The sequence below is a fragment of the Polypterus senegalus genome, chromosome 4 (genome assembly GCF_016835505.1).
Source record: "Polypterus senegalus isolate Bchr_013 chromosome 4, ASM1683550v1, whole genome shotgun sequence".
In the NCBI taxonomy this organism is placed as follows: domain Eukaryota; kingdom Metazoa; phylum Chordata; class Cladistia; order Polypteriformes; family Polypteridae; genus Polypterus; species Polypterus senegalus.
In genome coordinates, this window is record NC_053157.1 from 1002740 (window position 1) to 1074428 (window position 71689).

Sequence of the window (71689 nt, forward strand, 5' to 3'; positions counted from 1 at the left end):
CAGGGAGGACCCGGGAAGCGAACCCAAGTCCCCTAACTGCGAGGCAGCAGCGCTACCACTGCGCCACCGTGCCGCCCTCCTATCATATTTATTTACTTATTATTTAATGTCTTTAATGGTCACCTGACTTTATATAGCACTGCTTATATCTGTCTGATTATTTTCTAGAACACATTTATTTAGATTTATGGAACATTTTCATTACATTATACAGTTTATATATGGTGTATTATTTTGTATCAATATCTCTATATATCTGTATGCCAGAGAAAGCACAGCTACATATCAAGAGCTTTACTAAGAGGAGCTGCAGACAAACAGCGTGGACTCAGTGAGGACAGACAGGTGTCCCGTGACCTTTAGGACCAGCACAGCCATCTTGTTTGTCAGGTCAGTGACTGCAGCCTTTAATGACAACTTGGATATTTAAAACGTGTTTGTCACTGTGAGCTCCGCCCACTCACTGAACTGAAAGTGGGAGGTCAGTTCCAGTCTGCCTACCGATTGGCTACTGACTTCAGTGAGCTGCACATATGAAGTGAGCAGAAAAGAAAACTCACAGGCCAGTTAGCTTGAGGTCATCTGCTGTCCACCTGCATAACGTCTGCCATCGGAGGGAAGGTAAATCTGGGAAAGGAGCCGAGCCACAGCTGCGGGACTGACAGGAACAGTAGGCATCACCTCACACTCTTTATTTCTGTCTCTGTGCTTCAGGGTACAAAGATGAGGGCCGTGGTGTTTGCTTTGTGTCTTACAACAGCGTGTGCTTTGTCAGTAAGTATGGAATAAAACCATAGAAGACATCCATTGGCTTCATTCATGAAGGCAGCTTTAAATTTGAGATAAAAGGCAGAAACTTTATTTGTAAAAAAATTTTGTTTAAAGAAAACTTCCATGATATTTAATGTAAAGTGTCTATCTTTATATCGATCTATTATATAGCGCCTTTCATCTATCTATCTATCTATCTATCTATCTATCTATCTATCTATCTATCTATCTATCTATCTATCAATTATATAGCACCTTTCATCTATCTATCTATCTATCTATCTATCTATTATATAGCACCTTTCATCTATCTATCTATCTATCTATCTATCTATCTATCTATCTATTATATAGTGCCTTTCACTCTATCTATCTATCTATCTATCTATCTATCTATCTATCTATCTATCAATTATATAGCACCTTTCATCTATCTATCTATCTATCTATCTATCTATCTATCTATCTATCTATCTATCTATCTATCTATCTATTATTATATAGTGCCTTACAATCTATCTATCTATCTATCTATCTATCTATCTATCTATCTATCTATCTATCTATCTATTATATAGTGCCTTTCACTCTATCTATCTATCTATCTATCTATCTATCTATCTATCTATCTATCTATCTATTATATAGCGCCTTTCATCTATCTATCTATCTATCTATCTATCTATCTATCTATCTATCTATCTATCTATCTATCTATCTATCTTTTCATTATATAGCGCCTTTCACTCTATCTATCTATTGTCTAGTGTTTTTCATATCTATCTTTTGTTTCGTGACTTTAACATTCATCTCACTGTTGTTCTGCAGTATTTCATATTTGTCTCATTGTCTCATTTTCTTATCTATCTGTCTATCATTGGCGACTATAATTCATTTCTTTCAACTCAGATCCCCTACTATAATACCCAAGTTCCTGGAGCTGAGAATTGCAATGCCAGCCACCTTAGTGCCACCCACCGGTCCCCACCTGAGGGTGTCTTGACGAAGCAGGCACACCGAGGAGGCCCTCAGACCCCCAGTTGATGCTGTTTTCTATGTGATGGCCATCCAGGTTTCGCTTGCCCACCTTTCACTGTCTCCCTTTTTTTCTCCTCTTCTTGTATTCTGAATGTTCCTTCTGTGGGTCTCAATGCCAAAGCTCCACGTCTGCTGGCAGTTTTTGTTGTCCTTTGCTGCCCATCTTGAAGGCTCCTGTATTTTATTTTATTTTGTGTCTCTACTCTCTTAGGTGTTTCACCATCCTTACTTCAACTCTCCGTCTGACTGCATTGAAGACAGTGGGGTAAGCCCGCCGCTCCTTTCTCGTATTAAACTGTATTTGCTGTTTTTTCCATTTCGTTTCTCGTTCTGTGTAGCTGAATGTCAATGCCGTGCCTTTGTGGTACCACAGCTTCCTCGGTGGTCTGATGCACACACTGGGCCATTTCAGGGGTCTGTAGGAGGCTTCAGCCTGTCTGCGCAGCCCTGGGTTCAAGGCAGGAGCAGGACACACAGACACACAGACACTCAGTCTCACCAGTCATCCAGCCTGCCTGTCCTTGGAGAAGAAAAGCCACACAGGCACAGGGAGGACATGCCGACTCCATGCAATCGTTAGGCTGTTGATGGCCCAGTGGCTGGCACTGCCTCCTTAATGCTTTGTGAAAACTGGGCACACCGTTGGCTTTATTCATCGCTGCCACCTTTTGCCTCTTGAGCTTCAGCTGGGGTTCAAAGGTCTCGTTTTTGTTCGTTTTTTTAAGGCACCTTTCAGCTGTCGTTGTATTCTGTGACGTTCCTTTATTCTAGTGGGTGGGTCTCCAGGAGGCGGGGTCACCTGCCCATCACAGCCAGGGACCGCCCACAGCCATATAAAGACGGAGGCAGACCCCCAGTGCCTTGTGGTTCATTGAATGCGCTTGTGGAGGCGGCGAGTTCTGCGGCGTCTGTCGTTGTTTTCTTTGATTTTCTATTTCATTTTTATTTTGTCTTCGCCTCTGTGAATTCGGATTGACTGGACGTCATCTTTTTTATTTGTAAAGACTCCCTCTGTGTGACCAGCCAGGTTGCCATGGTGCTCCCTCCCCCCTCGGATGGGCATTTTGTGCTTTGGGACTCTCACGTTCACAACACGTCTTCAGTGTCACCGAGCCCACGAGAAGCTCTAATGGCCTGCTTGCCTAAATCCTCCTTCCCTTTTCTTAGAACCTTCCAGAACGTCACAAGGCTGAGAGCGGCCGGCTGCCTTCCCGCTCAGCGTCTGCCCCCTTGTTCTTTCACCCTGATGGACACCATAACATGCTTCAGAGTCAGTGGTCTGCGAGGTTCAACCCGAGACCCCCACACCATCTTGATCCTCAGGCAGCTCAGTGAATGTTCATCGTCTCCCAGTATGGCGGCTCTAACGCTCGCTTTTATTTTGCAGATGTTTTACCAGAACCAGGTCTTCCAGAATGGCTTCTACATTTACAAGTTTGTCCACGTGTACCCGCCTGGCCGTTACTTCATAACCAAGGTAACCAGAGCCCATCTTCTCTGCTGGCTTTTACGTTTCCTGCTGTGCCACCCACCACAGCGGCCCTGGCCCCGGTTTCAAAGACGCTGGAGGTCCGGAGCCCCACGTGCGCTCCGTCTTGTTTCGCCGACGTCCTCTGGAGTCTCAGCCACGTTTCTAGACTGCGGTTGACGAGAGATCGACTTTCTCTTTTCGTTTGCGTCCTTCGCACAAGAACGCTAACAAGTAGAGACACGGATTCGTAATGACGACCGTGCGGAGAGCAGGCCCACCTTATAGGCCGGGGTCCGCGTCTCTCCCGGCTCCAGCTTCAGCCCCGCCATATTTGTAAAGATTGGCGCTCAGGTCCCAGACTCTGGATATCGTAGAGCAAATCGCGTCGACTACGCCGCTGGAAAATAAAATAAATAAAATAATAACCAACCCATAAGTGAAGGGTCTTTACAGACAGAAGTGGAGACTCGTTACAAAGTGGAGATGTGACGGACAGGAAATGATGTAATAGATGGGTGTGCAATACAATACAATACAGTTTATTTATCACACAAGGAGGGCCGCAATGGGCTTTAACAGACCCTCCCTGCCTCTTGACAGCCCCCCAGCCTCGACTCTCACCATGAAGACAAGAAAAACTGCAAAAAAAAATCTGCAGGGAAAAAATGGAAGAAATCTCTGGAAAAGCAGTTCAAAGAGAGACCCCTTACCAGGCAGGTTGGGCGTGCAGTGGGTATCAAACAAAAGGGGGGGTCAATACAATAAAATACACAGTATAAAATACAGTATAAAAATTTAAAATTTTAGAAGTACGGAGCAGAATTTAACAGTAGATGATATCCCATAATATGATTTGGACTTGTTCAGAGTCCTGGAGACCTCAGCCATCAAGCTGCCTCCCCCATTTGGCCATTCCACAGCTGAAACAGCGCTAGTCCAATGAAAGGACCCCTCATTCCCACGATTCCTGCGATCCTCCATCAGGGATGACTTTACCTTTGGCACATAACAACTTGGCAGGTGGGCCGTGGGCACTGAGTGCCACATTTGAGTACCGAGAAGAGAAACAGAGCAGGTGAGGGTTAGTATCAAACTCTAACTCTCATGTTACTGATGTTTTAGTGCTAATGTTAATCTGCAGCTCTAGTCAGGGTGACCTAAACTGAAGTCGTGAGTCTTTGAAAGCTCTTATAGTGGCAGGCAGACCACTCCACAGTTTAGGGGGTCCTGTAACTAAAAGCTCGACCTCCCCCTGTTATTTTATTAATTCTTGGAATCCTAAGCAGACAGAAACTAGTTAACATAAATGAGAAACAACATCTATCCTTCAGTCAGTTGTAGAACCACAGCCAGATTGTAGAAAAGGAATCAGAGACAAGCTGGACACCATCGGAGTCCTGGAGACCTCGGCCATCACGCCGCCTCCCCCTATTGGCTATTCCACAGCTGAGTCAGTGCTGGGCCAGCCAATCTGATGACAGGACTCCTCTACCAAATGATTTATGTGATCCTCCATCAGAGATGACTTTACTTTGGCAGGCAGGTGGGCAGTGGCACCAAGTGGCACATTTGGGTACCGAGAAGAGAAACAGAGCAGGTGAGGAGGGTCAGAAACAAATTCATGTTTTAGTGCTAATGACAGTCTGTGCAGATGATCAGCAGCTCTAGTCAGGGTGACCTAAACTGAAGTCGTGAGTCTTTGAAAGCTGAGACTGGAGGGGCATCTCTTATAGTGGCAGGCAGACCACCGCACAGTTTAGGGGGCTCCTGTAACTAAAAGCTTGACCTCCTACTGTTATTTTATTAATCCTTGGAGTCACAAGCTGAGTGCCATCTTGAGATCTTAATGTGCGCCCAGGTTTGTAAGTCATGATAAGTTCAGTAAGCCGGAGCTCCGCCATTTAAGACTTTATATGTTAAAATCTGCCCTAAACCTAACTGGGCGCCAGTGTAACGACGTGAGGACTGCAGTGATGTGTTCGTATTTTCTTGTTCTTGTAATAATTCTTGCAGATTAACTGGAGGCTGAATAAAGAACAGCCTGAACATCCAGTGAATACCACATTGCAGTCGTCAATCCTACTAGAAATAAAGGCAGGAATTAATTTCTCAGAATCCTGTTTATTTAGAAAGCGCCTTCATTTCCCAGAATTTTTAAGATGGAAGCAACCTGATTTGGACAACTTTGTGATGCGCACTTTAAATGACCTGCTAGAGTCAAAGAGAACTCTGAGATGATTCAGTAAAATTGATGGAGACTCCAGCTGAGTTAAATGACGACAGAATATTATTGTGATCCGCGTCACTCCCTCAAAATATTAACATCTCTGTATTTAAAGACAAGTCGGTCTCATCCATCCACTCCTTTAATTCACTAACACAACTAATTAAAGACAACATCTGAGAAACTTCATTTGATTTAAAAGAAAAGTAGAACTGGGTGTCATCTGCGTACGAGTGATGTTTCCTAACGAGAGATCCCAGTGGACGCCTGTCAAGTGAACACAGTAAAGGTCCGAGTCCTGAGCCCTGCGGGCCATATTGAACTTCTGTGTGTACCGATGGAGTCCCGTCAGCACATTTCTGTACGTATTGAAGTCGATTTGACAAATAAGAACTGAAGCAAGCGAGCACCGTCACTGCCTGTGAGCCCAACATCGTTTTCTAGCCTGTGCAGTAAAGTCGAACGGTCAATGGTGTCAAACGCTGCGCTGAAGTCTAACAACATCATCACAGTGGAGTTTCCTTCGTCAGAGGATATCAGAATGTCGTTTATAACCCGTGTCTGTACTATGACCAGTGTGGAAACCAGACTGGAGTTTGTCAGGTCATGTCATGTGATGCGCGAGGTGGGACTGAAGCTGATCGGCGACTACTTTTCTAGTATTTTAGAGAGAAAGCGTCCATTTGAAACAGGCCTGTAGTTATTAAGTATGTGTGTCGAGGTCTGACGTTTTAAGTAAAGGTTTAATGACCGACACTTTAGTGCTTCAGGTAATGAACTATTGATAATGTTTAGAGGAGGCGCTGCAAGAACATCCATGGCACTTTTTATTAGTTTAGTTGGCACTGGATCAGGCACCAAGTAGTGGGCTCCATTTTAGAAATTAAAGTTAAGACTTCCTGCTCAGTTACAGGATTAAAATGACTAAAGTGCTGAATGCAGTGAGCGGCAGGGTCTGCTAAGCTAGTATGCGGTTTGTACTCTGATCTTATCTTTTTAATCTTCTCATTGAAGAAGTTCATAAAGTCCATCCATCCATCCATTTTCTAACCCGCTGAATCCAAACACAGGGTCACAGGGGTCTGCCAGAGCCAATCCCAACCAACACAGGGCACAAGGCAGGAACCAATCCCGGGCAGGGTGCCAACCCACCGCAGGACACACACAAACACACCAAGCACACACTACAGCCAATTTAGAATCGCCAATCCACCTAACCTGCATGACTTTGGGAGAAAATCCACGCAGACACGGGGAGAACATGCAAACTGGAACCCGGGTCTCCTAACTGTGAGGCAGCAGTGCTACCACTGCGCCACCGTGCCGCCAGTTCATAAAGTCTGTCCTGCTAATGTCTGCTGGTATTTTGCCCTGTAGATCTGAATTGCCATTTGTTAATTTAGCGACTGTTCTAGCCACTCAGTGTTCTACACTGTCCCGTGTAGTCTTGTAACAGGAAGTGACATCACGAGGAGGTGGGGTCTGGAGACACGGAAGAGGAAGTGCTAATTGAGGAAGAGTAAGAAAGATGCTGGCTCCTCTGTGGGGCCGCAGGGGAAAAGGAGAAAGAGTTAGAGGGCAGCACCCAGCCCTGGTCCAGCGGGCAGCCCCACATAAAGTTCTGCTTTTTTTCAGTTATTTGCGGTACGCCAATAAAAATCATCAGGACATCATTTGGAGGTTTGGGAGGCCAAGGAATTCATTCATTTTTTTAATTAAATGATTCAGCGAATGTTATAAGTAAAATATGTTCTCCGGTGTCCGAGTATTGTTGATTATCGCAGAAGCACTAAATACACCAGTGCAGATAACGGGCTGAGGGGACGCATGTCGTGTGACATTAGCGATGGCCAGAAGTCCACGTCGCTGTAGCAGAACTTATTGCTGCATTAGTTAGTAATTAGTTCAGAACGGCGTCTGTTGGATGATTAAAGTTCCCGTTAAGCTGTGGCTTAGTGGTGGGGGGCTTGGCCTTTAATTTTTAGGGTTCCTGCAGGGGGCGCACTGCTCCCCAAACCCGTCTTCCACCTGCGCAGCGCAGCTCCAAAGCACCAACGCCAACACAAGCCACACGTCTTTTCTTTTCTTTCTTTTCTTTTCCTTCACTGTCTCTCTTTCCCAGTCCGCCTCCACTCCTCCATCCAGCCTCCCGACTCCGACTCCGTTGGCTCCTTTTCTTAAGCACCCAGCAGTGCCCCAGGTGTCTGGTGATCTTCTTCCAGCAGCACCTCCGGGTAGGGTGGCATTCCTGCCATGAAGGGCTCTGGCCATCCCACAGCTCCCCCTGCTGGCTTCCACAGAACCTAAACAGGGCTGCAGTGAACTCCAACTCCCAGCATGCCTTGCAGGACTCCATGGTGCCACAGCCATCCAGAGGATCTGCCTTCTTACGGCCCGGGGAAGTAAATGTTCCTGAGCCCACTGTCTTCCCGGTCCTTCCATCACATAGGCGTCCCAGCCTGGTAATGCCCCCCCGGCAGTGACTTAACATCAGATGTTCACCTGCCAGTCCACTTTGACCCAAACCAGTTCTTAGGCTGAGCCTTAGTAAGTCGGCCATACTGGCATCTTTTCTCGACCCCCCCCCTTCAGAATTTTAACATGTCCTCCCCTATTGATATTTTTGGTGGTCTCGTAACTTTCTGGGTTGTGAGGAGGCCCAGCTGAGGGGATCCTGGAAGCTGCCCACCCTGGGCAAGGGGATTGGCCAGTGAGCCTCAGGGCATCATGGGAACGTCCAAACACCTGAGGATTCTTGTGGCAGCAAAAAGTGCAAAGGCAGGAGACGATCTGAAAGTAAAGTGGGATAAGGACCTGAGGGGGCACGAAAACCGTCACAACGCTTTAGGGCGGGCAGAACCAAACAGAGCCACCGCTACACGAGAATGAAAGCCTGAACCCTAATGTGTCACCTAAAACACTTCGGGTAGAAGGAAACCCACAGAAGTGAGTGACGCTCAGCGTATTTATTGATGATGTGACTGGCGAGCACAGTCACGTGACGGTGACCAAAGTGGCATCACATAAATCTGCATAATTAAATGAAACTAAATCCAGAAACTGACAATGACAGTAAAATTTAAAGTAGAATAAAACTGATGGGAAACCCTGCAGGTCAGGAACAGAACAGAAGAGACGCTCAGTGACGACACGCCAGTCGACTGTGGCACTTGTCCTCTGGCAAGTGTATTTAAGTCACCGTCATTGGCACAGAGTCTCCTACAAGCCTCATCCTGTTGTTCCTCTGCTCCCCTAGGCGGTGTCCGTTTAGCCTGAGATGTCACTTTGTCCCTCACCGCCGTTCTGCAGGTGCCTAATAAAGTGGACACTTGAGTGCATGCATGCCATTGAGTCAAAGCAGCAGTGCATGGGGACGAGATGTACTGTGTAACTGAAAATGTCACACTGTCACGCAGGGACACGATTCTGACCAAGAGGCGGAGACCTCCATGACCGAGAACGTCTCCGAAGGAAAGGAAGAAGAACAAAGCTCCGAGACCGCAAGTGGGGACTTTGAAAACACTTCATCAAAGTGAACGTCAGGAACGATGAAAAGGGCGCCGTGTGAACGTAATAAACTTGTTCTCCTCCAAAACAGGAGCATCGGACTTCTTTGAGATGTGTTTGTGCTTTCGTGTCAGTCTGTCTGTCTGTGTCTGTCTGTCTGTCTGCCTGCCTGTCTGTCTGTCTGTCTTCCTGTCTGTCTGTCAGTCTGTCTTCCTTCCTGTCTGCCTGTCTGTCTGTCTGCCTGTCTGTCTTCCTGTCTTCCTGTCTGTCTGCCTGCCTGCCTGTCTGTCTGTCTTCCTGTCTGCCTGCCTGCCTGTCTGTCTGTCTTCCTGTCTGTCTGTCTGTCTGTCTGTTTGTCTGTCTGTCTGTCTGTCTGTCTTCCTGTCTGCCTGTCTGTCTGTCTGCCTGTCTGTCTTCCTGTCTTCCTGTCTGTCTGCCTGCCTGCCTGCCTGTCTGTCTGTCTGTCTGCCTGCCTGCCTGTCTGTCTGCCTGTCTGTCTGTCTGTCTGTCTGTATTTCTTGAACTGGACGTCATTGTCATCGTCACATGCTGTCTCTGGTCACAGGCCTGACCTCCCTCTGTGTGCTCAGCCTGGCTTTGTTTCTCCAGGTCTCACCATTTTGCAATATCATCAATAAATAAGTCCTGTCATTTTCTAGCCCTCTCAGTCCCAACCAGGGTCACGAGGGGTGCTGGACCATAGGACTCAAAGCAGGGACAATCCCAGGACGTGGTGCCAACCCATCACACCCTAGGGCCAATTTAGCATTGCCAACCCTCCTGACCTGCATGTGTGTGGGAGGAAATCTCCACAGACACGAAAAGCTCATGCAGACTCCATACAGGAAACTGCCAGGCTCCATTTTAAAAAGATAAGAGTGGCAGGTTTGCCCATCGATCCACACTCAATAATTCATAATGTTAAAGTAAACACAAGCTTTCAGAAAGGCATGCAAATTTATTAGAAATCCATCCATCATCCAACCCACCATATCCTAACTACAGGGTCACAGGGGTCTGCTGGAGCCAATCCCAGGGCACAAGACAGAAAACAAACCCTGGGCATGGCACCAGCCCACCGCAGGGTACACACACCAAGCACCTCACCTGCATGTCTTTTTACTGTTGGAGGAAACGGGGAGAACATGCAAACTCCACGCAGGGAGGACCCGGGAAGCGAACCCAGACGGGTCTCCTTACTGCGAGGCGACAGCGCTACCCACTGTGCCACCGTGCCTTATTAGAGTTACAAAAGTGAAACGTGTCACTCCTTTGGCAGCCACACTTCTGGTGTTCTGGCTGAGTCTCTACAGGTTTTGCACACCTGGAGTTGGGCAGCTTACCCCCTCAGGCTCCATTAGATTGGGGGGTCGGGTCCTCAGTCTGCCACCTTCAGATCTCTCCACACGTGTTCTAAATGGCAGCGACTCCCAAACTCGGCCCTGGGGACCCCCTGGGGGGCTGCTGGTTTTTGTTCAAAGCAACATCTGCGTTTGTTTTTTTGGACTGCTAGCCTAATTAGATGATAGATAGATAGATAGATAGATAGATAGATAGATAGATAGATAGATAGAGTGAAAGGCACTATATAACAGATACATAGATAGATAGATAGATAGATAGATAGATAGATAGATAGATAGATAGATAGATAGAGTGAAAGGCACTATATAATAGATAGATAGATAGATAGATAGATAGATAGATAGATAGATAGATAGATAGAGTGAAAGGCGCTATATGATAGATAGATAGATAGATAGATAGATAGATAGATAGATAGATAGATAGATAATGAAAGGCACTATATAATAGATAGATAGATAGATAGATAGATAGATAGATAGATAGATAGATAGATAGATACTTTATTAATCCCAAGGGGAAATTCATATAATCCAGCAGCAGTATACTGATACAAAAAACAATATTAAATTAAATAGTAATAAAAATGAAAAAAATTAAAATTAAATTAATGTTAGCATTTACTCCCCCGGGTGGAATTGAAGAGTCGCATAGTGTGGGGTCTCCTCAGTCTGTCAGTGGAGCAATTAGGGTTCCCTAAGCCAATTGCTGCATTTTTAGGGTCAATAAAGAAATTACCGAAGTTAATACATGTTAATAAATGTTAGTAAGCAGTTACTATATACTATATATTTTTGAATTTATGTTCATCTTCATTTCCATTCTGTATTTCCCTTTATTGACTCATCAGTGGCTCTGACGCAGTTGCTGCCTTTCATCATTTCATTTTGTCCCCCAAGAGTGTCTGCTCTGCTGCCTTCTAAATGTCACGATTAGGGTACAAAGGGGTGAGCAGGATACACAAAATAAGGGGAAATAATCCAAAAATATCAAAAAAAGAGTTAAGCATGGGGCAGCACAGTGGCGCAGTGGGTAGCGCTGCTGCCTCGCAGTTAGGAGACCCGTCTGGGTTCACTTCTCGGGTCCTTCCAGCGTGGAGTCTGCATGTCCTCCCCGTGTCTGCGTGGCTTTGCTCCGACAGTCCAAAGACGTGCAGGTCAGGTGGATTGGAGATCCTGAATTGTCCCCGGTGTGTGTGTGTGTGTGCCCTGCGGTGGGTTTGTTTCCTGCCCTGTGCTCTGTGTTGGCTGGGATTGGCACCAGCAGACCCCGTGACCTTGTAGTTAGGATATAGCGGGTTGGATAACAGATGGATGGAGTTAAGAATGTAAAGCTACAGGAAACAAACAGAAACATCTTATGATGTAAAAAAAGAAAGGACCTGCTGACTAAATGAGCCGAGTTATTCTAATCACTTATTGTGCCACAGGGGGTCCGCAGGGTTGAGTTTCTATGCTGTTGAAGCCAGGACCACCCACGCACGCTCAGAGACCTGTCCCCGTGCCACTCCAGCACTCTCTGTGCCACACGTTGTAGTCGTCATCGTGCAGAAAGGTGACACGTCACTCCAGTGTGAGCAGCAGCTCAGCTTCTCATTCATCTTTGCTCAGTCAGCCACCTCCTCGCCACCTCCGTGCTGCACCGTAGGGATGGCATTGGGCAGACGAGGAGCAGTGCCAGGTCTTCGCCAGACACAGAGAGCATTAAAGAGTTTGGTTTGACCTCATCAGGCCAGAGCATCTCTTCTGTGGTGTTCTCAGCGTCCTTCAGGTGCCTTTTGGTCAAGAAGAGCTGCAGTGATGGCCGCCCTACTGCCAGCGAGGACTTCTGAAGCTCTGTCAGCCTGACCATTGGGTTGTTAGCCACCTCCCTGGACAAGGAGCTTCTCGTTTCAGATACTTAGTTTAGCTTGACGGCCGACAACACGAAGAGTCCAGTTTAAAATTCTTGAGGCCGCTGTGCTCCTGGGGACCCCCGAATGCTGTGATCTGCGGCTCAGCACACTTCTATCATGGAGGTCTACAGAGAGTTTCTCTAGAGTTTGTTCTGATATACAGAGTGAATGGTGGACCACCGACACACTTAAAGGTGTCCAAGGAGCTCAGCTGGCCACGGGTGGAACTCCAATCAGAGAGATAAAGCAAACTGGGGGACCCTGAGGGCCACGCAAAGGCTCTGAAAACTCCGACATCCGCGGAATTAGCCCACTTGGAGTCTCCTGGCTGGTGCTGCCATCCTGCACTGCGGGTGTTTAACCCCCCTTGGTTGGCAGATCTGTGTACCCCCACCACCACCCTTTTTTATACATTTCAAATCTTCTAATGAAACAAAATCCTTGGCTGGACAAGTCCCCGTGACTCTTCCTTTTTCCATTAATGGCGTCCATCTGAGATGTGTGGGACATTAAGGTGAGCTGCTGTGACACACGTGGCGGAAAACGCGAGGACAAAATGTGCTTCATTGGCATAAAGAGAGGAGACGCAATGATGGCGATGGAAAATCAAACATGAAAACGAAATGAAAGATGCAATGTGAAGCGGGTTGTCTCTGTGAAAGGCGCTATATAAGGGTCCAGGAATAAATGAAACAGCGCTAACATGGCGTCATTAACAGCAAACACGTTTACAACAATAATACCGAGAATTACCAAAATGAGCGGGGACGGCAGGGTGACCTGGCATCAAAAAGGGCGTCACAAAGGCGTGCACTTGGGGTCCACAGTGACTGGGACCGTCAAAGCTGTCCAAGATCAACAGCTGAGCCCCCCAAACAGACCAAGGAAGGTGAGCCGTGACACGAGGGGGGTAGTTGTGTGCCAACGGCGAGGGCAGGCTGGCAGCGTCTTACGACGTCTCGTGGGTTTGAACTAATGGGCAGCCAAGGGGCGGGGGGCATTAAGGACGGGCTGCTGGCCCCTCGCTGCTGTTGTAGCGCAAGTCGAGTTTTTATTTATCTGGCGATTCCATCTCGCCTGAAGAAGGGGCCCGAGTTGCCTCGAAAGCTTGCATATTGTAATCTGTTAGCCAAGAAATCGGTCATTCATAATGGCGACCACGGTACAACACCCTAGTACTTTATCTGACGACAAATGCAGTTGCGTTTATCAAATTTAACCGAAGTTCGGCAGCTTTTAGTTTGCTCCGTAGGAGGACTGAAGCGCCAGCGTGACGCGCGATCAAATAATTCAACAGACAAATGTCTTCCTTTTAAAAGATTTAGTAAAAGTTCAAAGCAGTTCACATAACAATTGAGAAAAACAATGACATAGCCAAGAATGAGAACTTAAAGTTTAAGCTGCGCTCCGTTTGCCAATCCCGTTTCATTTCTCTCTCACACAGTCGCAGTTGGGCGCGTTAGGCACGTTAGGCACGTTAATGACGTAACGCCGCTCAGTAAACGTGCAGACGTAGCTAACGGCCCGCGCCAGCAGTCAGACGACTTCCCGACCCTCTTAGTGAGCCCCGTCGGTGTTACAGGAGCAGCCAAGAGAAGGCTACAGGGGGCTGAAAGGCTATGAGAGAAAATGATATTCGATTCAGGATTATCAAAAACTGACGTGAGTTTAACGTAAAGCACCGTGAAGCCTACTGCGGTCTGTCTCTGTGAAAGGCGCTATATAAATACATTGGGGTCCAGGACAGTATGAAGCAGCGCTAAGATGGCGTCATTAACAGCAAACACACCATGAACCTCACAAGGCAATCATTACAAAGATGAGTTGGGACGGCGGGGTAACCTGGCATCAAAAAGGGCATCAAAAAGGGCAGTGATCAAAAGAAGCAGGGCGTGCACTTGGGGTCATTAAGATGGAAGGATCGACAGGTGAATTGCGTTTCAATAGGGAGCCCCTCAAACAGACCAAGGAGGTGACCCATGACACGGAGGTTAAGGGTTGGCAGTTAGTTGTGTGCCAAAGGGATGTCTCGTGGGTTTGGATCATATGGCCAGCCAGGGGAGGGGTCAAGAGAGTGGGGCATTAAGGATGGATTGCCAGTGGTCCGCCTGCTGGCCCCTCACTGCTGTGTAGTGCAAATGAGAAGCCTTTATGGAGGGTCGCTGGTGCTTCAGGCTAAGCAAAGCATCTGGGAAGGCCATGCCATGCAGCAGTAGATGTGCCATGTGGGCAACTCGTGTTCTCCAGTGATGTTCCTGATGCTTCATAAGCCTCATTAAGGCTAAGCTAAGCGTTTGCTAAGAGCTTTGAACACAGCAGGACATGAATAACGGACACCTTGTTGGTAGCCCACCATTGTAGGGTGGCATTGGCGCTTCCGAACTCTTATCAGACCAGTCAAAGACTCTGTAAAGGCTTCTAGCAATATGTCGGCAATGGGCACCTCGTGGTCCCATAGCTTTGTCATTTAGGCTTCTGTTAAGTTTCTTAAGCAGCTAATGGGCACTCTTAGAGGCGGCCCTCCATCCTAAAGTGGCATTGAGGCTTTCTGAAAACAAAGCCTTTGCTGTGACGGAGAAGGAGGCTAAAGAATGAATTACAGAGGAAGCTCATGTCTCCACTGTGGTCCTCCATATGTCACCTGTGTCCTTGGGACTAAACAGGTGTTGGTGAACATCTTACAGCAGGACAGTCAGGGACACCAAACACGTAGGCCTCCATTGTAAGGGGGCTTCATACAGTCACTCAGTCAGTTTGAGATCCACAAGACTCTGAGCTGCGGACCACCGGAGCCCCACGCCATTGAGGGGGTTGTCGCTTTCTATTACTGTATATGTCAGTGACGATGCCAGCTTAAGAGAAGGAGCTATCTGACCATGTGACAAAAACCTGCAATCCAATTGGCTGTCCTGCAGCTGGACCCTCCCCCCTTAAGACCACACAAAGAACTAACAGCTGCACTGCTGGTAGACCCCCAGGTTTTAGAAGGGGCTTCAGTAGTCTTCTTAGGACCCTAAAAGCATCCATGAAGGCCTTGAAATGGAGCAGAAGTGGCAGCTCCTTTCACCAAAGACCACGCAAAGCCTTTGCTGATGCCATCTTACACAGCGGTAACTGGCAAATACAGCGTCATTTTGGGGGGTGAGGGGGCGGGTGTGGGGGGCTTTTCAACTCTGGACCTCGTGTGCTCCTGTGGCTTTTCATTCTCACTCTTTTCTCAATCAGTGACCCATTGTTGCTGCTAATGAACTCTTTTGCCATAATTGTCATTAACTCGGACCCCTTAATTTGTAATTGTTTCTTTTTTTTCTCCTTAATTAACCGCCAGACAATAATGAGCCACAAAACGAGCCAACAGGCAGCCAGTCCATCATAGAATATCTGAAAATAAAGAGAAAGTGAAGGCATCAGTGGCATCGATCTGCTCAGGTCACCAAAACATTCTGACGGTGCCTTAGAAAATAAAGGCAATCAATCAATCAATCAATCAATCAATCAATCAATCAATCAATCAACAAGCCTTGGCATGAAATGACGAGTTTAGTTGACACGACTAAGGAGCAGCTCAGAGTCCGAGGGCTCACTAACTTCACACCTCACTTCTGTCTGGAATTAGAGAGAGTGAATTAGCAGCACAAACGGGTCACAAATGAAGAAGAGCGTTAGAATGAACAGCCGCAGCCACCGTAGCCCCCCAGGACTGGAGCTGGAGACCCTGCAGTAGATGAACTGAAGTCTCTTTGATATTTATAAGCGGGACGTTACACGAGGAACGCCTTGGTGAGGGGCTTGAGTTGTGGCCTCGTCGCTGATGCCTCCCAAGTCATTTGCTTGTTGGAGTCTCGTATGACAGTCAGCGATTGTAAAGTGCCAGTGGGTGACACGGGCAAAGCCTTTGTCATAGACGAGGAGTATATGTAGGTTTGAAGGGTCCCTAGCCGTGCTACCCACCTAAGTCAAGTTCAAATCTAAGAAATCAACGTTAGCAGTTCACGTTTGCAGTGCACCACCTGTAGGAATGCATTTTGTAATACATGTAGTAGCTAAAAGCATTGCACTTGTCATTCCAACAGATGGCGCACCACAAACATTCACACTGCTTTTACGAATCCTCTACCAAATGACATATAATAGAAAGAGAGCCCCCAACAGACGCCCAGACAGACACGTGTCCCTTTATTAAGGCGGACGGCTGTCACGAGGGCCACACGGGCAGATCACATTCTACTGTTGAGTGTTGTCACCAGCGCTTTATGCGCCTTATTAAGACCAAACAAAGAGCTTAAGGTCTCAGAAGACATCAGTCAGTGACTAACGGAGACAGAGCAGGTAGCTCTCCATTGTAAAGTAGCCCCTTAAAGACCCCACAAAGAGCTTCTCATGGGCACAGTAAGTGGCTAATTAACTTAATTTGATTAAACAGCAATAAAGGCAAACAACAATAATGAGGGTCCGCCCGTATGTCCTGCACAGGGGTCTCACATGGGCATTCAGCGAGTTTAGTGAGGCCGGCTGTCAGACATGCAGGGAAGAATCTCCTCTCCTTCGACCACCCACTCAACCCAACTCAGGGGCTCAGCGGGCCAGGACCTAACATGGCAGCACTGGGCACAAGGCAGGAACAAACCCTGGTTGGAGTGCCAAGGCCAGTTTGAATTGTGCAGGCCACTTAAACTGCGTGACTTTGGTGATGTGGGAGGAAACCCCCGTGGACACGAGGAGAACATGCAGACCCTACATGGACGGTGACAGGTGCAAGACTTAAACCCACTGTGCCACCATTTTAAGATAAGCCGCCTCCCACCCTGGCCCTGACCCACGCCAGTTAGCTGGTCTCCCTTTACCACACTGTGTTATGGTTGGCTTTGTTGTGCGCCACCTACTGGCTGGGTTTGTAGCACAACCAGATATTAATTTCATGAGGGTGAAGAGAAAGTGCAAGAATCATAATTAGGCTAATGAGCAATCAGAAGGAACTGACATTAATTAGATTTGAGGAGAGTGGGGGGCTTAAACCCTGGGGGTACACCTGACAGCACAGTGGGGTGGATGTGTGTGTGTGGGGTAATTGGGTTGTGACAAATTGCTGCCCTCTTTTGGTTTTGCTTCCTTGACCCCAAAGTGTTGTTAATGAGTTTGTTGAGTTGAACTGGCGCCCCCTCCTGGCTGGTCCAATTGACTCCATAGTGGCCGTGGGTTTTTGGGATGAATCATTGCCCCCCAAACCACCCACCGGCTGAGCTTCCTTGATGCTGCAGTATTATGGGTGGGCTCATTGGTCTGAGCTGGCACCCCCTCCTGGCTGTGGTTGGTTTGTTTCTGTGAATTGCTGCCCACTCCTGGCTGGGCTCCCGGGGGTGTAGCCAGGGATTCATTTTGGGGGAATGAGAAAGTACATAAATTACAATTAATTATAATTACTCATATAAACCAATTAAATAAATACTTTACGGGTCACATTAATTTTATTTTATTTTATTAACGAATGAATTCATGGTAATTAATAATAAATAATTCTAATTCCTTTTATGTTCAGTCAGTTGAAAGTGTCATATAATGTACGTACTTTTAAGGGGCTTCAAACCCAAAATCTCCCCCTGGCTACACCCCCACTCTTCACAGCATGGTGGTGTGGGTGGGTTTTGTGGGATGAATTGGCGTCCCCTCCTGGCAGTGTTGTGGGTGGGTTTGCTTTTTAAAGGGTGGGCTCTCATGGGGCACCAACACATCATTTGACTGTTCATGTTTGATTGGGGTGAAGATTTCTTGACGCTCTGCAGCTTCATCGACCTGCCTGTGGACTCTTCATCGCAGTGGTGTGTCCGTTGTTTGGATTTTCTGTTCATAGAGCTGCTATTCATCATCATCATCATCATCAGTTTCATGGCTGTCATATTCCCCAGGTTCAGCCTCTTCGTCTGAGTCTTCTTCATTGTTTCTACTCTCATCTTCCTCATCTCCTCCACCATCGCTATCGTCATCATTCTGACTGCCATTATCCTCTTCGTTTTCATTTGCCTCTCCTTCCTCCTCCTCATTCTCTCCATTGTCATCCTCTTCTTCTGCGCCGTTTTGCTCCTCTTCTTCTCCATTGTTATTCTCCTCACCACCGTTGTCCACCTTTCCTTCCTCCTCTGCATTTTCGCCAGCATCTTCTTCTTCGGCGTTGTTCCCATTTTCCTCCTCGTTGTTCCCATTGTCATAATCTCCGTCTCCCACATTGTCCTCTTCTCCTGTCTCCTGCTCATTGTTGCCAGCATCATAGTCCCCTTCCACTTCATTGCCTGCCTCTTCCCCTTCATTCTCCTCATCTCCTGTTCCCCCATCGTCTTCCTCGCTGTCTTCTTCTTCGTCACTGTCATCTTCCCCCTCATTGTCCTCCGTTTCATCTTCAACCTCTTCCTCATTATTTTCTTCATTGCCCCTCTCTTGATCTTCTTCATTATCATTGCCAGCATCATAATCTCCTCCATTGTCTTCAGATTCTTCATTGTTACCATTGTCTTCATTATTGTCTGTAGTGTCTGATTCTTCTGCATTGTCTCCTCCTTCTTCAGCCCCTTCTTCCTCTTCAGGTCCTCCCTCCTCTTCCTCGTGATCTTCTGGCCCTTCAGTCTCAGCGTCATAGCCTACAGTGACCCCCTCTTCATTATCTGCATCTCCACCATTGTCCTCTGCATTTCCATCTCCATTGGTGGCATCATTGTCATCTGTGTTGGTGCCTCCATTGTCTCCTTCACCCTCAGCGCCCTGTTGAGAAAAAACAAAAAAGCAAAAAAGCAAAATCAATTTAAATGTCAAACAGAACAAACCTAAGAGGCCTGTGGAGCTGGCAGGGAGTGGCATGCTGGTGATCACCATAGGGTCATAAGGTGGTGCCAACACTCAGGGGCATAAGGGCAGATAGGAGCTCAGAGATGGGGGGCTTAGAAGATGGATGAGCACAAAGCATCATGGGAAGCAGGAAATAATGATGGCACAACATTTAAACAACGATAGATAGATAGATAGATATGAAAGGCGCTATATAATAGATAGATAGATAGATAGATAGATAGATAGATAGATAGATAGAGTGAAAGGCGCTATATAATAGATAGATAGATAGAAAGGCGCTATATAATAGATAGATAGATAGATAGAGTGAAAGGTGCTATATAATAGATAGATAGATAGATAGATAGATAGATAGATAGATAGATAGATAGATAGAGTGAAAGGTGCTATATAATAGATAGATAGATAGATAGATAGATAGATAGATAGATAGATAGATAGAGTGAAAGGCACTATATAATAGATAGATAGATAGATAGAGTGAAAGGTGCTATATAAAAGGCGCTATATAATAGATAGATAGATAGAAAGGTGCTATATAATAGATAGATAGATAGATAGATAGATAGATAGATAGATAGATAGATAGATAGATAGATGAGGAAAAAGTTATATAGGGAAATATATATAGTTGAAGAAGATGTTTGAATGTGTTTATATATATTTATTTATTTATTGTGAAGGCCGGGCACATACAGCCGCCTTAACCCCCGACACAGCCAGGCAGGGCACAGGTTCAACACAACACCCTGGTTTATATCATCCTCTTCCTCCTGACTATGGCCATCGAATGGTGGGCAGTTTCCCCCTTTTTTTAGGGCTCCCAGAAGTACTCCAGGTGCTCAATGAGCTTCTTTCGGCCACACTTCCGGGTGTGGTGGAAGTGTGGCCAAATAAGGCCCTGGCAATGTTCATGCGTCCACTGGCGGTGGCCACAGGTTCCAACAGGGTTGAACTCCGATGCTCATGACCCACTGGAAACCAAGGGGGCTGCCCTCTGGTGGCCTGCTGGGGACACTGTCCTGAAGATGCTGTCTCTCCCGGTCCTTCCACACTCTGGGCGTCCTGGCCAGGTAAGGATTTCGGCCGCCCACATCAATATCTGTACATATATAATCGATTGGCAGCGCTGCTGCTCATCCTCGATGGCCCACATGTGAGTGACAAACATCAAATTACGGACGTGTGTGGGCTGAGGAGCCCATAAAATAGCTGCAGCCATCCTGTGTGTGCAGGCTGCAGTTTCCGTGATTCCTTCAGTTTCTGAGACAGTTTCTGAGACAGAGCTGCACTTAGTGTTGGGCGTAATGATCTCCATTTGCACTTCCTGGCCGCCCTTCCTATGACTTGTGCTTCTGCTTCTTCACTGGCAATGTGAATGTTGCAGGGATTCTTGGTCTGGGGTGACTCTACCGATTCTTTAAATAGGAATACAGAAGGACTTCTTCCCCATAAGAGCCTCTGTTGTCCTGTAAAGCTCATGTCATTTCACGTATCCATCCATCCATCTGTTCGACCTTCCATTTTCTTTTCCGCTTATTCAGTTCCGATGTGGTGGCCGTCTAAAGTTTATCTGTGGACGTGTCATCTACAGAATTATGTGTATGTCGTCTGTAAAATGCATATTTCCATCAATTAGGTAAGTTGATTTTCTTATAACTGTAATGAGCTTTTAGAAGCTGACTGAAAACATACAGGGTGGCACTGCCACCTCACATGCTCAGCCTGGCCTGGCCATTGTCCATGTGGAGTCTTCATGTTCTCCCAGTGGCTCTGTGGGTTTTATTCAGGTATTCCAGTTTTCTTCCACATCCCCACTGAGAGGCACGTTAGGTCAATTGGCCGTGTGTGAGGAGGCCGTGCCACGTCCTGGCATCCCTTCCACGGTTGTTTCTTTGCCAGGATAGCACAGCAGGTTATGCCTCTTAGAAGGTGTTTTATTGATTATCATATCGACTCCGATTTGCTGAAGTACCCAACTAAAGGGCAGTAGAAGGCTTTAACATGACGGACCACTCCATTACACTTCTTACTCGCTTGGGTGCCCTTTGTGTTGGCACTCCAGTGGACCAGCAAAATAGAGAGAGAGCAAACAAGTCAGGAACAGCTCGCATGACGCCATTCAGCGTGGGCAGCTTTCATCCTGGTGTTCCAGACCTCCATTCCAAATCCTGAAAGTCCTTTTCATCCAAAAAGACTTCAAGTCTAAGCTCAGTTTTGCTGTCGTGTTTAAGTCTAATGGACATGTAGTGGTAGTGTGTGTCACATAAGGGGATCAGGTGACACACACCAGGCTGGACCTGTCCTTAATTCAGGTCTGAGACCCCCAATTAGGCCTCTCCCGGGGGCCTAAATCCACTCACAGGGCAGGCTTTGGCCTGCACAAGGCCCACAAATAGGGCTGAGGCTGTTAAAATGTCAATAATAACCAGAAGGTCACACAAAATGGAGACGAGGGATGCGGTGACACCTGGAATCCAAAACCTGACTAAGCTAAGTATTTTATAAAAGCAGGAGAGGAAAAGAGGAGAAAAGATAAAGCAAAAGGCGAACAAATCCAGAGAACAACCAAAGACGGGACCTCGCCCAGAAACCAGGGCTCAAAAACAGAAAATCCAAATGAGGAACGTGAAGGAACCACAAGCAGCACTGAAGCTGAGGGACCCTCCTCAGTGCAACAATTAACACGATCTTTAAATGCTGGGAAGGCCATAATGGATGGACTGGCATCCCTGCTGGGATGGAGGATCAGCTACCTGGCCAGGTGCCCCTTATATTGGACAGAGAACTGCAATGGATGGGCATCCCAGATGGAATGATTGAAGTTCCCTTTCCCAGGTAGGACAATATTACAGTGACCAACACCTGGGGCCACACGTCCCCAGTACACCGGGTGGCAATATTTCTCTGGCACAGCTCCCATCTGCACCCCCGAAGCCCTGCATGAGAGATGTAGCTCAGATGGGGTGCTTGGCGGACACTAGGTGGTGCTGTTGGGAGGAGGCTCCCCAATCAGATGGAGGTCCCGCCTGACCCAGAAGAACTTTGTGACTACAGTGCTGACAAAGAGGACCCCACCATGTCACCCAGGACTGGAGTTTAGTGACACCCACCTGGGGGGGGGGTTTGGAGGAAGGAAGAAAGAAAAAGAATAAAGTTGGCATTGTGCTGGCTTGGGGGTAATGTGGGTCTTAAATACATACAGTGGGCATAGAAAAGAATCCCCCCTTGAAATATTCTCTTGTTTTACTTTACAGCCTTAAATGTAAACACAATTTAAGATTTCTTCCCAGTTTCACTTATTCAGTGCCACCTGTGAAAGATCTCACAGCTACAGGTCAGAAGAATATTAAAAAATAAAAACAAGAAATCCTGACGATTAATAAAGGACCCCCCCCCCAAACTCCATCAGGTGTCAGTGCCCACCATTCAGAGGTCAATGGCCACTTTGAAGGGGTTACAGAATTTGATGGCACAGAGTGGTCATTAATGGTGTGCAGGTGACAACAATTTCACAAGCGCTCCTCCACCATGGTGGCTTGTTCAGGAGGGTCGCACTTCTCAAGAAAGGCCACATTAAGGCTCGTTTGAGCTTTCCCAGAATGCACCTTGAAGATTCTGATGCCAAGTGGAAAAAAGGTCTTCTGGTCAGATGAGACCAAAGTCAAACTCTTTGGCCTCAACACCAAACGGCCCACCAATGCAGCTCACCATCCACAACACACCATACCGACAGTATAGAATGGAAGGGGCAGCATCCTGTCATGGGGGGGTTTGGGGCTCTCATTAGTTTAGAAGGAAAAATGGAGGGGCAAAATACCATCGAATTCTGGAGGAAAACCTGCTCCCCTCTGTCAGAAAGTTGAAGACGGGCAGAAAGTTCACCTCTCAACACGACGACGACCCGAAGGACACAGAAAAATGGACCACCCAGTGGCTGAAGGAGACAAAAGTGAATGTCCTGGTGTGACCTAAATCTGTGGAAAGATCTGAAGATAGCAGACAACCAACACTCACCGTCCAATGTGAGCTCAACTGTAAAGAAGAGTGGGGGGCAAATATTGAGTGGGCTCAGTCCAGGTGGGCAAAGCTGATAGAGAAGAATCGACAGACTCAAGGCTGGCATTAAAGCAAAAGGGGGGTCAACAAAATGACATTGACATGGGGGGGCTGATCTGTTATTAATCTCAAGATTCCTTGTTTTTGATTTTTTAAAATTAAAAATGTATCAAATTATTTTTAAAGTGTCTGGCCACCCACAGTTTGCTCTACCAAGCAAGAGAATGAATGGACCAGGAACATCTTCACTAATCCCACTCATTATAACTGAGCACCGGTGGAAGGAAACCAGTAACTGCAATGGGAATGGGGGGCACTGACAGCTGATTGAGTTTGACGGGGGGTCTTTAATTCATCTCAGGATTTCTTGTTTTTGATCTTTTATAATTCTTCTGACCTGTAGCTGTGAGATCTTTCACTTGATGTTAGAGGTGGCATTGAGGAAGTGAAGCTGGGAAGAAATATGAGTTTGTGTGTTAAGGCTGTAAAGCAAAACAAATGGCAATGTTTCAAAGGGGGGATTCTTTTCTATGCTCACTGTAAATGTTTTATATATTTGAACCTGGGCCTTGTGGGGTCTGATTGTGTCTGTTAGACCCCTACTGGTCATCTTTATATAGGGTGGTCCAGATCTAATTATGCAATTTTCATTTTGCTATAACTTATTAAGTTTATTACATAGACAATCACCCGAAAAAACCGGGACCATCGAGAAGTGTGAGAACTGACGACATGAAGAATCGTCTTCACGCTGAACTGGAATCGTCTCTGCATAAATCAAAGTCATCCAGACGATCAGGATCTGCATAATTAGATCTGGACCACCCTGTATATGAAGGTCCCAAGGTGCCAAGCTGACAGTCGGGATATCCTGCCGACTACGCCACATAACCATTCCTTTATTTCCTTCACAATGTATTTTGGTTTATTTTATTTATATATATATATATATATATATATATATATATATATATATATATATATATATATATATATATATATATATATTTTTTTTTGTATACTGAATTGGTTTTTGAGATTTGTTTATCATTCGGATTGATTTTTACGAAGCTTTGATGAACATAACTAAAGAAAACGGGGCTTATAACGGTACAAATAAAAACAGCAAACATGTACGTGAACTTAAGATTAAAAAAGGAATGGAGGGTTTGGAGTCTCCATGAACAGAAGGCGTCTCAAAGTCCTTCAATCGTAACAACTAGCAATGCCAGGCGCACGGCGAGTTCAGAGAACACCATCGGCGGTACGAGGGGACGCGAGTGGGTCAGCAGGGCGTCGCCTTTCTTACCTCATCGGATTCCTCGGAGCTGCTGGAGTCGCTCTGAAAATAAAAAAACAAAAAGAACTTCAACCAAAGACTAAAAGGACGAGACGGCCATACAAGCCCTAACATGAAGTCAGTCGCCCCTCGGACATTTGCTCGTGTCTGCCCCCCAAGTGGCACTTCTCAATGAGCTGGTCAAATGGTGATTAAACTCTGAGCTGATCGATGAGCTGAGTTTGTGAGTTTGACTTCTGGAGGTTTGTTTCTCTTTTATGTTCCTCAGAATCCAAGAGAAAAGCTAAAAGTAAATCCACCGGGGCCGTAATTCCACAGAGACGTCTCCACTCCCACTGCCTAGAGCCACCAGCATGTCACGTGTCCTCATCCTGCTACGTGTCACCACCGCCTTCAACACGGTCAGACCCTCCTTGCCACCCTGTCTGACCTGGGGCTGCCCTAAAGTGGTCCATCCTACATCTCGGGCAGATCCTACCCTGTGTCCTGGCATGGAGTGATGTCGAGGGTACATCAGGTGAACATGGAGGGGACACCAGGGATTGGTGCTGGGTCCTCTCCTCTTCTCCTCACGAGACCCTATCACCCTGTCCCGTGGCTGTTCCTGTCACTGCTATGATGATGATGATGATGATGATGATGATGCTATACCTCTATTTCTGTCATTCTGTCCAGTGGACCACATGGTATCTGCTCTGGTCTCTGCAGGTCTAACTGATATTGGAACCTGGATGAAGGAACGCCATCTCTTGGTCATCCTGGCAAAAACGGTCCATCTTGTTATCCTTGCTTATCCGTCTGTTTGACACTCCGTTCCTGTCCTGCTTGGCTCAAAATCACCTTCCAGGTCAGTGCGCCACCTTGAGGTGGTGACTACTGACTTGCTGTCCTTTTCTATCCATCTTGCAGATTCACTCCATGAAGTGAGATCAGACGAGATCTGATGGCTCAACCCCTGGATCAGGACCTGCTCTTCAGCTCTCTGCTTCCAGGGGTACCAGTGGGTTTCACCAAACCACTGCTGATGACTCAATATATGACCGACCAGGTGGGCACGTGCCCCTCCTCCTCACAGATCACTACACTGGCTCCACTTTAACTTCACATTGGTGATGCCTACCTACTGAGTAGTCGATGGGTCACCAGCTTTGCACTTGGAGACACTTGTGAGGTCCCCGTCTCCTTCTCGACCACTCAGGTCAGCTGATGCCACCTCCGCCCAGACTCTCTTCATGTGGCACGAGACACCCACCTCCATGCTGAATGTGATTTGGAGGCGTTTAAAGACCCTCTGGTTTGGTGGCATTCTGTCTTCCTGATATTAGCTGATTGCTTTTTTGTAGTCTGGGAATCGTAACGCGCTGGCATTTCGTATGAGCTCTTTACTTGGGATGATCAATTCTGTGACACTTGATGTTCCCAAGCAGTCCTGTTTACTTTGTTTGTCACTTTGGAAAAATACAGTCGCTTAGCAAAAAAAAATGGAAATGGAAACAATAAAAGCAGAAAGGTGGCAGCAGGTGGGCACTTGTGATAGGCGCTGTATTGCCACCAAGCTGAGTGTAATCAGAAAAATGTCAACGGGACAACAGAACAAAGATTTAGATCTGAAATCAGCTCACCTCCGAATCTTCGGATCCTCCTCCTCCTCCATTCCCATCACTTTCGATGTTTGCCTATGAAGTAAAAATCAGAGGGAGAGACTTGTGAATGTCAGGCCACAGTCCCATAACACAAGAACACAGCGTTCAGACGCAGAACTGCCACCACGTGCACCGTGATAACCAGCAACGTGGCAGCCATCTGGGACTCCGTCTTATCTCCCAAATTCAGACTCACAATACTGCAGGTAAGCGCAGGTCGGCTTGGCAGAGCACAAAAGTACGAAAATCCAGAAAATGACCTGCCTGTGACTGGCCGCCTGCAAAAATCGCACTGTGAGTTTGAGTTTGGGGACGATGGCTGAAGGCTCGTGGCAAGAAACAGAACGCGATATTTAAAACTAGACATCGAGATGACAAGAAGACCAGAGGAGAGAAAGAAAAAGAAAGGGAGAGACGAGCGGGAACTGCTAATTCATCAGAACTCAGCGTCTGATACCACGATGGCGGAACTCCAGAAAAGACGTCAAAGCGAAAAGTTGGTATAAAACTCAAAAGGGGAGAGGAGAGCCGGGAAAACCCCTGGCCCGCTGAACAGGTGTGATTAGAATGATGAGGTGCGATAGAGACACAAGGCGTTATTATTATTATTATTATTATTATTAGCAACAACAACACCAATCTTAATAATAATAATAATAATAATAATAATAAATTATTAACAACAACAACAACACCAATCTTAATAATAATAATAATAATAATAATAATAATAATAAATTATTAACAACAACAACAACACTAATAACAATAACAAATTATCAATAAAAATATTATTATTGTTGATAATTTATTATTATGATTATGATTTTTTGTTGTTATTAATAATTTGTTATTATTATTATTATTATTATTAACAACAACACCAATCTTAATAATAATAATAATAATAATAAATTATTAACAACAACAATAATAATAACAATAGCAAATTATCAATAACAATATTATTATTGTTGATAATTTATTATTATGATTATGATTATTGTTGTTGTTATTAATAATGTGTTATTATTATTATTATTATTAACAACAACACCAATCTTAATCATAATAATAAATTATTAACAACAACAATAACAACAACAATAATAATATTGTTATTGATAATTTGTTATTGTTATTATTATTGTTGTTATTAATAATTTGTTATTTATTATTATTATTATTATTATTAACAACAACAACACCAATCTTAATAATAATAATAATAATAATAATAAATTATTAACAACAACAATAATAATAACAATAGCAAATTATCAATAACAATATTATTATTGTTGATAATTTATTATTATGATTATGATTATTGTTGTTGTTATTAATAATGTGTTATTATTATTATTATTATTAACAACAACAACACCAATCTTAATAATAATAATAAATTATTAACAACAACAATAACAACAACAATAATAATAACAATAACAAATTATCAATAACAATATTATTATTGTTGTTGATAATTTATTATTATGATTATGATTATTGTTGTTGTTATTAATAATTTGTTGTTATTATTATTATTATTATTAAAATTGGTTTTGTTGTTGTTAATAAATTATTATTATTATTATTATAACAAATTATTAACAACAACAACAACAAAAATAATTTCATATGACACTCAGACGGTGGGCTACAACTCTTCTTTTCACGGCGACTTTGATATGTGACTTCTTTTTTATTTCCGGCACTGTGCGACTTTGTGGATGTGAGCTTTCAAGTTTCTCCAACACGCTATGTCACTCGATCAACTTCCTTTTGTTGATTATTCCACGGTTTATTTGAACAAATTGTATGTTTTTCCTTTGCCTCCACTTGGTATTCGCTGAAATTCTTCTATTTTCCCCCGTGCTTTTCCCGTTGTCTTTTAACAGAAGGCTGCGCTTAAGGGCGATTTATATTGATTTGCATATTCAAATAGGCGTAATTCTGGGAGGAGTTGGGGCGTTACAAAATGCGCGTGCACAAGCGTTAGTTTTCACGCTGATCGGGATTTATGTAACGGAAGAACGTGGAAGTTGGAGTACGCACAGATTCCTGCATCTGGATTTTTCTGTGCGTAAACACATTTCGGCTTCTGTGCTTACGCTATGTTATAGTGCGATTTCTACACACGGCGTTATACATGAGGCCCCTGGTCATTAAAATTAATACAAGAAATGATATTCATTGATGAACAATAAAAGAAAACAAAAAAATATTCAAGAACAAAGTGCATCACCAAAAATGAACTAAATATACAAAAAGACAAGAAGCTTGAGCTGAGGTGAAACTCAATACGCCGTAATGGAAATGCATTTAGTAACATAAAGAGATAAAACACACAAATAAGAAAATAAAGCAGAGGTTCTCAACCTGTAGGGCGGGCACCCCTAAGGGGGGCACAAAGTAACAAAAAGGGGGGTGCGAAGATCTGAAAACAAGAAAATATGAAAAATACATCAATTGAAACCAAACAAATGAACTTAAACTACATTCTGATACTAGAAAAATAAATCTAGAGTTAGATAAAAGTGAAGTAGGTATAATAAAATATGCATCTATGATATATCATTCATTAAAAAAGAACAAATCGGTATTAGTGGGCTCCTTTCATAAAAAACATTAGGGGGACGCAATTAAAACTGTTATGAAAACTCGGGTCACAAATACTTAAAGGCTGACAAACGCTGAAATAAAGGAAAACACAACAGACGGAGCGGCGACACCTCAGGCCTTTCTGTGGGTCAGTAGACTGAAGATAAAATCAAAGACCAGAAACTGACATCAAATAATAAAAAGAAACCAAAAAACAGAAACATCCAAAAACAAGAAAAGTGACCAAGAATCCAAGACTGGCATCTGATCAAACAAAAGTGGAAAACTACCAGCGCAGTGATGGTGCCAGGACCCTTCAGTCCTAAGATAGAGTTCAGGGCACCAGTGGCCTCACCCCCCGAGGCTCAATAGGCAAAGAACAGAGCAAAGCAGCAGACAAATCAAACTCAACTGAAAGAGAGAAAGAATAAAGAAAAAATAATACAAAATAAATCAGCTGGCATGGTGGCACAGTGGCTGGCAGTAAGGAGACCAGGGCTCACTTCTCATTAATTGTTTGGAGTCCAAATGTTCTCCCAGTGTCTGTGTGGGTTTCCTCCCACAGTTTAAAGACATGCAGGGTAGGTGGATTGGTGGTCCTGGACCACCTAGTGGGTCTCTAGTGGGTGTGGTGAGGTGGTCTGCTGTGATGGACTGGCACCCTGTCCAGGGATTATTCCTCTGTTGTGCCCGATGCTTGCTGGGATAGCCAGCCCTGTGACCCTGATCAGGGTTAAGCAGGCTTAGAAAATGAGGTAGTATGGTATCTACTAAAGAGAAAAAGAAAGAAAGAAAGAAAGAAAGAAAGAAAGAAAGAAAGAAAGAAACCACAAGAGTCTCTATCTGCTCAGGAGCCTGAAGTGCTTGGCGTTCAGTTCAGTGCCTACTTGTCTGGCACAGGCGGGCACCATTGTCAGCTGTGCTTTGCCACACTCCATACTGAGGACCCCTAAATGTCAGAGAAGAGGGTCACCTCACCTGGCGTTCTTCAGAACTGTCAGACTGAATTGTCCACCGTCTGTGTGCCTGAGAAAAGAAACAAAGAAGAAAAGGTCATTTTCACTTTAACTAGCGCCTTTAAAGCCATGCCAAGGTGTCGTACAAGAAGTGGACCAATCAGCATCGTGCAGTGCCAGTGGTGTACCCCTGAGCCCCCCCAAATCCCCCCTTATTAAGAAAGTGTATTAACAATAAATGAAAGCCAACTGCTCAGCAGTTCTTAAAGCTTTAGTGTAATAATTACAGACCCGGGCTCATTCATGAAACCCTCACAATAAAATGTTTTCAGAAACTCCACCAGTTTTTCTTTGTAACTTTTGATGTTTTCTTGTTAAGCTTTGCTCTTTTCTGTTCTTTTTGAGGTTGCACTTTGTTTTAAACCTTTTTCTCATTTTGTTTCTTATTGGCTGCCACCATTTTTGAGATTTCCATGTCAAGACGCTGAGGTTCTGCTGCTCACCTGAAAGGTCCTCGGTGAAGACGCCGTGATTGCTCTTCTTGACACTCCAGACGTCACCGGTAGCCAGGACCATTCCTCATTTCTTCATGTTGAAGGGGACGGACGTCGGTGGCACATCACATGACTTCCAACTGGAGGAGATGTCAAACCTTGAGGAACGCAGTTGATGATCTTGTCACCTGAGATTACGTAACTGGAAATCGCAGGGCGTAACACACTCGACGACTATGAGATGACCTTTGTGTTTTCTGAAGTTCGCCCCTTTGTTTGACACCCAGGGACGGGCTGCTTGACGGTGACGCTGCACACAAACGCTTGACAAGTTCAGCCTTGTGGCTTGGGTGACACTTCTCAGGTGTCACAACATGTGACATCATCGGCGTGACGTGTGTCGAGGTTTGTGAAGACGAATCGAAACCTTTGACAATGACTTGTGATGTCCCATCTCTGCATTGCTTTGCCTTTTCTAAATCCCATTTGAGTCTCTTAGGGACGATGAATCCGCTTCTTTTATTCATTTTTTCATTTGTCAAACTTAAAGTTGCTGAAACATTTTTGCATCTTCGCATGAAGCCATTTGGAATTTTGATAGATAGATAGATAGATAGATAGATAGATAGATAGATAGATAGATAGATAGATAGATAGATAGATAGATAGATAGATAGATAGAGTGAAAGGCACTATATGATAGATAGATAGATAGATAGATAGATAGATAGATAGATAGATAGATAGATAGATAGATAGATAGATACTTTATAAATTCCCCTACTCCAGCAGCAGCATACTGATAATAAAAAATATTAAATATCAGAGTGATAACAATGCAGGTATAACAGACAATAACTTTGTATAATGTTAACGTTTACCCCCCGAGTCGCATAGTGTGGGGTCTCCTCAGTCTGTCTCTGAAGCTGCTCCTCTGTCTGGAGATGATCCTGTTCAGTGGATTCTCTATGATTGACAGGAGTCTGTCTGCTCAGCACCCGTCGCTCTGCCACGGATGTCAAACTGTCCAACTCTGTGCCTACAATAGAGCCTGCCTTCCTCACCAGTTTGTCCAGGCGTGAGGCATCCTTCTTCTTTATGCTGCCACCCCAGCACACCACCGCGTAGAAGAGGGCGCTCGCCACAACCGTCTGGTAGAACATCTGCAGCATCTTATTGCAGATGTTGAAGGACGCCAGCCTTCTAATGAAGTATAGTCGTCTCTGTCCTCTCTTGCACAGACCATCAGTATTGGCAGTCCAGTCCAATTTGTCATCCAGCTGCACTAACAGGTATTTAAAGGTCTGCACCCTCTGCACAGTCACCTCTGATGATCACGGGGTCCATGAGGGGCCTGGTCCTCCTAAAATCCACCACCAGCTCCTTGGTCTTGCTGGTGTTCAGTTGTAAGTGGTTTGAGTCGCACCATTTAACAAAGTCCTTGATTAGGTTACTACAGTGGTGTGAAAAACTATCTGCCCCCTTCATGATTTCTTTTGCATGTTTGTCACACAAAATGTTTCTGATCATCAAACACATTTCATCATTAGTCAAATATAACACAAGTAAACACAAAATGCAGTTTTTAAATGATGGTTTTTATTATTTAGGGAGAAAAAAAATCCAAACCTACATGGCCCTGTGTGAAAAAGTAATTGCCCCCTTGTTCCTGCTTCGTGAGAATCCTAAATCCAAAGAGGACTGTTTCATTTATGTTAGGTAGAATGTCCAGAGGGGACTGGTCAGGTGGTCTCATGGTCTGGAATCCCTACAGATTTTATTTTTTCTCCAGCCGTCTGGAGTTTTTGTTTTTCTGTCCCCCCTGGCCATTGAACCTTACTCTTATTCGATGTTAATTAATGTTGATTTATTTTGTTTTATAATTGTGTCTTTCATTTTTCTATTCTTTAATATGTAAAGCACTTTGAGCTACTGTTTGTATGAAAATGTGCTCTAGAAATAAATGTTGTTGTTGTTGTTCAAAAATCACCTAACTGTGGTGTATCACACCTGAGTTCAATTTCCTGATTACTGCCACACCTGTTTCAATCAAGAAATCACTTCAATAGGAGCTGCCTGACACAGAGAAGTAGACCAAAAGCACCTCAAAAGCTAGACATCATGCCAAGATCCAAAGAAATTCAGGAACAAATGAGAACAGAAGTCATTGAGATCTATCAGTCTGGTAAAGGTTATAAAGCCATTTCTAAAGCTTTGGGACTCCAGCGAACCACAGTGAGAGCCATTATCCACAAATGGCAAAACATGGAACAGTGGTGAACCTTCCCAGGAGTGGCTGGCCGACCAAAATTACCCCAAGAGCGCAGAGACGACTCATCCGAGAGGTCACAAAAGACCCCAGGACAACGTCTAAAGAACTGCAGGCCTCACTTGCCTCAATTAAGGTCAGTGTTCACGACTCCACCATAAGAAAGAGACTGGGCAAAACGGCCTGCATGGCAGATTTCCAAGACACAAACCACTGTTAAGCAAAAAGAACATTAGGGCTCGTCTCAATTTTGCTAAGAAACATCTCAATGATTGCCAAGACTTTTGGGAAAATACCTTGTGGACTGATGAGACAAAAGTTGAACTTTTTGGAAGGCAAATGTCCCGTTACATCTGGCGTAAAAGGAACACAGCATTTCAGAAAAAGAACATCATACCAACAGTAAAATATGGTGGTGGTAGTGTGATGGTCTGGGGTTGTTTTGCTGCTTCAGGACCTGGAAGGCTTGCTGTGATAGATGGAACCATGAATTCTACTGTCTACCAAAAAATCCTGAAGGAGAATGTCCGGCCATCTGTTCGTCAACTCAAGCTGAAGCGATCTTGGGTGCTGCAACAGGACAATGACCCAAAACACACCAGCAAATCCACCTCTGAATGGCTGAAGAAAAACAAAATGAAGACTTTGGAGTGGCCTAGTCAAAGTCCTGACCTGAATCCAATTGAGATGCTATGGCATGACCTTAAAAAGGCGCTTCATGCTAGAAAACCCTCAAATAAAGCTGAATTACAACAATTCTGCAAAGATGAGTGGGCCAAAATTCCTCCAGAGCGCTGTAAAAGACTCATTGCAAGTTATCGCAAACGCTTGATTGCAGTTATTGCTGCTAAGGGTGGCCCAACCAGTTATTAGGTTCAGGGGGCAATTACTTTTCACACAGGGCCATGTAGGTTTGGATTTTTTCTCCCTAAATAATAAAACCATCATTTAAAACTGCATTTTGTGTTTACTTGTGTTATATTTGACTAATGGTTAAATGTGTTTGATGTTCAGAAACATTGTGTGTGACAAACATGCAAAAGAAGAAGAAATCAGGAAGGGGGCAAATAGATTTTCACACCACTGTATACTCCTCCTCGTGCCCACTCCTGATGCAGCCCACCATAGCAGTGTCATCAGTGAACTTTTGCACATGGCAGGACTCTGAATTGTATTGGAAGTCCGATGTATGTTGGCTGAACAGGACCAGAGAAAGTCCAGTCCACTGCGGCGCTCCTGTGCTGCTGACCACAATGTCAGACCTGCAGTTCCCGAGACGCACATACTGAGGTCTGTCTGTAAGATAGTCCACGATCCACGGCGCCAGGTGTGAATCTACTTCCATCTCTGTCAGCTTGTCCCTAAGGAGCAGAGGTTGGATGGTGTTGAAGGTGCTAGAGAAGTCCAGAAACAGAATTCTTACAGCACCACTGCCTCTGTCTTAGTGGGAGAGGGATTGGTGTAGCATATTGATGATGGCATCCTCCACTCCCACCTTCTCCTGGTATGCGAACTGCAGAGGGTCGAGGGTGTGGCCGACCTGTGGCCTCAGGTGATGAAGCAGCAGCCACTCCATGGTCTTCATCACATGTGACGTCAGAGTGACAGGCCGGAAGTCATTCAGCTCACTAGGACGTGATACCTTTGGGACTGGGGTGATACAAGATGTTTTCCAAAGCCTCAGGACTCTCCCCTGTTCCAGGCTCAGGTTGAAGATGTTCTGTAGAGGACTCCCCGGCTCCAGCGTACAGGCCTTCAGCAGTCATGATGATACTCCCATCTGGACCCGCTGCTTTGCTGGCACGAAGTCTCCTCAGCTCTCTGCTCACCTGGGCTGCTGTAATTGTGGGTGGGGATGTCTCACCTATTCTGGTATCAGCAGAAGGATGGCTGGAGGGTGCAATACTCCGAGGTGAGAGTTGCCAGGCGATTACCGCCCGGGTTTACTTGGCGCACGTCATCACAGGTCATCCGCCGTACTCAGGTCTTCCATGATGGCGGATCACGAGTGTATTGAGAGTGTTGTGTGCCTAACGGCGACGTCACATTCATTGACTTTTTGGCACTGACTTTGGCTTGATGATTACGACGTGTCTGCTGTGGAAGGTAATCGAGACTTGGGGGGTCACAGAGTCATTTAGGGGTGACATTGTTATTGGGCGTTGTGATATGCATTCCATGTTAACATGTGGCGTCCATCTTAGAAGTCGTATAAAAGGGTAATAAATGTCAAGAACTTGATCAAGCGTATCAGGACACCAGAATAAGGTGACGAGAACAATGAAAGACAAGAGGGTCCTGGGTGGGGGGCACAAAACGCTGGGGTGACCATCAAGTTGGACTTGAAAGACGTCACACACAAACACAGGAACTCAACAAGCGTTGGAAGGACTGAGACTGTAGTGGAATGAGACTTTTACTTTGGGGTGGCAGGAGCCAATCAGAATGAGTAAAGATTAGTGAGCCAATGAGAGTCAATAAAAGTTAGTGAGCCAATCAGACTAAGGCATTACTCTCAGATATCTGTCAATGTGGCTCTCAGTTGTCACTCAGGCTGCTGTGATGACCCATGATGGACAGGTGATGGACAGGCTTCCTCCTGCCTGGATCTCAGGGTTGATTATTAATGGACACACATAAACTGGACAGCATTTAAGATGACCACTTCTCGCACACTCTCTCCTGGTCCTTTCTGCTTCTCTCTCTGCGGTGTAACCTTCTTCATCTTCTCGACATTCTCTGAACTTTCAGCTTTTCTGAGCCTTCTGACCACATGCTGGCCTTTTGTCGTATTTAGCGCGTCTTCCAGCCTGTGAGCCACACTTCACTTTTGGTGGTCTTCACGTTCCTGATCCTCTCTCTTGCCATTTGGCCTGCTAATGTTTGGCACGGCAGCCATTTGGTGTTTGACCTGAACGTTTACGGCACAGGAGACTCTGGAGTTGGTTCAGCCGCACGGGCGCCCATGGATGTTGGTGAAAGGACTGAACTCCGTGGGCGGCCATAAGGGGCTTGTGAAAGCAGACTGCACGGAAGTAGAAAGTGCAGTTTAAAGTCAAAGTCAGCCTTCATTACGGTGCGTCCCGCGCGTCTTTTAAAACATGGCTGTCAGAGGCCAGCGTGCCTGCTGTGTGGCGCCACCTCATGTTGAAAAGTGGAAACTGGACAAGCGCCTGAAGGAAACGAGGTGCTGCGATTGGCCTGTTTAGTCATTATTTAAATTATCATAATGCATTTGACTTATATAGCGCCTTTATATTCCTTTTAAACCTCTCCACTAGGGTGTTTGTAGCCCAGGTTCTTAATTTTGATTGATTGTGTTATTCTTGTTAGGAATATTGATTTTTGAAGCATCTTGAGTGTCATTTTTGCTTATAATAGGAGTCTCCATGTTTGTCCCAACGGTTGCTAGGCAGCTTTGGCCCTTGTTAGGGGCGGAGTCACACAGGTCACGACCCCAGTGTTAAGCACCAGAGTGTGCGGATTTGAAAGTCCCATTTTGTACGCCGGCTTTGCCTCCTTCATTCTCTCCCATTGCAATTTCTGGTTTTGATCTGAAGTTCTGATTCACAACCTGGTCATTTCGCTAACGATTTGGTGATTTCCAAGTTTTGACCTTTAATGTACGTCTCTTCTCCCACGTCTGCTAACCATGTGGGAGCTGCAGGGTCAGAGAGCCCCCTGTGAATGAGCCTCACACTGCTCTTCTAACAACACCGGAGCTACAAAATAACGGCAGCGTCAAGTAAAGAAAGTGAAGATACTCACCGGAAACGCCAACGTCGCTGCCAAGAAGCACAGCAAGAGGAGCCCAAGCTTCATTGTGCAGAAGGTTCTGGAAAAGAAGAGAAAAGAAATGGACACGAAGATCACAACATGTTCTCAGACCTCAAAAAGACGGCTCCACGTCTGTCTGTGAGCAGAACAGGATCAGCGCATCGTGTCGTACTCGTCATGTCTGAGTCTCTGGCATCGAGTGACTTTAATTAACTGGCAGTCATTGACGGTGAAATTGGGAAGAGTCCGGAAAGATTAAAAAGACTACAAATAAAAAGAAACATTTCTATCTATCTATTATATAGCGCCTTTCATATCCATCTATCTATCTATTCATTTTATGAACATGCCGACTATACTAAAATTAATATCTATCTATCTATCTATTATATAGCGCCTTTCATATCATCTATCTATCTATCAATTATATAGCACCTTTCATATCTATCTCTCTATCTATCTATCTATCGTGGACTGAGACCCAGACACAGGCAGACGGACATCGTAAGTTCCACCACACACTATTTATTTACAACTATTATGTACAATTCGTGCTCACAAACCCCAGCGCCTCTTGCACCGATTCCCCAAAGTCCAGGCCACACTCTCAGTCACTGTGCCTCTCTCTCGACCGCCTCCCGTCCTCTCTCCAGCTCTGTCCTCTTCCACCCGACATCCACTATCGACTGTGCACCCAGAAGCCGTCCGGTTGTCTCCTGTCTTCTTCCCCCTAGCACTTCCTGGTGTGGTGGAAGTGCTGGGCTCCAGGGTTCCTCAGGCACCGGGGCGCCGCCTGGCGGTGGCCACAGGTCCCTACAGGGCTGGGCTTCCAAGCTTTCTACCCGTGGCCCCCAATACAACCAGGGCGATCGCCCCCTAAGCTGTCTGGAGGAGGCACAAGCCATCCTCCGGTCCTCCTGGGCGTCCCGGCCGGGCTTCAGCCCTGACCGGGTCCCACACGGGATATTCCGGCACCGGGGCGCCGCCTGGAGGTGGCCACGGGTCCCTACAGGGCTGGGTTTCCAAGCCCTCTACCCGAGGCCCCCAACATAACCAGGATGGATGCCCCCTCACGGTCTGGAGGAGGCACAAGTCCTCCTCCGGTCCTCCTTGGCTGACCTGGGAGCCCAGCCGGGGACCACACTATCTATCTATTATATATTGCCTTTCCTATCTATCTATCTATCTATCTATCTATCTATCTATCTATCTATCCCTGTTATATAGTGCCTTTCACATCTATCTATCTATCTATCTATCTATTATATAGTGCCTTTCCTATCTATCTATCTATCTATCTATCCCTGTTATATAGTGCCTTTCACATCTATCTATCTATCTATTATATAGCACCTTTCACTCTATCTATCTATCTATCTATCTATCTATGAGGTTGCTTGAAACATTTTAATCTCAAATTAAATAACTGATGGTGGTTTATGACTTAACTATCAGAACATTGGGTGGTCCTGAGCCCACCGGCCCACTGGTTACACTGTTCTCATTTCTGTTAGTCAGCCGTGCTGGTGTCCTGAAAGTGCTGCTCAGATGTCCCATGTGATGTGGCCTCCATGTTCCTCTCTAATTCTGTGGCAGATACTCAAATCCCACGGGTTTGTTGCATTCCTTATAACTGTCCCAGAGTAAGACTTCAGTTTCCAGCTTTCAATGGGGCACAGGCGAGACCCTGATTACCACCCACTGTTAAAGTGCCACATCAGCATAAAAAAGTCAGGAAAAAAATAAACCTATGAGGCCTCGAACTCCACGCTGTCCTACTTTAAAAACCTGAATGACAAAAGACCTCTTGTGGCTTTGTAAACCTTAATTATAACCGCGAGCCCCGACACAACGAGCCCCCTACACTAACGGGCGGGGAGGGGATCACGGGGGGCTCCTGGACCTCGTCGTCTAAAGCAGACAGGCGGAGGACTGTTGGCTGCTTTACAGGGGCACCGCCACGGAAATCCGACAGGGAGACGCCCGGTGAAGAAGATCGGAGCAACACGAGCGCAAAAATGGAAGCAGAGCCTAAGGACTAAAACTCAAAACGTGGTTTTGGGCTCGGGATCTAAATCGATGAGCTTGATCGGTTTGGAAATAGCCAGAAACGGGAAAAGGTAGAAAGGCACGCGACCACCCGCTGCCCCAATAGTCTATCTGCCTGTGTGGACGGCGCGAGGCTTGAAACCTCAGGCGGAAACGGCGCGAAACGGCAAAGGAGCTGAGGGGCAGACTGTAAACACCAAAGATGGCGACCTGCAGTTCATCATAGGGCGCTATATGGTAACTTCGAGAATGATAAAACCTCACAGACTAACAAATGAACATTTAACGATACGAGCTCACCGGACAATACGCGGATCTTCTGCAACATTATATTATATACACGTGCCGCTGATATCTGCTTATCTTACACGTTGGTACTGTGAATAGCGCCTTTCATTCCGAGACACCTGTTTACGTGCTTGTTGTGTTTAGTTGCCTCACCTGCACAGCGCGTATATTGTTATGTACAGCGTTATAGCTGTATAGCGCCTTTCACATCTATCTACTGTACATATAAATTATATCGTGCCTTTCATAGCTCTTTATTATGTAGCAATTTTATTATCTTATGTTTATCAAATAGTGTCTGTCTTTGGCATTGTGACAGCCATTATCTGTATTATATAGTGCCTTTCACATCTATCTATCTATCTATCTATCTATCTATCTATCTAATAGTTCTTTCCTTGTATGTTATATATAGTGCCTATCATTATTTGTATGTATGTATATATATATATATATATATATATATATATATATAATGTCTTTCACATTTTTCTATTATAAAATGCAATGAACCTTTGTCTATTACATAGTCCCTTTCATATCTGTTTATGTATGCATTATATAGTGCATTTCATATTTGTGTATTATATAGTGTCTTTCCTATCTATCTGTCCGTCTATTATCAAGTTAAGTCAAGTTCAGGTTTCTATACAACATTTGAATTCTTATCATTGACTAATTGACAGCTCATCTATCTATTATATAGTGCCTTTCACTCTATCTATCTATCTATCTATCTATCTATCTATCTATCTATCTATCTATCTATCTATCTATCTATCTATCTATCTATTATATATAGCGCCTTTCAGATCTATCTATCTATCTATCTATCATATAGCGCCTTTAGATAAGCCTTATTTTTATGTAACTCCCTTTGTCTCATCACACACCAGGCAGGACTCACTTTCTTTCCTTCTCTATTCTTTCTGACTCTTTGTCTTTCTCCTTTGGTTCACCTGCAGTTTTTTGTGTATATATAGTGCCTTTCTTCTCAATCTTCTAAAAAGCACAGGAATGTTCTCCTAATGTAGTGCCCTGCATCCCAAGCTCAGAGCTGTGACCCTCTTTCACTCTCCCTTATGCTCTCCAAGCTCGGCTTGGTGGTCTTCATTCGAGGCCGTCACGTCCCGGCACTAAGAGGTGTGCGGTTGTGTCAGCCCACTGGCTTCACATTTTCTCTCGGTAGTGCAGATTCTTCCCGGCTCTTTCTTTTTTAATAGTGAAGGTGGTCTCGTGTCGGCCCCCCATACTGACTTCAGTGTGCAGTCCTTACCTTCAGCTCCTTGTTCGATGCTCTCGGGTTGTTAAATGTTGAGCTTGTTGAGGTGATTTTGCCCAACTTCTGACCTCTCAGGTCTCACGTCTTCTCTCTTTTGATACTCAATTTAAAGAGTCCTCCGGAAATTGCTGAGCCAATCAGAAGTCAGTCACAGGGCACAGCAGGCACGGCGGGCACTCATAATTATAAACGGATCCAAACGCCTATGATTTAGGAAATGCACGTAAAGGTTTATTTAAAATGTCAGCGTTGTTGTGGTTAGAAGATGGCTAGATGACCGTCTGCCTAATTAAATGTCTTGAGAAAAGCGCCGATCTCACTTTCTAAATTTAATCTTTATTTAGAAAAATAGAATTCTTGTTTTCAGCACACGGCCCAGTCAGGTGAATGACGGCAGCACTCGGTGCCCTCGGTTATTTAGAAGACGTCTCCATTCTCACGATGACCGTGCCGACGCTCTGCCCACCACAACACGCCCGAGTGTCTTCAGTGTGATTAGAGCTTCTAAGTTGGTGTTTCAGCGGGGGGCTGCAGGAGGATCATGGGAAGTGTCATTGAAAAGGGGCGGGGCCTCACGATAAAAAAGTACACAGCGAATGAGGCCAAAAATCCCAAACGGGACTGAAGCCCCTGGTCACTCAGGTCACCTCAGGCCAGTGAGTTTGAGTGTTAAAAGTTTGGGGGGTAGCCAGTGAGAGGCTCCATGATGTGACCACCGGTCGGACCCCTCATTCATGCTAATTTGCTCATGCCGTCTTCTTCTTTGCTCCTTGTTGTGTTTTTTTGGTCTCCATTTGTTGTTCTTCATGTTGCTGCTGTGATCTGCTGAGGCTGACAGGCTGGATGGAGACCATCGATGGACGGCTACCTTCAGGTCTTGATTGGGTTGAGTCCATGCCATGGCTGGGCCGACTTAAGGACATAAGCAGACCCAGAATGTGGTCTTTACTTTGCGCCCAGTTAAAGCCGACCAATTGTCCCAGTCTGAGGTCCAGTGGTCTCGGCAGCAGGTCTTCATGAGGGGTATCGTCGTCTCTTTGCTCTGTTCAACTTTTTTTCAGCTCTTGACTGGTGGTCTCCCAGGATCTGATGCCTCCGCCACCACCAACAGTTTCTGATGAGAGCTGCTTGGTTTCCTCCTAACGTGATGCCAATCTCGGTGTCTTCAGATCAGAGATGAGTCTGAGAGGCCTTCAGGTGGACATCCATGTGTCATAGAACCCAGATTGGCAGAGTGTTGCTGTGCTGGTTGATCTTCTGGACGTTCCTCAATGTCCACATGTGTTCTGTGGAGCTCAGCCAGAGTGGCCACCAGGCTCTCGGTCACCTCTCTTACCAGACCCATATGGCAATATGGCCACCTCTAGGAAGAGTTCTTTTTGATCCAAACGTCGTCCATTGAAGGGTGGTGAAGGCCGCTGTGCTCTTGGGAACCCTCGATGCCACAGCCTTGTCCAGATGTGGGCCTCATTAGGCAATGCCTTGGACCTCCTGGCCCGTGGACCTCCTCTGCAGGTGGGTGACTTTCCAGTTGACCACAGATGGAGTCCAAACATCTCAGTGATGACCAACAGAGAGGGATTCACCTGCGTTCAGGTGTCACGGCAGAGGCTCTGAGGATTTGTGTCACTCTGAGATCTCATCTTTCCTCGTTTGGCTTTGTCATTCCGGGGTCTTAAGTGTTGTTGAAGTGAAACAATTTTAGCAGAAGGCTGGGATGTGACAAAATGTGACAAAAGTGAAAGGTCTGGAGACTTCGTGAATGGCCACTTCACAAAGAGATACCTTACAAGGCACTATATAAAATAGCAAACCCAGACATGGCCGTTCCAAATAGGGGGTATCAGGTGATGTCAGTCGCAACGATGGAAACTCAAACACGTGCAGGGTCTCAAGTTGGGGGCACAATGGACATGCCAGTGTCACTGAGGACTGGCACCACCAAGGATCTCCCTGATGGGAATGGCATTTGATCTGAGCAGGGTCTGCAGTTGGAAGGACACTTACGTCAGTGTCTGACGGATATCTGGGGTCACCACAAATGGCACTCATTGACCCTCTCCATGGAGCAGATGGCACTCTGTCCTAGGAGTGCACAGGTGAGATGCCAATGAAGACGATGGATCTACTGAACTGCACCACAATGGGCCAAAGGAGACGGGTTTCATTTTCTGTCAGCTGGCATGTCATCTGCTGTGCCATCCCTGTAGTGACCACAGTACCCACTTAAGGCCTTGTGACGTGGCCTCCTCATGGCATGGCAGGCGCCTGCCTATACGTTGTTACCAACAAGTTTTTTCAAAGAAGTATCGGGCAAGCTAATTGATGGTAAACTCGTCCTTAGATACGGGGGTCTTCCCAGACTGTCGTAAGACTGCTGAGTTAAACCCCTGCTGAAGAAGAACAATCTCGGCTCCTCTGCTTTTGACAATCTTAGCCCCCTTTCTCATCTGCCTTTCTTAAGTGAAGTTCTAGAGAAGGCCATCATCGTGCAGCTAAATGACCACCTCGATAAACCTGCAGTTCTTGATACGTTTCAGACCAAAGCACAGCACAGAAACGGCACTCGTTAAAGTCGTCAATGACTTGCAGGTCAACGCAGACCGAGGCCGTCTATCTGTCCTCGTCCTCTGAGATCTGAGGGCCGCACTTGACCCCATTGATCACAACATTCTTAGTCAATGGGTGGGCCTCTCTGGCAGGGTCTTAAATCGGTTTGAGTCCTACCTGGCAGGGAGAAAATCCTTAGTTAGTTGTGGTGATCATACTTCAGAGACCCCTGATATTCTATATGGTGGTCCACAAGGCGCTATCAGGGGTCCGCTGCTCTTTTCGATTTACATGCTTCTGTTCGGGCACAACGTGAGTCAACACAGCGATGCTGATGAGACACAATAGCGCCTGATGACCCCGACTCTGTTGTTTCACTGACCCCAATGTCTCACTTGTGTTTCTGAATGGCTGAATAGTAATTATCTCAAGCTAAACAAAGAGAAACAGAAATCGTAAGGAATGGCAATAATGGATATAATGAGGTTATTAGAAATAAACTGGATACATTGGGATTAAAAGAATTTGGGGGTAACTATTGACTCAGACCTGAACTTTAAATCACATATTCATCAGATCACTAGGACAGCATTTTTTCACTTAAGAAATATAACAAAAGTTAGACCTCTTATAACAATGGAAGACGCTGCCAGCTGGCGGAGTGGTGGCTCTGATGCTAATTATCTGCGCTGGTATCCAGAAGGTTGCCAGTCTGAATGCCCGTCACTGCCCAAAGAGATCCTACTCTGCTGGGCCCTGTGCTGTACAATGGCTGACCCTGCACTCTGACCCCGAGGGGTATGCGAAAAACTAACAAATTCCTAATGCAAGAAATTGTATAAGGCGAAATAAAGAACAAAAAAAAAAAAAAAATGAGTTCACGCTTTTGTTTTCAGTCGAGTAGATTACCGTGACGCACTCCTCTCAGGACCACCAAAATAAAAAGACATCAAGCGATTACCACGAGCGCTGCTAGAATCCTAACTAGGAAAAGAAAATGCGAGCACATCACCCCAGCCTGAGCGTCACTACACTGGTCACCAGTGCCATTTAGAATTGACTTTAAAATCCTGCTGATGGTGTAATTTCATGATCTGCTCCATCTTATATCTCAGAATGTCTGACGTCTTATATTCCAAACTGTAACCTCAGATCCTCAAATGAGGGTCTGCTTAGAATTCCAAGAGCCAAACTTAACAGAAGTGGTGAGGCGGGCGGGTGGCCTTCTGCTGTTAGGCACCTCAAATCTGGAATTGCCTGCCAGTAGGAATATGCCAGGCTGATACGGTGGCACACTTTAAACACTCTGCTGAGAACACATGGCCTTCTCGTAACTTCATTTTCATTTAATCCTGATGCTCTGTATACTCAGTTAATTACCAGAATTATTCCTGGTGGCTCTGTTATCCGTACTCACTCCTACTCTCTCCCTTCTCTTCTTTTTCCGGTTTTCTGCGCCCCCACCACCTGATCAAAGCCCCGTGATGTCCCTCCATTGATGGTTTCAAGGCCAGACGTCCACATGACCGTCATCATCAAGTCCTTCCACGAGGACCCTGAACATCACGAGGACTGATTGAGGTCACTGATGTCAGGTAGAATGCCCAGAGGGGGCTGGTCAGGTGGTCTCGTGGCCTCGGACCCCCTGCAGATTTTATTTTTTCTGTCCTCCCTGACCATCGGACCACCTTACTCTTATTCTATGCTAATTAGTGTTCTCTTATTTTAATTCTTACTTTGTCTTTTTTGCTCTTTCTTCGTCATGTTAAGCACTCTGAGCTCATCATTTGTATGAAAATGTGCGACAGAAATAAAGGTTGTTGTTAATCACCATGGGTATTCAGTTCAAGATGAGAGTTGGCACTCCTCAAAGGTAGGCAGTTCACCAGCCACCTGTAGTCTACAGAGTCACCCACTTACTCGAGTAGCCCCATGCACAGGTGGTCACTACTGTACGAGGAGTCCGATGGTAAGGAGCGGGATGAGCCCCAGGTGGGCAGGAGAGGACAAATACAGCCGGGCACCATGAAGGTTAAAGGCTGAATGGGCATCCATAGACATGGCATGTGCCATGGGAATCGGCTGATTGTGTGGAGCCCAAGTGCCCTCCTCTTTCTGCTTCACGTCCGCTGGACATTTGGGATAACGGAGGGGGCCTGTGGGCAAGATGAGGCAGGAGGGCGTTAGGTGTTCAGAAGAGCCAAATGAAGGAATTGCAGTACCAGGAGGGGGACTGGGGGTGGCGCTGAGGTGCCATGGAGCCAACTGGCTGAGTGCAAGAAGATCTCAATCCTCCCAACCAGCAGACCACCCTGATGACCGCCATGCTGTGTAATGATGTGGTGGGTTCAAGGCTGGCATACAACACACACACACACACACACACACACACACACTGATGGTCTCACAAGCACAAAGCCCTGCACACACATTTACACCCCTCTGTGTGTGTTGGCATACACGTTCATACAGTAGACACGTTCACAATTGCACATTGACACTCCTACACCGACCCCTGTGCCACCCTCCTGTATTTCCTACTAAACCCAAGTGACTAACTGGCTGGCGTCCTTTACACAGGTGGCACCCGCTTTGCTCTCGATGGCCCCTGTGGCCCTGAAGCAGGCCTGGTAATGGATGGATGGACAGAGAAGCCCTTTGTCCCTAGCTGGTCACACTCACCTGGGGATGACTGTGTCACTGGGTGACGCTCTTCTCGCGAAGTCAACTTTTGTCAGTCATCTTGCTTGTGAAGATGTCGCCGAGGTCCAACAAAGTCCCCAAAAAGTGCCATGTGTGTGTGTGTCCTGTGTGTGTCCAGTGTGAGTAGCAAGTCCAGACTGCTGACTTATAGCACAGACTGAAGAGGACGGCTCCGCCCCTCATTCGTCGGCCCCGCCCCCACGGCGAGCTGCAGCAGGGGGACGCTCAGAGTTTTAACTCTTTGTGACATCAAGCAGTGCAGGGCCGATGCCACCAAATACACGCACAGCGGGTGGACATCCCTGACTAGCTGCGGAGTCCTAGGAGAGAATCACAGAAACTACGAAGAGGGGGCACCAGGGGTCTGCCGACACATTTAACAAGACACATACGTGTCCTTTCTGGTGATTCTGGGATTCTTATAAAAAGCGGAGATCGAAATCTTCCTGAACATTCCCGGCTTATTCCATTCCAGGATCACAGGGTGAAAGGCAGAAACCACTGAGCCACCATGAGACCACCCACAGGGGGTCAATTCACCCGCCACCTTTGAGCTTTTGTGTGTCAGGTGTGGGTGACATTGTTGCGAAGTGCCCACCACAGCTCTAATAGAGGGGACCCGCCAACATGTCAAAGTGTAAGGAAGATGCCAGCCTATCAAAGTTCCAGTATATAGCGGCTTTCATAGTGGGCAGCACTTCAGTGACCAGTCCTAAGCCTTCTGCGGCAGCCATTCATCGGTCATCAGCCGCAGTCACTTGATTGTGAATATTCTAGAAGTACCCAATGGACACCAACCAGGAAAGTGCCCAGCTGGTCGCTGCAGGCACCTCCAGGCCAGGAGTGGAGTCCCGTGTTGGCGTGTCTTCTACACCTCAGCCCCTGTAATTAGACACCCCCCGTGATAAGTGGCACCTCTGCTGCTGATGTCACCGTCATTTGTCTAGTGCCGTAACGGGCGCTCATTTTCAAATGTTTGTTTGGTTTATGTTTTTAAAGGCATCAGTGGGCACCTCCTCGGAGCGAAAGGCACACGGCGAAGCTAAATTAACACCTCCTGACAGACAGCCAGCCATGTCACCTCATGCAGGACATCACGTCGACAGGTGAAGGCGAATTACAGGAGCTTAGCGTGTGGAACTGGCATTAACACTTGGGGTGCCAGTCAGTCAGCTGGGTCAAAAACAACACACTGCAATGGCACAGCTTGCATCTGTTGTCATGAACACCAAAGCATGGACTGGCATCCCGGCCGGGATGGTCCAAGGTTCCTTATCCGGCCTGGAGGCCAGAGAGAGACCACTCACCTGGACTATACAACAGGTGGCAGTCACCATGGGCTACGGTGCCTACATGGATACCCACAGGGCAGGCTGGGAACTGCAGCCCCATTAGACAGCCCTGTAGGGCTCTGTGGGTGCCACCAGGGGGAGCTGCAGGGACAGACAACCTCACTTTAAGGTACTTAGGCCTAACTTGGAAGCGTTTCCAACATATGGTGCAGGTCTGGCATTAAATAAGGGGATTGAGAGTCGGGTGGACGAAGGTGACGCTCACCTAAAGGAGAGGATGGTGAAGAAGGAGGAAGGACAAAGAGAGGGAAGAAGATTAGTGTTGGTATGTGTGCTTGTGTGACCTTTGAGAGAAGCCTGTGAGAGGAACTTATGAAAAATAAAATCTTACTTTGAACCCGGGACCGGTGTGTATGCTGGTGTGCTTGGGGGCTCACTGGCCCCCCTACTGGTCAAGCTCTCTGTTCTTGTATTATAGAGTGTCTTATTTAGTTCTTTTTAATGTTCTTTAACGGGATGCGTACTCCTACCGAACTGTCACGGTGTGGGCATACGGATTGGCACAGGGAATCAACGGCAAAGACAGATTAGTGTAACGCAGAACCAAATTTGCAAGTGTGAGCTCCATACCACCTTACATCTGTTGCTGAAGAGAGACTCACCGATCTCGACTTGCGAGGGTCCTGATAAAAACCAAGCAGCCAGGCCTTTAATGACCTCATGGGCACGGCACTGGAGAGAATGTCGACCTCGTCATCGAGAGGTTTACTGACCTCGGCAGTGACATTCATGTGATGCTGGTGACACTTCCTATGAAGTCACATGGGGGTTCATGAGGTCACTGGAAAGGGGTGTGTGGCGCAAAAGGACGAAGGTCCAAGTCTTTAGAGTCCCTTTATGGTGGTGAGACATGGACGGATATCCAGTGACCAGAACATGAAGACTGGACCCCATTCACGTGTGTCTCTTCAGAGGGTCCTTGGGGGCCGCTGGTTTGCCTTTGTGTTGCTCACGGAGTCCTGGACGAGGCACATGAGCTGCATTGTCACCTACGGCACTATGGCCATGTGGCATGATTACCCGAGGATGATCCGGCTCATTGTTGGAGACCAGGGACTGGCTGCGGCAGATAGAGGGTGGGACTGCCTGAACCGCATGTCTGCCTTTGGGGGGCTGCCACGCAGGATCCCGAGGTGTTTCCTCATGTGACACCTCTGTCTGCTCCCCAACGTGACCACGTGGAAACATCAAACCATAAGCCTTTAGCGAGCTGAACCACAAGCTGACCGGCGTCTCCCGAAATCAGTCAGACTGTGGTGGGCGAGTGTAAACGCCACAGAGGAGCTGAAGACCCCCCTGTTTTTATAAATCAGCTGTGTGGGAACATGTTGGGCTCCCCATGAATTACGATAGCAATGGAGAGCGAGCGATAGATCAGATGATGACCACGGTGTGCTGCTTGATGGCATCATCCAGATGTTCAAGTCACCGGAGTTCAGCAAAACAAACAAACAAACAAACAAACAAACAGGGTGGCACGGTGGCGCAGTGGTAGCGCTGCTGCCTCGCAGTTAGGAGACCCTTAAGAGTTCACTTCCCGTGTCCTCCCTGCGTGGAGTCTGCATGTTCTCCCCGTATCTGCGTCAGTTTCCCCCCCACAGTCCAAAGACATGCCAGTTAGGTGGATGGGTGATTCTAAATTGACCTTGGCATGTGGGTGTGTGTCCTGTGGTGGGTTGGCACCCTGCCCGGGACTGGTTCCTGCCTTGTGCCCTGTGTTGGCTGGGATTGGCTCCAGCAGACCCCCTTGACCCTGTGTTTGGATTCAGCGAGTTAGGAAATGGATGGATGGTCAAATAAAGAGGAGTCCCACCACTGGCCCGCAGGGTCTTTATGGTAAGTGGCCTCTACGTGTGACTGCAGGCAGTGGTAGGAGACCCCGGGTTTGAGGATTTCTTAAAAGAGTTTTGTGACATCACTGAGCCCCGTGGGTACACAAGCCAATCGGTGGTCCCTACACTTCACCCTCAGACATGAACGGCGATTGAGCACCCGCCATAGCGTTAACGACTGGCTGACGGACCCCTCATGCTACCGAAGCTCACTGTGGCCGCCCAGTTTATTAGCACTGAGTGGGACATGAAAAGACGGCGGACTTTGTTTTCTGTCTACACTGTGCGACGCGTGGAGATGTTTCAGGTTCACATTTTTATAAAAACGAGACGATGCCCGAGTGTCCCTGCTGTGTCACCCACTCACTGCTGGTCAGGGGGTTTGCTTTTAATCACACGGGAGACGTCTCAGTTTGGGACCCACTGCCTTCGGGTTTTTATCAGCCGTACATCAACACATGCAGGAGGGCTGGCCACGCGTTTACTGCGTCACACACTCAAGGCCACCGACGGGACAACCTCAGGGGCTGTGGACGGTGACGTCTACTGCCGAGTGTGCAGAATGAACGAAAGGAGGAACCTCACCTTGGGCTTTTGACTTTTTAGGTTTGCCAAAATCTCATTGTGATGAACTGTGTGGTCCAAACCGTAGTGTGAAATGAAATGGGACCCCCTAATCTACACCACCATCATGCCTTCACATTTGGGGGGCTTTACATGGATCATTTATTGTCTTTCACTTCTACAGTATACTACACTACACTACACTACAAAGTGTCCTCTACATGAATCTATCTGTGGCTTAATGCATTGCTTATCAGCATATCTGCCCATTACAGCGCCTCTCATATCCATCCGTCCATCTCTTGTAGCCACCAGGGGGCACACCAGCTCCCCAGACCTGACACAGACAGTCACCAGGCACGAGTCCAGCAACACACAAGGCTTTATTTCAACGAGAAACGCGTCTCTCTTTCGTTTCCCTCCAGCACCAAACACAATGCAATCAGCACAGCACTTTCTTTTCTTCTTTGTCTCTGTCACTCCTTCTGCCTCCACACCACCTCCATGTAGCACTCTGGGGGAGGCCATGTCCTCGGTGTACCCGCTCTGTCAGTGCTTCAATAAAGAAGGCATCCCTGCCAGGTAAGGACCCTGGTGGCCCATCACACTATCTGTTATCTATAGTGCCTTTCACATCTATTTATTATATAGTGTCGTTCACATTTATCTATTATATAGTGCCTTTCATATCTATCTAGTGATTATATAGTGCCTTTCATGTCTACAGTTTGTACCTATTACTGGATCTTTTAAAGCCTTCCACATCTGTCTATTTCTTTATTATGTAATACCTTTGATGTTTATCTATTTGTTTTATTATTCATCTGACTTCTTACAGAAGGTCAATAAATAAATACATATTATAACAAACAACAGCCCCACTCAATACACACCGGAATATCTTACAAGAAAGAAAGAAAGAAGACTTCCGACTTGGCTAACATTAAGTAGAGCAGTCCCAGTAAGGCGCTATAAAGACATTATAAAGACATATTGCTCTTGATATGACGGAGACCCAGTAGTTCCTACTGAAGAATTCTTTCACTACATTCTGTCTTCTCGATTTCTTCACTTTTTATGTCAGCCTTACGCATATCCATATCACATTTAAAGCGAATGATATTCACATTTTAAACTTCGCTATCCGTTTTGAACTGCTGACATCAAACGACGGGCCATCCCACTTCACAATTCCGCTTTAGACATTTAGGAGCGTGGATGATGAACTCTGCGCCACCGTCCCGTCACTCGGCTTTTCGTTTCTACTTCATGTCAATTTAACAAAATGAAGATGCGTTCGTGTACAAGGTCCGTGTAGATTAATATCAGATTTCCATATTCATTTTAGTTAGATATGAGCCTCGAACCTTTCGATGTCACTTAAGCGATGCACGAAGTGAACTTTAGAAGCCACAATATCACAATCAGTCATTTCTGCCAACCCCGCCAGGCACTTCTTTCCTTCTCTTCAGTTAGCGGCGACTTTCATATTTGCAAAGATGGGCGGCGTTTAGGCCAATTAAAGCTCGTTAGAAAACAAAATGTCGACTAAAATATGACAATGCCGTGAAAAACTCCGGCAACTTAAAACAAGTACAGCGAGAAAAGAACGAAACGCAGAGGAGCAGAGGAGCAGAGGAGCGGCGTCACCGAGAGAGTCTGAAGACTGAAGAGCAACCCAGGAGTGGGCGTGGCCTTGGGGCTGGTTTGCGCGTGCGCCGCTTATCCGTGTTACGCGCAGGCTGTCACATCCAAAAGGAACGCTTTTCTGTATAATTGTCATTCCAAGGACTTCGGCGCAGGAATGACTCTTCTGTTCAAGCGCATCCCCGAGGTATTCTAATGGATTCATATCTGGTGACTGGGAAGGCCACTGAAGAGCACAGAACTCCTCGTCACGTTAATGAGTCCAGTTTGCTTTGTGACCTGGTGTATTATTAATGCTCGAAGGAACCATTAGAAGAGTGGCCGTGGCATTCAGGTGGTGATTGATTGGCATGATTGTCAGGTCATGACCAGCAGCAGCCTGGACTGTTGACACCAGGCAGGTTGAGTGTATGAAGTCATAGTGTTGGTGCCTACCATCTGTGTGCATCAGCAGAAATGGAGATTCATCAGAGCAGGTTATGTCTTTCCGGTCTTCAGTTGTCCAGTTTTGGTGACCCTGCAGTGCCCATTGCAGCCTCCGCTTTTAGTTACTGACTGACAGGAATGGACCCTGACCTGGTCTGCTGTTGTAGCCCACCCGCCTTAGGGTTCAACAGGTTGTGCATTCTGAGGTGCTTTTCTGCTCACCACAGTTGGTCATCTCAGTCACTTCCTGTCACCACCGGTCATTCTCCTCTGTCCCCTCTCATTCACAGAACTGCTGCTTACTGGACATGTTTCTGTTTTTATCCCCACTCTGATTAAACTCCAGAGCCTGTTGTGCGTGGAAACCCCAGCAGTTACAGAAATCCTCAAACCAGCTGTCTATGCCACGGTGGAAGTCGCTAAGGTCATTCTGCTGTTTGATGTCAACATGAACTGAAGCTCCTGACCTGCAGCTGCCGGGTGATTGGATACATCGCACTGCTGCCGCCAGATTGGCTGCTAAGGTCATGAACAGGTGTGCGGGCGCGCCTGATTGGCTCAGTGATGTGTTACTCTGCACTTCGGACATGGAGACGACACAACGACCAAGAGTCGGCACGCCATTCATATCTAAAAGTGATTTATTGAAAGCGTTTTTCAAATAATTTACATAATAAAAAAGGAGAAGGTCTTTACAGGACAGACCAACAAGGCACTTCACACTAAATACTCTTAGAGCGCGATGGCTGTTTGGCAAACACTGCGATAATAAATACGAGGCTTTACTTTACAATAATCTACAGACGTGAGGGACATTCGCAGCTTCTCTTTGCCGTTTATCTCTTCTCCTCGCTGCTCCCGTTTCTCCTTGCCCGCTTGCCCGAATTGGAAGAGCTGCTTGTGTCGCTGGTGTTACAACTGTCACTGGAGTCACTGGAGTCGCTCGAGCCGCACGCGTCACTGGAGTCGCTGGAGTCGCTGGAATCGGACGAGTCGCCTGGGCTGCAGGAATCGCTGGAGTCACTCGAGTCGCTCGCGCCGCACGCGTCACTGGAATCACTGGAGTCACTGGAGTCACTGGAGCCGTTGGGACTGCACGAGTCACCGGAGTCAGAAGAATCGCTCGAGTCGCTGGAACCGCAGGCGTTAGTGGAGTCAGAAGAGTCGCTGGAGTCGCACTGGCCACCAGAATCGGAAGAGTCGCTGGAGTCGCTCGTGCCGCACGCGTCACTGGAGTCGCTGCTGGAGGAGTCGCTGCTGGAGGAGTCGCTGGAGTTGCACGTGGAGTCGGAGGAGTCCGATGAGTCGCTGGAGTCGCACGCGGTCCCAGAGTCGCTGGAGTCGGAGGAATCGCTGGAGCCGCACGTAGCACTGGAGTCGCTGGAGTCGCTGGATTTGCAGGCGCCACCCGAGTCACTCGAATCAGCGGAGTCACTGGAGCTGCACGAGTCGCTGGAGTCACTCGAGTCGCTGCCTTTGCACGCCTTACCGGACTCATCGGAGCTACTGCTGTCCCCTCCCTTGGGCGCGTCGCCTTGCATGCCTTCGTCGTCAAACTCGAAGACGTCCGATGCTCTAATAAAACCGTGAAACTGCGACCTTTTGGTTTTGTCGTCGCCATCATAACGTAAAATTTCGTCCGCCTTAAAGTCGATCTCATCGTCCTCGTTCTTGCTGGACATCACCTGCTCGTCCTTAATGTCCCTGGGCCCCGGTTTGCCGTAGTAAGATTTCATCGCGTCCCCCTCATATGTGGGCGCTGGGGTCGCGTCTTCATCGACGTCGCCGTTTGTGTGGCTTTCGGTTGTGTCTCCGTTTTCGGGCGCTGCCGCCGCCGCCGCCCCCTTCTTCTCCTGCAACAGCTTCTCATTTATCGTCCCAACATGAGCTTCTCCATTTCCACTTGTACCTTCATACACGGCGAAAACTGTGTGAATCTGTGAGAAAGACCACAAAGAAAAAAACAGCCCAGTAAGACTCAGGGGGGCTTGACTGGGATGTCCCACCCAACCCCAGACTCTCATTTTGTAACAAAGCTGCGCCTCCTTCCTAACCTCCTTAGACCCTGCAGTGACTTCGCTCTTATTCACTGCCAACCCACACTGAGGAGATTCGTCCTTCACCATCACTGGATGCCACATGCAGCTTGGCATCGTCAGGATTGTGTGGACGGGAGACAAAGAGAGAAGACGCAGCGGTGCTCCTGCACATCTCCACCAAGAAATAAGTTAGCATTTAACTTCTCATTGCAATGTTTAGAACAAACCCTCAGGCCGATTTCTTCATCTGATTGTCCGTCGTCACTCATGTGACTCCCTCATTGGGCGTGTAATAACCTGCCGGGGACAGAGGGGGCGCTGTTGCTAACACTTTCTTCTTTTCCTTCCTGTACGCTGGCAGTAAGGACAAGTAACCCCGCCCCCTTCCTGTCCTGCCGGCAAAAAAACCCGGGCATCCCAGAAGGAGGCGCCCAAACAGGTCTCAGGATGGCACACCCTAAAAGACAGGAGGCGCCCAAGCAAGTCTCAAGATGGCACACCCTAAAAGACAGGAGGCGCCCAAGCAAGTCTCAGGATGGCACACCCTAAAAGACAGGAGGCGCCCAAGCAAGTCTCAGGATGGCACACCCTAAAAGACAGGAGGCGCCCAAGCAAGTCTCAAGATGGCACACCCTAAAAGACAGGAGGCGCCCAAGCAAGTCTCAGGATGGCACACCCTAAAAGACAGGAGGCGCCCAAGCAAGTCTCAGGATGGCACACCCTAAAAGACAGGAGGCGCCCAAGCAAGTCTCAGGATGGCACACCCTAAAAGACAGGAGGCGCCCAAGCAAGTCTCAAGATGGCACACCCTAAAAGACAGGAGGCGCCCAAGCAAGTCTCAAGATGGCACACCCTAAAAGACAGGAGGCGCCCAAGCAAGTCTCAGGATGGCACACCCTAAAAGACAGGAGGCGCCCAAGCAAGTCTCAGGATGGCACACCCTAAAAGACAGGAGGCGCCCAAGCAAGTCTCAGGATGGCACACCCTAAAAGACAGGAGGCGCCCAAGCAAGTCTCAGGATGGCACACCCTAAAAGACAGGAGGCGCCCAAGCAAGTCTCAAGATGGCACACCCTAAAAGACAGGAGGCGCCCAAGCAAGTCTCAGGATGGCACACCCTAAAAGACAGAGCTGTTAAACTCCCGTACAGGATTTCTGTTGAGGACGCATGCTTCACGTTTCACTTACAATTCTTTTTTCTTTTTATCTTGTGATCGAGCTGGTTGGTGTCACAAACGTTCTTCTAGTCTGAGTCTGTCACCACCACACTCGACCACTCTGTCCTGTCCTGTACACCCGATGCCATTTCTCCGTTTCCAGCTAACGGCTGCACCAATTGGCCCTGCAGTGTCCTCTGCACCCTTGTCTGTCTGTGTCCAGTCTAGCGAGGGGGCTTGAAGGTCATGGCCTGGACTAACATGAGGACCGCCTCTTGTTTTATTTAACTGCCCGCTTGCACCTCAGTTTCTAGTGCCCACCCACTGAGTCAAGACCATGCAGTGTACGCCAGCCAAGAAGAACTAAAGGAACATCTACTGCCATAAAGGTGGCCACAGTCATTTGAAGAAGAACGGGCCCGGATAACAGAAGAAGTGGTGAAGGGTGGAGGAGCCGAGTTCCATTTGTTGGCATGCAGTTCTGCAGGAGTTCGTGTGGCGTGTGAAATGCAAAACTCGCTGAATAAAAACTCAGCAAAAGAGCACAACATCATGCCAACTATGCCAGCTCAGGGGGCACGTTCGTAGCTGAAAATGTGGTGAGTGCTGTTGAGGGCCTCCCCCCCCCAAGGACTGATGATGTCACTTCCTGTTCTGCTCTCATTGGTCCCACCCTTTCCACTTCGGTCCCTAGAAAGACTCCGGCCCCCTTCAGAAGAAGACACAACTCACAGTGGCCAGCTGTGATCCTCCGTCACTCAATTAATTGCACCGGGACACTTAATGGGGTATCCACTGGAACCCACTCTGCTTTTCTTTGTACCTCACATTTTATTCCACAACTAGTTGTGCTAAGATGGGTCGAAATTTAAAGAATCAAAGCAGACCTCAGCATTAATGTTTGGAGTGCGCTGTCTGTTGGAAATGCATATAGCAAAAAAATGTATTGCATTTATATTAGATAAATTAAATTAGATAAACTTTATTAATCCCATGGGGAGAATTGTCACTCCAACAGATGGCGCCTCACCAGCATTAGCAGTAGTTAGAGTGGCACATTCAGAGTTGCAAGTGTAGCTTCACAGCAGAAGAAGAAGAATCAATTCATTTTGGGACACGGCGGCCGGGGGTCACCACTGATCAGAAGTTAAACCTTCCACTGCCTATAAACTGCCGTGAACTCGGCGTGTGCCCTGCTAGGACTGAAGAGCCGACCAGAGCTGCGGGTTAAAGATCTTCATGTGGCCAAATGAAGGACTGGAACTGGAGAGGCCTGCTTGTCTCAGGTGTGTTGTCAGCTTGTTAAAGCAAAAAAATGAACGATTTGAATGTTTAAGCACAACTCCTGCCTCTAAGTGTATGGACCAGACTGAAATGGAGAGAAGGACACCCAAAATACTGGGGAGGGGGGCACAGTGTAGGGGCTTAGCCCGGCTAAATGACGCCCTGCAGCCGAGCCTGGTGAGGAGCAACTCCTGTCGGAATCTGAGTTCGGACTTTAGTGAAGAGTTGTGTGTCTTTGGTGTGACTCTCTGACTGGACAGTGGGACCCCCTCTCTCCCGGACCCTGCACTTCACTCTCCCTTTTATTGATCTCATGTTGACAAACTCACACGGGTGATGAAAAGCGGGCCAGATCTGGGCAGGCGTGTCACGCGTGGCTCTTTACCTTTAAATGACAAACGTCACCCGGCAGCCCCACAATCACGTCAGGTCAGTGATTCAGACTTACCGGACTCTTGTCATATCTCGTCTCCTTCGAGTCTCTTTGCAGAATCTGTGAATATCAACAAACATTTAGAGTCAGCAAGAAGCGCGAATGAGAGGACAAAGAAGCAGCCCACCTCTAGGACAGGACGTGGAGCGAGACCCCATATTATAAACACAAAAGGCTCTCATTACACAGAAAGGTCCATCCATCACACCCACAGTCTGGACCACAGGAGGCCACAGCCCATCTGGAGAGCATCAGTGATAAGGCAGGACGGGACAAAAGGCCACCTCATCACCACCGGTCAGTTCAGAGCGGCCATTGAGATAACGCAGACCACCTTGGGTGAGACAAACAATAACACACAGAGAAGGGGAGCCAGTGGTCTGTCTTAGAGGTGAACATGGCAGGGGTGAGATGGCAGTGCCAACCTTGACTTCACTATGCCACCTGCTACTGAGAGGAATCAATGTCAGGGTAAATTCAAGGACACTTACCAGGGAGACTCGAAGGTAAAGAGCAAAGTGGACAACGCTGGCATAGAGAAAGAGACAGACATGAAAGGCACTATATAATAGATAGATAGATAGATAGATAGATAGATAGATAGATAGAGAGAGAGAGAGATAGAGAGATAGAGAGAGAGATAGAGAGATAGATAGATAGATAGATAGATAGATAGATAGATATAATGAAAGGCACTTTATGATAGATAGATAGATAGATAGATAGATAGATAGATAGATAGATAGATAAAGTGAAAGGCGCTATATAATAGATAGATAGATAGATAGATAGATAGATAGATAGATAGATAAAGTGAAAGGCGCTATATAATAGATAGATAGATAGATAGATAGATAGATAGATAGATAGAGTGCAAGGCACTATATAATGATAGATAGATAGATAGATAGATAGATAGATAGATAGATAGATAGATAGATAGATAGATAGATAGATAATGTGAAAGGCACTATATAATAGATAGATAGATAATCCTCTATTTCTCCCCTGGAGTACACATATCAAGGACAGATATCCGAACACCGGAATAATAAACATTTGTTTTTGTAAGATTTTTATCTGACATTCTGTTTACTGAGCCGCCATCTCTAATGGTGTTCACGTCATATGTAGTGACATTGTAAACAGGTGACCGGTGATAACGGCGTCACTTTCAACATTGTGGCTGTTGTCATGCAAAACAATTTTCCAAATGGTGATAATATACGAACGACAGACACTTGGAATAAGCGACCAAGTAGTGTGGTGGACAGTAAGACTTTAGGGACTTTCACAACTCGACTTGATGTTTTCTTGATGTTAACAAGCGGACAGGACTGGCGAGCTTTGTTGGGCTGAACGGCCTGTTCTCGTCTCGAGTGTTCTAGTGTTCTAATGTTTTCCCAGCTCAGTTTCACTTTTTGTTTATTAAATGTATCTGTAATTATTTCAGTGTAATTTTGCATGTTTTGTTATTCATTCTGTTTTTGATTGTGTGCTGTATATATTTTATATATTTCATTCATTTAAAATGATAATAGTTCCTTCTCAATTTGTTATTACTGTGAACTTGGAGTTCCCAAGAACGTAGGACCCCAAAGTTTTAAGCGCACTTCTAGCAATGCCCACTAGGGGGAATGAAACTCCATCCAAATCCCCCACCAGGCACAGACAGGAAACTTTAAATATTAAGAAACTTCACTTTGTCCTTCGGCCAGAATTTGTTTGAAACTCTTTTCATTTTCGGGCTGGCAGAGGCCTGAAGCCTTTCAGGTTAGGTTGTGTTCCATTTCAACTGGTAAGTCAAACTTTGCAAGTTTTAAGGTTGGATTTTTTTGCTGTTTGAATACACAAAATGCACAATAATTCATTGTAAGCAGCTGGTAGTTATTTCAAAAAGGTATCCAGTAGAGGCATCCATTTTGGTTTTCTGAATGTTTTACTGGCACTCGGCCAACTCAGACATGACATCCAGCTGCCCGGGGTGAGGCCAATCCCCTCGGCACCGATGAGGAATTAGGGAGCCTCTGGCTTCTTGGGGGGCTTTAAGGTCTGCTGCCACTTTCATAAATCAAACATAATGTCCTACAGCACACACAATATGAAGGACTGACGATGCCGATGCTGCTTATGGCAGTTACTCGATGTCAGCCCTCCAGCAGACTGGCTGTACTTCATTATAAAAGAGCTTCACTTCGCCTCGCTTCTATCACATTTAAATGAAACGCAAAACTGAAAGCCAAAGAAGAGCAGATCAGTGCAGAGCCAAAGCAGCCATTTTCTGCACTGGTGGCTCTTAAATAGCACAGGGGGTGGAGCTTACAGCAGCCGCATCACATGGCCCCGCCCCTTGGCTCAGCATAAAGAACACAGGGAAGAAAATTTAAAGAACTACTAAATATAAAATAATGAGGAAATAATATGAAATGACTAAATAGAGCAAGATTCATAACAAAATGCATTCAAACGACACCGGAGCAAGGCCACCGCCCTCTTTTTGTTTTTGTAAATGTTGTGATTTTGTTGTCCTTTGTTTCTTGTATGTTTTAATGAATTCTTTCTTTATTAAATATGTCACGTTCTGTATGTTAGATAAGACTGGGCGTGGCAACCTGATGCTGGCCCCGCCCTTGCTCTATTCAAATGGCCGCCTCAGAATCGACATTGTTCTCCTGTTCTTTGGATTTTGATTTTCTGTTATTTTCACTCATAATGATTTGAATTATTCACAGTCCTAAACATTCTCCTCCCTAATGAGGGTTTGGATTGTGAAGATTCCAAATGATTTGATTGTTTTCTTGCATACTTTACTCTTGTTGGACATATGTGGTGCTGTGCAGACGCCATTTTGTTTAGTTATGGGCGCCATTTTGTGGGCCCGTCCTTTGGAAGGTGGACACTGGCTGCCATTTCCTAGCGATTGATTTCCTCGGGAGGTTCTTTCTGTTTTATTATTATTTTATTATTTTTTCTCAGGGATACGACTTTTTGGCAACTGTTTTCTTGATCTTCATTTTTGGGGTTTGTCTTTTGCTGTTTTTCGTGTAGGCCGAAGCCTGCAGGTAGTAGTTGGGCCCAGCTGACAGGGGTCCTGGCCTGCTTTTTGGGAACTTTAGAGCCCTTAACCCCCTTCCGTCCTTTTGTACCCCCTAATGACAACACGCAGTGATCGAGTCGATCTGTGCTTTCATCCTCTTTCACTAACTACGTCTCGTTTTGTGTTCCGCGTCTTTCAGGATCGACTTTTGGATCTCGTTATCAGGAGCCATTCTTGGATTTTAAATAGTACAGAAACGCGACTCCGCTTTTGTGGTCCTAAAATCTTGTTTGCCCCTCTCCTCCTGTGAATGTCTTTGAGTTTTAGGCCTTTGCTCCGCTGCTGGGCCTGTGCAGGCCGTGAGCCTGGGACTTGAGTTTTACCTGCGGGCTGTGCTGAGGTGGGCCTCTTTTGGGAGTTGTGCGGTCACAGTCACATTTCTACTGCTGTGTATTGTTGTGCTCGTCCTGTTTTTGAATGATTACCGTGTCTACTCACGTTTAAGTCCTCCTGTGTGTATATAATATCTTATAATGTCGGTCGTGCAAGTCGTAATGCGGTAAACTCACGCTATTGGACCAAGAGATTACGATATGCTGACGGCCGCCCACCTGAGAGAGTCACCACGGGGCACACGGCCTTTTTCTTCTATGTGTGTGTGCCAATGCCCTGTATCAGTGTGTGATGGTGCCCGTGCTATTCCGAAGTGACGTCTGCACTGTTTACTGCTTTTTGTATCTCACGTCTTCATACACCTTTATCATAAGAGCATCCCTTATCTACAATCAGAAGAAAATATGAAGCTGGTTTTAAATGAAATGTCATTGAAGTGGCAAAAGAAATTGGCAATGGCGCTGCTGCAACAAAATTCAATGCGTCCGAGAAACTGACGTGAGATTGGAGGAGGCGAGAAGATGAAAGAAAAAACCAAGTGTCGTATTTTTGAATGGACGTACAAGTCGGGCTCTGATCTTGCGATCACGTTTTCGGGTTTGAGTGCACACGGGACGTGTCCTGTTTTTATGAATGGCTGCTGTTGGTTTGCTCCTTCTGTTTCTCTGCCCTGAAGCTTCAATGAGTTCCTTGTGTTCTGGGGGTGGAGCCAGCATGATGTCACCGCCGAGGGACCGCCCCCTCCACCAGACCTCCAGCCTGTCAAGTTGTTTGCTCCTTGTAAGTCTTGTCTTTTCCGTTGCTCTCTTTTCTCGACTTTCTGCCCTGCGTTTCTTGCATTTCAGATATTTGATTGTGTGTTTGGACGAGTTTGACTGTAAAGAAAATCCTTAAATTCTTTTCATTTCCTGTTGGCTATTTTTTGTTAATGAATTCTTCATTTACAAAGAAACTTTTGCTTTGGTTTGTCTCAGCAAGTCCAGGGGTTTACGGTGATCTTCTCTCTTGTTGGTATATTTTAGAACAGTTGAAACTTTTAAGAAGACTCATTTTTGGGCCTGAGTAGGCCGAAGCCTGCTAGTAGTAGTTGGGCCTGGCTGCCAGGGTGAAGGCCTAATCTGGGCAGGGTGGTGAAGGTCCTGGCCTGATGTTTGTGAACTTTAGAGCACTTTAACCCCCTTTCATCATATTGTGCCCCCTTATGACAGAGGACGCCATCCTGTTGTCAGATACTGTATACTCCCTGTTGGTCGCGGTCATGATGGGTTCAAAGGTTGCCTGTGGTGACCGTTCCTCTTCCATGTTTATGGATAAATCCGTGTGAATCTGCGTGTGGCTCTGCTCTTTAGATGCTTTTTTGATGTTTTCGAGAGGATGGACCTTCTTTTGCGAGTTTTCTTCATTTTCTCCTCCCAGTCACCACCGTCATCACCAGTTTGCTCCTTATGGTACACCACATCATGGCCGTCCTCCTCCTGTTGCTGTCCTTGCTAACGTCTCCTCAGCTGACCGCTCCTCAGGTCTTCCTAGAGTACCCCAACTCACCCTGCCATCATTGACCACCCGAGAGACCCCCCCACCACCCTCATTTCTATCCCACCTGAACAAACACCAAGGATCTGAATGTCCCAGAGAAATGGCTGCTGGACTTCGCTCTCCTCAGCCTGCCATTTGGGACTGGAGGGTAGACGGCCATCAAAGGTGGCGGTGACTTGCGGCCCAGTTTCTGTTCGTGTTGTGACTCTTTTCTGCTATTTATTTTCTACTCTACTTTCTATCATTGCCATTTTGAATTTTCTACAATTTTCTAGAAACAAAGAGAGGACGACAGGCTTACCGGGACGGCACCCACCACTCCAAAGAGGCTGAAGAGAAGCAGCAGAGTCCTCATGTTGGCAGCGTCCTTCAGTATTTCTGTGGTGACAAAGAAGATGGAGTTGAGTGGCTGTAAACAGCGCTAATCACCAACCTCTGGAGCCCACATGTGGTGTGCACTTCGGCCCCAGCGCACTTATTATTATTACCTTTGATAATTATGAATATTTCACAAGGACGTTCGGATGTCACTCCCATGAATCATTCTGACCGGAGGAGCACAACACGGCATGACAGGCCTATTTGTTCAGGTGTTTTCGGCACTCCATCCCTCTTTATCTGCCATGTTGTGTGCAATTACAAGGGATAGCGAGATTAGACGGGCAGCTCAGAGCTGTCATCATGGGCTTGACGCCACCCGCGGGGCATTTGGTTTATACAACAAGGATTTACCGCCCGTGCTCACCGCTCCGTTCTCTCCTGACCTGCTGTTATACATTTACGCTCATGACTGTCTTCGGCCGCTCGCCTGCTCAGAACGCCACGGAGAGCCAGCAGTTCTCTGAAGTCAGAAACAGACGCGGGTTCAACGAGCTGCTTTATGGCCTCCGGCTGTGCTGTAGACGGGAGAAATCCTGTCCTGTCAAAAATGACATTGTGTGAGGGCGGGTGAGGACGCTGTCACGTCACTCTCAGTCTGTCCGTCATATAGTGCCTTTCACAGTTATCAGTCTGTCTGTTATATAGCGCCTTTCACAGTCATCAGTCTGTCTGTTATATAGTGGCTTTCACAGCCATCAGTCTATCTGTTATATAGCGCCTTTCACAGCCATCAGTCTGTCAGTCATATAGCGCCTTTCACAGCCATAGTGACATGTACATCTAGCTACATATTCCACTGTGCCTGTCATATCTTATATAGTGCTCTTCATATATGCTATCCAGTTGCCTGTTACACAGCATCTTTCACATCCATCTATCAATAGAATTATTGAATACCTTTCTTATGTATCTGTCATAGGTCAGTTATAAAGCGTCTTTCATATTAATTATATAATACTTCTAATTTATTGTCTATCTATCAATCTATCTGTTATATGGCATCATTTATACCCAACACTCTGTTGAACTATCTATTATATATCGCTGGTCTATTAAATGGTGCCTTTCAAATTTATCCTTCTTTCAGTTTATCTGTTATATAGTGCCTTTCATTTTATCTATCTAGTATATATTGCATTTCATAACTATCTGTTATATAATACTTTTCATATCGGTCTCTGTGTGATATAGTGCCTTTCATATCTCAAATGCTAGGCATATAAATCTATTGATCTATTTTATAGCATCTTTCATATCTCTCTTATTATAGATATATGTACAATAAACCAATTATATAGTGTCTTAAATGTCATATATGATGCTTCTCATTCAATGAATATCTATTGATCCATCTATTGAACATCATCTTTAATGTCTGTGTTAATCTAAATATGATATGGAGTATCATATCATTTCTATTTAGTGTCTGTCACTCGCTCTATTTGTCATGCTGTGACTTTCTTATCTATCTGTTAATCCTTCTAGCTATGACATAATATGGATCCATTATATAGTGCCTTTCACATCTCCATTATATAATACTTTTCATATCTGTCAATTTCTCTAACTGTTCTATAGTGCCTTTCACATCTCCCCATCTGTCTATTACTCAGTGCCTCTCACATCGCTCTTTGTAATATAATACGTTTCTCATCTATCTACTTTATATAGCGCCTTTCATATTAGTTTTTTCTCTCCATCTCTTTTGTTAATATAGTGCCTTTCTCACATACTCATCCGTCCCATTCGTTCGTTTTTCTAACTCATTAACTGTTTCACGTTATGTTTCTGTGACTTTTGTTCATTTGATGACAACTGTTTTTGTACAACATGAGAACAAACCGTCACGTTGTGTTTCTGCTCACTCTGTTCATGTCCTTGTGCCACTAAGGGACCACAAGGCCAGGGGTCATTTGAGCTTGTCAAGCCCCTCCACGCACGTTTGAGTGTGTGTGCTGTTAAAGTGTGCCGGTGTCATGTGCTCTCAGCGCGCTCGTCTAAACTCATTTAACGCGAAGCCCCCGCGCATAGGTGGTCCCTTCAAGTCCAGATGCACGGTCGCAAAAGCGAAGTCCGCGGCTTTCCGTGATTTCCCAGCCGCTTCACTCACCTCGCTAAATGTGAATTCAAAGCCCGGCAGGTTTGTCCCGTGACGGAGATCCCGAGTGCGTCCCCTCGTCGGCGTGTCCCTGTGGCGCTGCGTCCGTCTGGGTGGCCGTCACGTTTTTAAACGCTGCATCGGAAACGAAGGAGCGAATCAATTTGAGAGAGGAGCGCGAAGGTGGGCCCGGCGTGCCCTGCTGGCTCGTGCCATCTCATCACACCCTCTACTTACCTTAAGACGTCCCCGTGGAGTTGTAATGAATGGAGGAGTTTCTCCGTAATTGCCCGTCTTATGACAGATTTATGTTTTGGAAACCAAATATATGTGATTAGCGGCCTGAGCTTATCGAGAGAATATCCATTAAACCAATTGGCAGCTGCACAACACGCGGAAGATGACGGGTCTCGGGAACGGTAAATATTTATACGGGCACAGCAAGACTCGGCCGCCATCAGCCTGGGGAGTTTATTGGCACTTGAACGGCCTCCTCGGTCCCGCCCACATTTCAGCGTGCAGACTACGTTTTGAAAGGCACTATATAACGGATAGATAGATAGATAGATAGATAGATAGATAGATAGATAGATAGATAGATAGATAGATAGAGTGAAAGGCACTATATAATAGATAGATAGATAGATAGATAGATAGATAGATAGATAGATAGATAGATAGATAGATAGATAGATAGATAGTGTGAAAGGCACTATATAATAGATAGATAGATAGATAGATAGATAGATAGATAGATAGATAGATAGATAGATAGATAGATAGATAGATAAGGCACTATATAACAGATAGATAGATAGATAGATAGATAGATAGATAGATAGATAGATAGATAGATAGATAGATAGTGTGAAAGGCACTATATAATGGCTAGATAGATAGATAGATAGATAGACAGATAGATAGATAGATAGTGTGAAAGGCACTATATAATGGCTAGATAGATAGATAGATAGATAGAGTGAAAGGCACTATATAATAGATAGATAGAGAGATAGATAGTATGTAAGGCGCTGTATAATAAATAACCTGATGTCAGTGTATTTGTCCCCAGGTGCTTATGTCACGTAGATGTGACTTATTTGTATGTTGGCCTGAAGTTCAAACTTGTGTCGTAAACCCAAACAGCGCGCCCGCAGATCTGCAATGCTGGAAGTTAACAGAAGCTCACGAGACATCAAGAGGAAGGCAGAGAGCGAATGGCAGGCTACAGGACTGCGGAGTGCAGTGTCATTGGGGTCAACTTGTCCAGTTGCTTTCTGAGCTTCGGGTCACATGAGCCACTATAGCAGCATCAATAATGACAGTGAGGGGCGCACCTCATGGCAGCGCTGGCTCAAATTGAATTGTCCCCAAGTAAGGTGCCCATGTGGTGAACTGGAGAAAAGGCGTGCAAGGCCCAGACAGACTGGACACTGGTAGAGACTCTAGAGAGTTCAAGTCTGGAGAGGTGGGAGCTTCACTTTAAACTGTGCTGTCCCGCTCCTGAAATGTGCCTTAGTTCCATTTCCATTTCTGACCAAGACATTTCTGCTCCGAAGGCCTTGAGATGACATTCAAAACAGAAAAGCGCCATTTCCAAGTTTCTTTTTTAGGATGTGACCACCTGTTCGTATTACGGATAAGCGCACGCGCAAAGCATTCCCAAGGCCACGCCCACTCCTGGGTTCCTCGCCTTTGCTCTTCAGTCTTCAGACTCTCTCGGTGACGCCGCTCCTTTGCGTTTCATTCTTTTCTCGCTGCACTTGTTCTAAGTTGCCGGAGTTTTTCACGGCTGTGTCATATTTACCAAGACGCCCCGTCTAGTGGACATTTTCGCAAATGTAAAATTCGCCGCTAAACTGAAGAAAAGGAAAGAAGTGCCGGGGGCAGAAATGGCAGAACGTAAGTGTTGATTGACCAGGGATCGACATCAAGCTAAATTAGGTCACCGTGTAGAGATGGGATATTGTGGGATCTAAAATTCACCTCATGCATCAATTGTGTGACATCGAAAGGTTCGAGGCTGATATCTAACTAAACTTAATACGACATTTTAAAATCTCATTTTAATCTACACGGACTTTGTACAGGGATGCATCATCATAAAGAAAAGTGACATGAAGTAGAAACGTAAAGCCGAGTGGCCGGACGGAGGCGCAGCGTTCATCATCCACGCTCTTAATGTCTAAAGCGGAATTCTGAAATGGGATGGCCCGTCGTCAGACATTTGATGTGAGCAGCTCAAAATCGGATAGCGAAGTTTAAAATGTGAATATTATTAGTTTTAAATGTGATATGGATATGCTTGAGGCTAAAATAAAAAAAACTGTTGTAATCGAGAGCACACTTCAAAGTCTTATTTATACTGGACACCGAACTTTAAAAAGCAGATGTGACGTTTCAGAGCGATAATGTTAATTTCATGAAGTTTTACATTAGATTTCAAATTGTGACATCAACTTTAAACTACAATAAAATATACAACATAGTAGACATCCTGCCCGTAGCGTGTGGCTTATGATACGATCGTTATTGTCGTGACACGTCACACGGCGTGCAACACGTCAGCACTCTGCGGTGTAACCGTCCGCGTGCAGAACGAGCTGATCTCGAGGCACCGACAGGAGAGAGACCACCGGGCATGGCGTGTCACGTGGGGCAATTAAAATGACAGGTGAGAAAGGCACTCAGATATATCAACCCAGTTCTCAGTTTGTTCCAAGCCCACGTGGTCCTCACTGTCAACGTTTGAGGATGGACGGCACGGTGGCGCAGAGGATAGCGCTGCAGTCTCGCTGGGTTCGCTTCCGCCCGGGTCCTCCCTGCGTGGAGTTTGCATGTTCCCTCCGTGTCTGTGTGTTTCCTCCCAGGTTAGGTGCATTGGCGATTCTAAATTGTGCCCTGCCTCGGGTTTGTTTCCAGCCTTGCGCCCTATGTTTGCTGGGATTGGCTCCTGTAGTTAGGAAATAGCGGGTTGGGTAATGGATGGATAGTTTGAGGATTTCACTCCAAAGCAGCGCGTTTCTCGATCTTCTTACATTGACGGCTGACGAGGATTGGCTGTTGGCTTTCATTCTCACCCTTTTCCTAATTAGTTTTCATTAACTCATTAACTCCTTTACCCTTCATCCTAGTAACCCTGTTTTTAAGGATTCAGTCCTCTGAATTGATTTGTTTCTTTATTAAATGGCAGCCAAACAGACATGAGACGTGAGATGAGCCGACAGATGAACATCAAACTCCAGCCAGTTTCTTAACGAGAAGCCGATTCTTGCTGTTAATTAAAGCCATTACTGAATATCAGGACTTGTTGCTGCTCTCATCCGTTTTTTCTAAGACCACCGTCAAGATGTTTTGGTGACCTGAGCAGACCAACATGACCGAGACCTTCGCCTTTCTTTATTTTCAGGTGAGCTGGTCTTGTTTTGTGTCTCGTTATTGTTTGAAACAACTCAGGAGTCCCAGTCACGTCACTTAAAACGGAGGCCAATCAAGCGAATCAGCAGTCAAAACGGCTCACTGATTAAGAAGACGGTTAGAATGAAAACCTGCAGCCACTGCAGCCCACCAGGGCCCGAGTTGGACCCCCTGATCTGCAGGATGCATTCGATGAGCTATGGTGGACGCGACCTCCTGCTCAGTTTTGCTGTCTTTATTTTCTGTCGTCCACACTTTTCGTAATTAACTCGCCTTCCAAATAAGATGAAGAGCTGTGCTCATGTGAAAGTGTTCGATTACATCCACACGTCAGAATGTCCCGGTCCCGGGTTCAAGGCCCACAAAGAACAACATCGGATCACGCCGGCTTGGGGGCGCCCGCCAGTCTGCTGTTAAACACTCGTGGAATGAAGGAACACGGGACAGAAATAATCAACGCTAAATGGCACATGACAGCACCAGTAAACTGCGCTTTAGTGTGCCGTGACCCAGTGGTGCGCCATGACCGGGTGTACAGAGTATATAATACTGCGGCACACTGGGTCTGAACCAGAGGGTCAAGAAGCTCCGCAGGTGGTCGAGACCTGTCCAGCTAGAGCTGCTTTAGAGCAGCTTTAACGCGTTTTATGTCTGCTGGGGTCCATCTGCACAGGTGTGTGGTCACCAGCGAACCCACAGGACTGGTGACTAGGGGGGCACATGAGGCAGAGAGGGGCGGGCAAAGGGAGACGCGCCCAGAGTGCTCACTAAAGTGCCGTGTCTGCGAACGCGGATAGCCCCGCCCCTTCAGCCAGGGGCGCATGCGTGTCGATCGGAGGCGTTTGTGCGTGTACGACCCCAAACACAGAGTGATATACGGCATCGTCTACTAGCGGAGTGACTGAGTAATAAGAAAACCAGTATGTGCAGTGAGCGCCGATCTCTCAGCACATGTGACATCGCAGGAGACCCCCGGCCATTGCACAGATGTCGCAGATGAGTGAATGCTGATGGCTTAATGACACGAGTCCTGTTTCCGGTTTTCCGGACTGTTCCCCCGAGTCAACCACAATGTGCCCTGCTGCCCCGCAGGCACCTACGAGATGGCATCGGTTTGAACAGATTCTTATGCTGGGTGATCGGAGTCATTGACAATCCAGTCAGCGTGTCTGGTGAAAGTCTGGCATGGCTGGCAGCTCCGTGCCACTAATGCATTCTGCGGTCTTCACCAGCCTGAAGAGCCTAGCGATCCTGAAGCCTACAGCAGTGCGGCCGGGCAGAAGGCTCTCGGTGGCACACCTATCGGAGTATCCGGGTTCAAGTCTGAATTTTTTAGCCCCCTGAGGAAACCGAGACGCTGGCCTGCAGTCCTGATGGTTTGTGTGTGTGTGTGTGTGTGTGTGTGTGTGTGTGTGTAAGGATCACGTCAATTGACCCATAATGTGAAACGCCAAGACACGTGAAGCAGTTCACCCCTTCCACCTCCGTGCTGTTAAGGTACAGGTGAGCGTGGGCACTCGTGCCATCTCTGAATCTGTTTGGTTTTATTGATATTAAGAGAGACGCCGATCAGCTGGCACCACCTCTCCGGGCTCTCATTCGACTCTCTATGGGTCATCTCATTGCTGCTGTTGTTGTCAGCCACCATGATGTGCAGTCCTGGGTGACGGGGGGCCCATTGGGGTTATAGGAGGGGACTGAGCATGCAGCCCTGGTTGGGGGGTTGGCGCCTGAACTCAAAGTCACTGGAGATGAAGTACGATTGTTGACTCTGAGCACCCGGGGTCTGCCTAGCAGGAAGCTGGGGACCCAATTACGGCTTTAGGGCAAGCGTTGAGTGATGACATGTAATCAAAAAGCCGCATCTTCACATATTTGTTCTCCCAGACTCACTAAGTCCGTATGTCCCTATTGATCACTTTTATTACAGTAAAATACTCATTAAGATTAACATAAATATTACATGTACCCTAATGAAACGATAAGTGTCTGTGTGTCTATATATCAGAGTGTCCATCCAGTTGCTATGTCTCTGTCATTCCAACAGATGGCGTATCACGACAATTAACATTACTTTTATGAATCCCATACAAAATGCCATATAACAGAGACACTTGCTTTGCATTTGCCATTCCAACAGATGGCACATCACAAACATTTCTAGTAATGCATTTTAGCATTACAAATGTTTGTGATGCGCCATTTGTTGGAATGACAAATGCAATGCATTTTATTATTCCCAAAACTCTCTGGAGAGTAAGTTGGGGTATGCAGAAAAGACAAACATTAATGCAAGGAGTTGTATATGGCAATTAAAGAATTCAAAAGATTTTTTTTAAATTCCAGTAGAAGGTGCACTGCAAACGTTAAAACTGAAAATGTGGAGGTCTGTGTTGATTGATTGCTTAGGTTTCAACTTGTCCTCGATGGGTAGCCAATTTAATACAAGGATGATTGTCTGTGTGTCTGTCCAGTTGCTGTGTCATTCCAACAGGTGGTGCTTCACAAGCATGAACACTGCTTTTACAAATCCCATCCCAAATGGCATATAACAAGCTTTGTATTTGTCATTCCAACATGTGGTGCATGAAAAATTGTCATAGTAATACAGTTTGCTACATTTTTATTCTAACATATTCATTTTTTAATCTAAAATGCATTTATAGTAATGCATTTTATCACTTCAAATGTTTGAGATGCGCCATCTGTTGGAATGACAAATGCAATCCATTTTATTACTACATGCATCACATAATACATTCCAGCAGATGGTGCACTGCAGACTTGGAATGCTGAATCCGCTGATGTTTATATCTCAGATGGGTTGCCCGGCTGTTTAATTATTAAGCTCCTTATAACTGTGTATGTCACCTGTGTCATTTAATAATCGTTTGACCTAAATGATGCCATTTGCACATGCTGTGCTGCACACGTATTTTTGTTAATACAATCACACTAATGACACAACAAGACGTGACTCGTGACTTATAACAAATAGAAATGCTCAAAGCGGGACGAGCAGATCACACCGTGCCAGGCATGCCAGCTGGAAGTGTTGTGCTCGACAGAAGCTTCAAGATGTTACTACAAAACTAAAACTCCACATTGAAGACTGGATATCAACATTTAACATACTGCCATTCGTTTCATATCTAAAGTTTGACCCTATATGTGCTAAGAGGGCTTTCAGTTCCCCCTTGACCCCTTGGCAGTACCCCTCACAGAGGCTTGTCCAATGCCAGGATGGCAGACTGCCTGCTAATGTTGCCCTCCGATTTGAATCCTTCAGGTCTGTGGGGGCCCAGCCTTTGGAAGTCTCTCCACAAAGGTGAGTAAGAGCAGAACTTTCTAGAGACGCCCGTGCCCCGCCCGATCTAGATGTGCCACGTGTGCCCGGCCAGTGTATTGGTCTTTCAGTGACTTGGCATATCAGTGTGTGTCTGAGAATAAAGTACATGGACTATGCTGGGATGGGTGTGTGTTGGTGGGTGACACAGACACCTCGATCTCCACCAAATGGTGCCCCCCCCCACTGCCAGTGCTGACCTCCACATCTAGAAATGACATTTTGGGTTCCTCCCAAGACCACCTGTGTCTGCTCATACATAGAAACTGTTAGAATACTCACCTCACTCACTGCACTTCCTCAGATCAGCCTCTGGGGGTCTCCACTCTCAAGTCAAAGATCAGATTGGGGGCACGAGGGCCCTTTGAGTGTAGCCGTCCGTCGGGTGGTCTCCAAGATTAGCGTGAGCAGCTTACTTGACAAGGACTCTGACTTGATCCTTGGGTTTGATATTTAAGGGAGTCGGGTGGGTGTCACTGGTGGGCTGGCGGGTGATTTAAACAGATTGCATCACCTTCTGTCACAGCAGTAAAACTCACAAGACAGAGGGAGTCAAGAAGGCCACGTGAAAAAGCAGACATCATAAAAAGACCCCATAAAAATGGAGAGCAGTCATGTTTTGTTCCTCCACCCTCCATGGATTTATTCAGTCCATATGGATCAGGAAGTCGAGGCATCTGTGCGGTGACGTTTATTGTTCACTGGTGACACGAAGCACTGATTGTTGTTCATTTTGAGCAGAAGAAATGTGACTTTGCTCCTCAGGGTTCACCATGGACCTCCATCCATCTGTCTGCTCATCTTGGTGAACATGCAGGATGACCGAGATAGAAACACAGTCTGTGGTGGGCAGAACGTGGTCGGCCAGACCTGGAAGTAGTTGACCTAAAGTCCCCAGAGATGAAGCCACCAATGATGTTCAGGTGGTGGATATTCAGAAGAACTGCTATGGTGGCTCGGGTCAAATTTCAATAAGAACATCTGTGTGTGTGACCTCGCCAAGATCCAAGGATGGCACCAACACAGTCCACCCCTCCATTGTCTGAACACCCTTGTCCATCACGAGCCAACATGGCCTTGTTTTGGGGACCCCTGCTGGAGACTAAGGGCATAAATACTGTACATGTACTCTAAGTGACCACCTTTATAAATCACTCATGAGGTCCACCACTGTGAGTTTATGACCCTGTGGTCCAGACGTGCTGTGTTTGTGATTGTAATAGAGCGCCCTGAGCTTCTGAACGGAGCTGAGCTGAATAAGAATCCCAAATCTCACATCCTAAGAAGAACATGGAAGAGCAGAGCAGAGTGAGACCTCCATTAGCCCACCTAAAGAGAAACCTGGAGAACCTCAGCAAGGAGCAGCGGTCAGACAGAAACAAGCTCATGCCATCCGCCCCTGCCTGCCAACCACAGTGATGAAGCCACATAAACCCCCACAACCTCAACAGGCGGCATAAAGCCTTCTGCTCCAGGCTGTCATCTCCTGAGTCACAACTTTATGGGGGCTTGTAAAATCACCAGAGCCACAGCAGTGACTGGCGCTGCTTCACGCCTGCCTGGCACATTTGGAACAACTTGTCACCTCATTAAAGTCGAAGTGAGGAAAAGCCTCTCGGGCTGGGAAATGTCACAGATGAGCGGGCAGATCTCGGTGTCCCTGG

The 71689-nt window shown here is 46.3% G+C and overlaps 3 protein-coding genes across 3 annotated transcripts; 1 reads left to right on the forward strand and 2 right to left on the reverse strand.

The window, feature by feature from the left end:
- The first annotated feature begins 511 nt into the window (after positions 1–511).
- On the forward strand, positions 512–9104 carry LOC120527057. Its single transcript, XM_039750090.1, has 5 exons — positions 512–621; positions 715–774; positions 2021–2074; positions 3197–3286; positions 8921–9104. Exons 2-5 carry the CDS (start codon positions 724–726, stop codon positions 9038–9040), a joined length of 315 nt encoding a protein of 104 aa, XP_039606024.1. The 5' UTR covers positions 512–621; positions 715–723; the 3' UTR covers positions 9041–9104.
- Positions 9105–16326: 7222 nt separating this feature from the next.
- LOC120527058 (uncharacterized protein DDB_G0290685-like) lies at positions 16327–39932 on the reverse strand. The gene is made up of 6 exons (XM_039750091.1): positions 39826–39932; positions 36204–36270; positions 29695–29742; positions 26089–26142; positions 24476–24508; positions 16327–19020 (listed from the first exon to the last, which is right to left on the reverse strand). The coding sequence occupies exons 2-6, from the start codon at positions 36255–36257 to the stop codon at positions 18124–18126; spliced, it is 1086 nt and encodes a 361-aa protein (XP_039606025.1). The 5' UTR covers positions 36258–36270; positions 39826–39932; the 3' UTR covers positions 16327–18123.
- Positions 39933–51528: 11596 nt separating this feature from the next.
- Positions 51529–63464, reverse strand: LOC120528534 (dentin sialophosphoprotein-like). Its single transcript, XM_039752711.1, has 4 exons — positions 63275–63464; positions 61085–61161; positions 55833–55877; positions 51529–52842 (listed from the first exon to the last, which is right to left on the reverse strand). The coding sequence occupies exons 2-4, from the start codon at positions 61136–61138 to the stop codon at positions 51742–51744; spliced, it is 1200 nt and encodes a 399-aa protein (XP_039608645.1). The 5' UTR covers positions 61139–61161; positions 63275–63464; the 3' UTR covers positions 51529–51741.
- Positions 63465–71689: the final 8225 nt, after the last annotated feature.

Coding starts and splice junctions, on each gene's coding strand:
- LOC120527057 (XM_039750090.1), top strand. CDS start 724: ATGAGGGCCGTGGTGTTTGCTTTGTGTCTTACAACAGCGTGTGCTTTG. Junction 775..2,020: donor CAACAGCGTGTGCTTTGTCA/GTAAGTATGGAA, acceptor CTACTCTCTTAG/GTGTTTCACCATCCTTACTT. Junction 2,075..3,196: donor ACTGCATTGAAGACAGTGGG/GTAAGCCCGCCG, acceptor TTTATTTTGCAG/ATGTTTTACCAGAACCAGGT.
- LOC120528534 (XM_039752711.1), bottom strand. CDS start 61,138: ATGAGGACTCTGCTGCTTCTCTTCAGCCTCTTTGGAGTGGTGGGTGCC. Junction 55,878..61,084: donor GAGTGGTGGGTGCCGTCCCG/GTAAGCCTGTCG, acceptor TGATATTCACAG/ATTCTGCAAAGAGACTCGAA. Junction 52,843..55,832: donor CGAGATATGACAAGAGTCCG/GTAAGTCTGAAT, acceptor TCTTTCTCACAG/ATTCACACAGTTTTCGCCGT.
- LOC120527058 (XM_039750091.1), bottom strand. CDS start 36,257: ATGAAGCTTGGGCTCCTCTTGCTGTGCTTCTTGGCAGCGACGTTGGCG. Junction 29,743..36,203: donor CAGCGACGTTGGCGTTTCCG/GTGAGTATCTTC, acceptor TTCTTTTCTCAG/GCACACAGACGGTGGACAAT. Junction 24,509..26,088: donor GAGGATCCGAAGATTCGGAG/GTGAGCTGATTT, acceptor TTTTATTTTCAG/AGCGACTCCAGCAGCTCCGA.